We start from the raw sequence: 72,089 nt of genomic DNA on the forward strand, positions 1-72,089 counted from the left end.
CAAAGCGTTTCTCACTAGGATATTAACAAATTGAACCGCAGCCATTCTCAAGACTCCTTCCTTTAGACACAACACTTTTTTTTCCTGGGGAGTTTTTTTTTTAAATTAAATATTTCTATGTATGTATCATTGGGTTTGACACCATGCCAGGTTACGAGTAGTTCTATTAAAATTGTGTACCTGGTCTCATATTTCATCCCAGTGGTAGCCATGCAGTGTGACTTATGGATGGACAGATAACCACTCTGCAGAGAAGGACAAAAGGAGTCTTGTATTAAGTTTTAGGTATGAAATCTCTTTACTATCAGGATGAGTGGCACATTTGCACTGGACACAGAATAAAGATGTTGATGGCAGCTTAGATGCTCCTAAAAGAGGGATGTTCTTTGACAATGGAGTCCACTCTAGAAAAGTAAAGGTATGGTATAGAGAAAAGGATCCCCATCCTTTGACATTGGAAACACTCCCTTAAGATATTAGAGAGGAGAGACTGAAAAAAGAATTTATGTCCTAGCCACATTATCTGAGCTCTGGATAAAACCAAGTCTTGACTGGTTTATCCCTATATCTTCTGGGCATGAGACAGTGGTCCCACTGATTGTTCAAGTCAGTTTAGACTAACTCCTAAGTATATGATTCTTATACAAAACCTGTGAGAGTAAATAAGATTACCTTTATTTTACTTAGAAGTTAATAGGACCTGAGAACTTACATCTTTTGCTCAAGTTGCTATGCCTAAATAGGTATCTTAGACTCCGTGTAGCAGTATAGGGCAGAACCAGAACAGGGAAGTGGGAAGGGGTGGATGGGAGAACAGGGGGAGGGAAGAGGGCTTATGGGACTTTTGGGGAGTGGGGGGCCAGAAAAGGGGAAATCATTTGAAATGTAAATAAAAAACTCAAGTTAGTAAGATACAACTATGAATATAACCAGACACACATTTTATTATTAAATATTTCATTTATTTATATCTCAAATGTTGTCCTGCTCCCTGTCCCCCTTTGCAGAGTTCTTACCCCTCTCCATCCCGTTACCCCACCCCCCTGCTCTGGGGCATCAGGTCTCTTAGATGTATCTAGGCTCCTGTCTGCAAGCCCAACATAACCTCAGAAATACTGTCAGGGTTTGTTGCCTGTGCAAGGGATGGATTCCACATTGGGCCTGTAGTCAACCATTCCTTTGGTCTCAGCTCTAATTTTGTCCCTGCATTTCTTTTAGACAGGAGCAATTTTGGGTCAAAAATTTTGTAGGCGGGTTAATATCTTCATCCTTCCATTGGGGGTCCTGGACATTGTCTCTTCAGATTCCATATCTCCACTATTGGGTATTTTGGCTAAGGTCACCCATGATATATCCTGGGAGCCTCCCCCATCCCAGGTCTCTGGGATTTTCTTGAGGTCCTCCCACCCCCACCTCCAGCAGCTGCACATTTCCTTTCATTCTCTTGGTCCTCTGGCCTCTCTCCTCTCTCCCCCTGCACCACACCTGATCTTGACCCCCTTTCCCTTCTCTCATGCAGGTCAATTGCTTCCTCTGTTTTCCACGATTATTTTGTTCTCTCTTCTAAGTCATATTGAAGCATCCTCAGTTGGGTTGTCCTTCTTGTTTAACTTCTTAGGGTCTGTGGGGTATATATATCATGGGCATTCTGAACTTTTTGGCTAATATCCACTTATCAGTGAGTACATACCATGCATGTCCTTTTGGGTCTGGCTTACCTCACTCAGCAAGATATTTTCTAGTTCCATCCATTTGCCTGCAAAATTCATTATGTCCTTGTTTTTAATAACTGAACAATATTCCATTGTGTAAATGAACTACATTTTCTGTATTCATTCTTCAGTTGAGAGACATCTGCCCCAGTTTCATGCTAGTATGAATAAGGCTGCTATGAACATAGTGGAACATGTGTCCTTGTGATGTGATGGAGATCTTTTGGGTATATGCCCAGGAGTAGAATTGATGGGTTTTCAGGTAGAACTATTTCCAGTTTTCTGAGGAACTGCCAGATTTATTTTGTATCCACAAAAATTTCACTCTGAGCTGTTTTTAAATGATCTTGTTTTTGAGAATTTCACACATACACATACACACACACACCACACACACACACATGAGAGGGAGAGAGAGAGAGAGAGAGAGAGAGAGAGAGAGAGAGAGAGAGAGAGAGAGAGAGAGAGAGAGAGAAGGAGAGAGAAGAAAAAGAGTGAGGGAAATATTGTCACATCAATATTGTCACATCTACTTCCGTTTATCCCTTTAACACTTTCCATATCCCTCCATACCTCTTACAAATTCATACCTGTTCTTCTTTTTTTTTTTTGATCATTAAGTTCAGCTAGTGATGCCCATATATGCATGGGTGTGGGCCATTCGCTTGATTCTTTAGACCTACCACTTGCTATATCCTCAATTGCCCCAGCAATTATTCTGGTTAAAAGTCCATGGCTGGGAATGTCATAGGCCCGACAGAAGAACCTGCTAGGGTTATTTTGCTAAATGGTCATTCTGTCAATTTGTTTTTAAACTTTTTATGTTTATATTTATAGGTCTGGGCTGCTCTCAGCTTGGTAAGCAAAAATTGTTCTGCAGTGGGCAATGGTCAATGGAGAGATTCAGAACTGGTCAGAGAACTGACAGTGAGGTTGAATGCATAACCCATTTTTTAAAAAAATATTTTTTAACAGTCCAGTCATTATCCTAGCCTTTCCAGTCCACCCTCCAACAGTCCCTTATCCCATTCGTCCTCCCTCATCTCCAAAAGGATGTCCCCCCAACCCCCAGACCTCCCCACTCCCTGGGGCCTCAAGTCTCTCAAAGGTTAGGCGCATCTTCTCTCACTGAGGTCAGACTAGGCAGTCCTCTGCTGTATATGTATCTGGGGCCTTGTAAAACCTAGTGTATGCTTCCTGGTTGGTGGCTCAGTGTCTGAAAGATTTCAGGGGTGCAGGTTAGTTGAGACTGCTGGCTTTCTTATGGGGTCACCCTCCCCAACTTCTTCCAGCCTTTCCCTGTTTCAACCACAGGAGTTGCCTGTGTCAATTCATTGGTTGGGTGTAAGTATCTGCATTTGTCTTGGTTAGCTGATGTTTGGGCCTCTCCAAGGGTAGCCATGCTAGGCTCCTATCTGTAAGCACACCATAGCATCAGTAATAATGTCAGGCTTTGAAGTCTCCCCTTGAGCTGGTTCCCTATTTGGGACTGTCACTGGGCATCCTTTCCCTCAGTTTCTTCTCTACTTTTGTTCCTGTAGTCATTTTAGACAGGAACAATTCTGGGTTAGAGTTTTTGATTGTGGGATGGCAACTTTTAATTGATGCCCTGTCTTTCTCCTGGAGGTGGACTCTACAAGTTCCTTCTCCCCATTGTTGGACATTTCATTTAAGGTCCCTCCATTTGAGTCCTGAGAGTCTCTCACCTCCCAGGTCTCTGGCATGTTTTAGAGGGTACCCGCACCTCCTACCTCCTAAGGATGCCCTTTCCCATCTATTCTGATGGTGCTCAGGGCTTCACTCCTGTCCCTCTACTCAATACCTGACCATGTTCCCCCTTTCCCCTCCCCCTGCCCTCTCCCACACAGGTCCCTCCCTTCCTTCCTCTGCCCCTGTGATTGCTTTCTTCTCCCTCCTGAGTGAGATTGAAGCATCCTCACATGGGCCTTTTGGCTTGTTAACCTTCTTGAGTTGTGTGGATTGTATCTGGGGTATTCTGTATTATTTTAGCTAATATCTGCTTATTAGAGAGTACATACCATGCATATCCTTTTGGGTCTGAGTTACCTCACTCAGGATGATTTTTTTCAAGTTCTGTCCATGTGCCTACAAAATTCATGCTATTCTCATTCTTAATAGCCAAATAGTATTCCATTATGTAAATGAACATTCCATTGTGGGACATCTGGGTTGTTTATAGCTTCTGGTTATTACAAATAAGGCCACTATGAATATAGTGGAGCATGTGCCTCCTGTGACACGGTGGGGCATCTTTTGGGCACAACCCAAGTTTTAAAAAAAGGCTTTATTTATTTTATGTGAGTACACTGTTACTGTCTTCATATACACCAGGAGAGGACAACAGATTCCATTACATATGGTTGTGAGCCACCATGTGTGGTTGCTGGGAATTGAACTCAGGATTTCTGAAAGAGCAGTCAGTGCTCTTAACTGCTAGGCTATCTCTCCAGTCCACACAAACCAAATTTTGATGCTCTCAAAGAATTTTTTGAAAACTTGATGATAATAAAACCAGGCTTTCCACAAAGTAACTTTATACATTTCATAACAGTGTGCAAGATGCTCACCTCTGATGAGCTCTTCCCTTGGATCAGTTTGCTCTCGCTGTGGCCTGCACCTATCGCTATCTTCTCTTCTATTTATAGCATCTGTTCAATCTCTGCTTCCATTTCCTTAAGGTCAGGCCAAGTCAGCTCATCACCTGCACAATTTCATTTTCATAATTGGGGACACAATGGTGAAATTGAATCTCTTGTGTGAAGACATGCTCATTATTCCCTGCAGAAGTCTGGAAGCGAGGTGTACCTAGTTAGTACCATGGTGTTTCCTGATCTCCACAGAGGAAAGTCTGTATACATGGAGTATAAGGTCTCCAGAGAGAAGGCTTCTCCCAGAGCGTACAATATTATAAAATCAGTGCACTCACTCACCACGTTGTATGGATGGAAATGATTTTTAAATACCAGGTCAAATATCTGATTCATCAGGTTAAGTATCAGTTCATAGATTTTGAGCTGAAGATTGTGCTCAAGATTCTGTCAGTGGCTTCCACATTATTGATCCTATCACGGGCATCCCATTTCAATTCTACTGGCATTTGGGGGGCACTTGGCAAGTGTTTGCTCTGCTCCGGTAAGAAAACCAGTTGCTTCAGTTGCTCCACCTTTCTTCTTTGCTCAAAGGTCTAGATAACAGCTGGTGCTGTAAGGGAGTAAGCTGGAATAGCCATCAGTTCACAGAGTGATCAGAGTGAGGGTGGTCAAGAGCAATTCTGTAGAAAGAGAAAACCCCAAGGAGAGAGCTACTTGCCCAACATGATAAGGAAAGTTAATGCTAAAGTCAGTGAAGCATGCTGGTGACTTAACCAAGTTAGCACTAGGAACTCCATAGTAAAGAAAGAGAGGGGCCAGCTAGGCCCAGTTCTTATACAACATTCATGAAAATATCACTTAGATTTATTTTATAAATTTTATCAGCCCACTTGTTTGTTTAAATAAGATCCTCTCTGTATTATCTTATATTATAGCTTGTTTTGTACAGTAGACATTTTGTTTTTGAGTTAAAGTCTGTATTTTTCTTCAGAGATTGTTTTACTTATTTTATGAAACTTTGACATTGATAACATACTATTGTAGTTAGCATAGACATGTGATTTGTGTGTATGTGTGTGTGTATGTGTGTGTGTGTTGTTGGCTTGCCCATGTAGAGTTCAGAGGCTGACACTGGCAGCTTCTTCTATGATTCCTTACCGTCTTCTTTTTATTCTTTGAGACTGAAACTCACAGTGTAGCCCTGGTTGACCTAGAACTCGCCTGTCTGTTTCCTGAGTGCTGGGATTAAAGGGATGCAGCATCATGTCAAGATGTCTACCTTACTTTCTATGGCAGAGTCTCATGGAACTTGAGCTTGTCATTTCAGCTCTGCTGACTGAGCAGTGAGTCCTGGAATTGTCCTGTCTCCACCCTGCCCCGTGCTGGGGTAACAGATGCATAGCACTATGTAGACCCAGCTCTTTCAAATGGCTGCTGGGGATCCAAACTCAGGTCCTCACACTTGAACATGAACAGCAAGCGAGTCACCCACTGAGCCATCTCCCTAGTCCTAGCTATTTACTTTTAGGACATCACCAGAGTCATACTTAGCAAATCAACTTTTTTTTAAAACCCTCTCTTTTAATGTCCTAATGATCTGAACCCAAGGTATCATGTGTCTTCAGTTTGTTGTACAATTCTATCCTCTAGCTTCCCTGTGTCACATTCCATACTATAATTCTGTTTTTGCTCCCACAGGCTGGCATCCTGTGTTTTAGTCCTCATGTGTTACTAGAGTTCATCACCCTTACGTATGCTTCTAAAACAATCATTTCCACTCTGACTTCCTTACATGCCTGCCAGAGAAATGAACATTTTATTCTGTGAGTCAGGGGAGGCTTTGGGAGGTTTTAGGAGGAAGCATGGGATGGTTTTGATGGAGTTGTAGGAAACAAACGGGAGGAGAAGGTATAAGATATAGGAAGTCATCAGGGCTCCATACACTGATGAGAAGAAACTTGAGTGGATGGCAGGATCTGGCAAGTGTTAACAGGTTTCTGGTTCTAAGGATGTGTGTGTACTGACAGTGGGGAGAAATCTGGAAACAGGAGAAGTTAGACTGGGAGGTGCAGGGAGAGTGGGGAGCTTTGTCCAGACTGGGACTCTGAAGGAGAGCTGGTCAAGGAGGAAAACAGCTGTGTGTAAGATTGGAAGATGGGAGAGAATCAGGAATTTCATGCTGTTTACTGTCTACTGTTCCACCTCCCTCAGCCTAGCCCTCTTTTAATTGCAGTTTTCTAATGATGAATAAGATGCACAACTCAAAGTCAAAAGGGCTGTCCAGGAGTAATGCCTGACCATACAGATAGGGGTCCACATGCAGGGAAGAGCCCAGGCTCAAGCTGGGCTGTTGTGTCACAAACAGGACTAATTCCTAAACCAGTGGTGCTCATGCCCCACAGCAGCCCCAAGCTTCTAGAAAAGTCAGAAGCTTTCTTAATTTAAATAATTATTCCTCCATGGATTTATTAAGTATCAATTCATCACTTCATTTGGGGGTCATTTTATCTATTATGTATGTAGCTACCTGTTTTCAGTTCTGGGAATAACACAATTCTTATCATCCTGCAGTTTATATTCTAGAGGGAGAATTAGGCATGAAGTATAAAAACCCAAATAGATTGGATTATTTCCATTGGGAGTGAGTGCTCTGGAAACTGACAAGTCAGGTGATGGAAGATGGAGATCTGGGTGGTAGAGATGCACAGAGTGGCTCGGCTGTCTTCTGTGGAGTGCGTGGCTCAGGGTTATCTGAAAGGATGCAGACATTCCTCGGTGATGGGTTCTCAACCAGTGAGTGGGTGACACAAACTCCAAGTATAGCTGTATTTCTTTTAAAGGGAGCAAGTGAGTTATAGATTCAGAATGGTCCTACTTGGTATTTTGCAAAGTCATTTTCTGATCCCAAGAATCAATGGTAGAAAACTGGTTACTAAAATTTCTCATTGGGGCAAATTTCAGTAAATTTGGTTCACCTGGACCAGAAACCAAAGCAATAATCTGGAAGACACTTGACTTATGTTTATTTGGGATCACTTTAATCTACAAATCCACTTTTTTGGGATATGGCGTATTTATTCAGGTATATTTGGTTTATTTTCAATCTTAACAAAGTAAAAAAAAGTATGTTTTGTACCTTGATATTTAAAAAAAACACTTACCAATATATTTACATTTAAAATGATCATAGTTTTAATTTGTTTGTATTGTTTATACTATTTGTCTAATTCATAAACAAGTATACAGTTAAAAATAACACAGAGATTCGTGCATCAGAGTATTGGAAAGTGGATTCTAAATAACACAGTGCTTGTGTGTGTTCTAAGAATGGGTTTGGTTAAGTTTTTGTCAAAGACTATTATTCTATTAGTTAATGTTTTGGCTTTATTATTATTATTATTATTGTGTGTGTGTGTGTGTATGTGTACAATGTTCCATGGAGAGCCTGTGGAGGTCAGGTGACTTTTAAGACTTGCTTCCCTGTGTTCACCATATTAAGGATGGTCTGTTACCTAGAGCTCATGGGTATTTCATTCATGTTTGCGTCTCAATCACATCTTGTCACTGGGATTGCACATGTACTGTATCATTTGCATCAAACTCTTTTGTAAATTGTGGGTTCAAGGGATGGACTTGAAGTCAGGGTGTGTGGCAAGTACTTTTACTAGCTGAATCATTTATCAGCCATGTTTTATATTTGTTAAATGATTTCTGAGCCAACATTGTAACTTGTCCATTTGTGTTTTAAAGATTCAGTGTTATGACTTACTGACCATTCTTCAAAACTGCTAGTCTGAACCTCTGTCGAAATGAGCATGTCTTTACAATTTCTACCAAGGACTCCAAGTTTGAACTCAGTTCCTGCTCTGTGACTTCATCTCATACTGTGTTCCTAAGACCAACATAGGACTCTGCTATTGTAATGAGGAGGCAAAATCACAGCTCTGCAGGTGAATTTATCCTCTTGGGGTTTTCTAACTATCCTGAATTTCAAGGGCAGATGTTTGGGGCTTTCCTAGTAATTTATCTGGTGACTGTGTTGGGGAATGCTATTATCATCACCATCATCTTCCTGGACCAGAGCCTGCACATCCCTATGTACCTGTTCCTGCAGAACTTATCTTTAGTGGACCTCTGCTTCTGCACGGTCATCACACCTAAAATACTGGTGGTCCTGACCGCTGAGAAAGCGACCATTTCCTTTGGGGGTTGTTTTGCACAGATGTACTTCATTCTTCTCTTTGGTGGAACTGAGTGTTTTCTCCTGGGGGCAATGGCTTATGACCGATTTGCTGCAATCTGCCGTCCTCTATCCTACCCTGTGATTATGAACAAAAGAGTCTTTGTAAAATTAGTGATGTTTTCATGGGCCTCGGGTACCATGATGACTACTCTGCAGACCACGTGGGTGTTCAGCTTCCCCTACTGTGGCCACAAGGAAATTAACCATCTCTTCTGTGAGACTCCTCCTGTGCTGGAGCTTGCCTGTGCAGACACCTTCCTGTTTGAAGTCTATGCCTTCACGGGCACCATTTTGATAGTCATGGTCCCCTTCCTGTTGATACTCTTGTCTTATACTCGAATTCTCTTTGCCATCCTGAGGATGCCATCCACTACAGGGAGGCAGAAGGCGTTTTCCACGTGTGCCTCTCATCTCACCTCTGTCACCCTCTTCTATGGCACGGCCAGTATAACTTATCTACAGCCCAAATCCAGGTACTCACCAGACACCAAGAAACTGATGTCACTGGCGTACACACTTCTCACCCCTCTGCTGAATCCACTTATCTACAGTCTGAGGAACAAGGAGATGAAAAGGGCTGTGTTGAAATTATGGCAAAGAAAAGTGGCTTTACACACAGCTTGATTTGTTGATGAACCTGGTGTTTTGCTCTCATGCTTCTGAACTCTATGGACTTTGAAGGTAGTGAAAACAGAGTACATTTTTTTTTTTTTTGGTTAGAGTATGTTTTCTCTCTTAATATCTCTATGTTTGAAAACATATCACATTAATCATTTTTAATACTTTAGACAGTTGTTTTTAAGAGGTATGTACTTCTGAAACACAATTCACAGTTTATTCCTCTACTTTCTATTATCGACAGGTCATTGCTATAGCATTTCCATTAAGACAATGTTCCAATAAACATCTAGTTCCTTATATGTTCATATGTTTGGTGATTTTTATTTATTTTTCAATTAATTAACTAATTAATTAATTAAATTAATTAATTAACTTTGCAACCCAATCACTGTCCCCCTGTTCTCTCTCACACAGTCCCTTCCTGTTCTTTCCTCCCCTTTTCCTCTGAGAGGGGGTATTCCTCCTCTGGGTATCCCCCCACCCTGGAACATCAAGTCACTGTAAGGTTAGGTGAATCTTCTGTCACAGACAAGGCAGCCTAATTAGGGGAAAGGGATACACAGACAAGCAACAGCTTTAGAGTTGGACCCCACTACAGTTTTTGGGGGATGAATGAGCTGCGTACCCCCTACATATGTGTGAGGGCCTTAGGTCCAAGGCCTGCCTATGTATGCTCTTTGGTTGGTGGTTCAGTCTCTAAGAGCCCCCAAGGGTCCAGGCTGGTCTGTTGGTTTTCCTGTGGAGTGCCTATCCCCTCTGGGACCCTTGATCCTTTCCCCAACTCTTACATAGGCTCCTTAAGCTCCATCCAATGTTTTCTTGTGGGTCTCTGTATCTGTTTCAGTCAGCTGTTGGGTGGAGCCTCTCAGAGGATAGTTATGCTAGGCTCCTGTCTGCAAGTCTAACAGAGTATCATTATTAGTGCTTGCCCTTGGGATGCACTGGTTATTGGTTGGCCATTCTCTCATACTCTGCTCCATCTTTGCATTTCTTTTCTTTTCCTTTCTTTTCTTTTCCTTTCTTTTCTTTTTTCTTTCCTTCCTTCTTTTCTTTCTTTCTTTCTTTCTTTCTTTCTTTCTTTCTTTCTTTCTTTCTTTCTTTCTTTCTTTCTTTCTTTCTTTCTTTCTTTCTTTCTTCCTTCCTTCCTTCCTTCCTTCCTTCCTTCCTTCCTTCCTTCCTTCCTTCCTTTCTTTCTTTCTTTCTTTCTTTCTTTCTTTCTTTCTTTCTTTCTTTCTTTCTTTCTTTCTTTCTTTCTTTCTTTCTTTCAGTATTACTCAACTTTTATTGGTTATTTTATTTATTTACATTTTAAATTTGACCCCTTTCCTGGTTTCCTCTCTGCAAATTGCCTCTATGATGGTGCTCCCTCACCCACTCACCCACTCTCACCTTGCCCCTGTGGCATTCCCCCATGCTGGGGCATGAAGTCTCCAGGGGACCAAAGGCCTCCCCTACTGTTGATCCCAGATAAGGCCATCCTCTGCTACATATGTATTTGGAGCCATGGATACTTCCATGTATACTCTTTGGTTGGGGGTTTAGTCCCTAGGAGTTGATATTGTTGTTCCTCCTATGGGGTTGCAATGTTCTTCAGCTCCTTCATTCATTCTGTTAACTCTTCCTTTGGGGTCCCCCGGCTCAGTCTGATGGTTGGCTGTGAGTATTGCATCTGTATTAGTCTGGTGCTGGCAGAATCTTTCAGAGGACAACTATAGCAGACTCCTATTAGTAAGCACTTCTTGGCATCAGCAATAGTGTCTGAGTTTGGTATCTGCAGATGGGATGAATCTCTAGATGGGGTGGTCTCTGGATGGCCTTTCCTTCAGTCTCTGCTTCATTTCTTTGTCCCTGAATTTCCTCCTGTGATTATTTTGTTTCTCCTTCTATGTAGGGTTAAAGCATCCACACTTTGGTATTTCTTCTTCTTAATCTTCATATTGTTTGTGGGCTGTATCATGGGTATTCTTGAGTTTTGGGGCTAATATTTGCTGATCAGTGAGTACCTACCATGTGTGTTCTTTTGTGTCTAGGTTACCTCACTCAGGATGATATTTTCTAGTTCCATCCATTTGCCTGTGAATTTCATGAAGTCATTGTTTTTAATTGTTGAGTAGTACTCCACTGTCTGTACTACATTTTCTGTATTCATTATCTTGTTGAGGAACATCTGCCTTCTTTCCAGCTTCTGGATATTAGAATTAAGGCTGCTAAAAATATGGTGGAGCATGTGTCCTTGTTATATATTGGAGCATCTTTTGGGTATATGCCCAGTAGTGGTATAGCTAGGTCTTCAGGTAGAACTATTTCCAATAGTTCTGAGAAACTGCCGGAATGTTTTCCAATGTTTCCAGTTTGCAATCCCACCAGCAGTGGAGGAGTGTTCTTCTTTCTCTACATCCTTGCCAGTATCTGCTGTCACCTGAGTTTTTGTTCCTCCACATTTTGATTGGTGTAAAGTGGTATCTCAGGGTTGTTTTGATTTGCATTTCCCTGATAACGAATAATATTGAACATTTCTTTAGGTGCGCCTTGGCCAATCAAGATTCCTCAGTTGAGAATTCTTTGTTTGCCTCTGTGCCCTATTTTTATTCTTTTTTATTTGATATATTTTTTATTTACATTTCAAATGATTTCCCCTTTTCTAGCCCCCCACTCCCCGAAAGTCCCGTAAGCCCCCTTCTATCCCCCTGTCCTCCCACCCACCCCTTCCCACTTCCCCATTCTGGTTTTGCCCTATACTGCTTCACTGAGTCTTTTCAGAACAAGGGGCCACTCCTCCTTTCTTCTTGTACCTCATTTGATGTGTGGATTATGTTTTGGGTATTCCAGTTTTCTAGGTTAATATCCACTTATTAGTGAGTGCATACCATGATTCACCTTTTGAGTCTGGGTTACCTCACTTAGTATGATTTTCTCTAGCTCCATCCATTTGCCTAAGAATTTCATGAATTCATTGTTTCTGATAGCTGAATAGTACTCCATTGTGTAGATATACCACATTTTTTGCATCCACTCTTCTGTTGAGGGATACCTGGGTTCTTTCCAGCATCTGGCAATTATAAATAGGGCTGCTATGAACATAGTAGAGCATGTATCCTTATTACATGGTGGGGAATCCTCTGGGTATATGCCCAGGAGTGGTATAGCAGGATCTCCCATGCTCATGGATCGGTAGAATCAACATAGTTAAAATGGCCATTTTGCTAAAAGCAATATACAGATTCAATGCAATACCCATCAAAATCCCAACTCAATTCTTCACAGACTTAGAAAGAGCAATTCTCAAATTCATCTGGAATAACAAAAAACCCAGGATAGCTAAAACTATTCTCAGCAACAAAAGAAAGTCTGGGGGAATCAGTATCCCTGACCTCAAGCAATACTACAGAGCAATAGTGTTAAAAACTGCATGGTATTGGTACAGTGACAGGCAGGAGGATCAATGGAACAGGATTGAAGATCCAGAAATGAACCCATACACCTATGGCCACTTGATCCTCGACAAAGAGGCTGAAAACAATGGAAAAAAGATAGCCTTTTCAACAAATGGTGCTGGTTCAACTGGAGGTCAGCATGCAGAAGAATTCGAATTGATCCATCTTTGTCTCCTTGTACTAAGCTCAAATCCAAATGGATCAAGGACCTCCACATAAAGCCAGACACTCTGAAGCTAATAGAAAAGAAACTGGGGAAGACCCTTGAGGACATCGGTACAGGGAGAAAGTTTCTGAACAGAACACCAATAGCTTATGCTCTAAGATCAAGAATTGACAATAGGACCTCATAAAATTACAAAGTTTCTGTAAGGCAAAGGACACCATCAAGAGGACAAATCGGCAACCAACAAATTGGGAAAAGATCTTCACCAATCTTATATCAGATAGAGGGCTAATATCCAATATATATAAAGAACTCAAGAAGTTAGACTCCAGAAAACCAAATAACCCTATTAAAAATGGGGTACAGAGTTAAACAAAGAATTCTCACCTGAAGAACTTCGGATGGCGGAGAAGCATCTTAAAAAATGCTCAACTTCATTAGTCATCAGGGAAATGCAAATCAAAACAACCCTGTGCCCTATTTTTAGTAGGGTTATTATTTGTTTCTCTGAAGTCTAAATTCCTGAGTTCTTTGTATTTTCAATATTAGCCTTCTCTTGGGTGTAGGGTTGGTAAAGATCTTTTTCCAATCTGTAGGTTGTTATTTTATCCTATTGACAGTGTCCTTTGCCTTACAGAAGCTTTGCAATTTTATGAGATCCCATTTGTCAATTGTTGATCTTAGACCCTGAGCCATTGGTGTTTTGTTCAGGAAAATTTCCCCTGTGCCAATGTCTTTGAGGCTCTTTCCCACTTTCACTTCTATTAGATTCAGCATATCTGGTTTTATGTGAAGGTCTTTGATCCACTTGGCCTTGAGTTTTGTACAAGGGGAAAGAATGGATTAATTTGCATTCTTCTACTTGCTGACCTCCAGTTGATGCTCATGGATTGGCAGGATTAATACAGTAAAAATGGCTATCTTACCAAAAGCAATCTACAGATTCAATACAATCTCCACCAAAAATACCAATTCAATTCTTCACAGAGATACAAAGAGCAATTCTGAAACTCATATGGAGTAACAGAAAACCTGGATAGCGAAAACTATTCTAAACAGTCAAAGAACTTCTGGGGAAATACCCATCCCTGACCCCAAGCTGTACTACAGAGCAACAGTGATAAATACTTCATCCTATTGGTACAGAGAAAGACATTGATCAATGGAATAGAATTGAAGTCCCTGCCTTTCTTACAGACAGAATTTTTTTTGTGTGTCAAGAATTTTGAGGGTGGGCTGGAGTCCTTATCTTTCCATTAGTGTCCTGCTTGACTACAGGAGATGGCCTCTTCAGATACCATATCCCCATTTCTTGGAATCTCATCTAAAGTTACCCCCATAGATTCTTGTTAACCTCCCCAATCCCAGGTTTCTGAAATATCCTCGAGATGTCTCCCACCCCCACTCATGCCAGCCAACATATTTACATTCCTTCTTGGTGATTTAATTTTTATGTGATATGTTTCTCAAGAATGACTAAGAGATTAATTATTTTATATTTACGTACTTCAATATGTGCTATAGATGCTGGCTGAAGTGGTGCATCCTTTTAATCCCAGCATTGTCAAGGACAATGCAGGAAATCCCAGATTTCAAGATCAGCCTGGGGTATATGTGTTCCATAGCACTGTGAGATATATACCAAATGAGACTTATTCCTGAGAATACAAAGGCTGAGGATGTCACTCAATGATAGAATACTTGTGTAACATGCATTAGGTCCCAGGTGTAATCCCAGTACAATAAAGCAAGCAAAAACATTATAGCAGATTTGCTCTGCACATGTATCTGCTTACTTCAGGCTGACCTAGATCCCACCGGGCATCACTCCTGTCTAGAGCATCAGGAGACCAACAATATGGTGAGATTTATCTAGAGAGAAAATAAATTCCAAGAAAGTAAAAAAAAATGCCTTTGAATTAATAGATTTTCAGATTCTAATCATAAACTATGACTTTTGGATATTTAACATATATATCTTAAATATGTACTTTGATGGTTTAATACACTGTTACTACAGTATTGATCTCTTTGGGTCAGTTCTCATGTTTTCCTTTAAGCATTTGTTTATCTGTGGTGTTTGTTGGAGAAGGGAACCCACTTTTCCCTGTGAGCAGGAAGGACTCTGGATGTGCAGAAACATCTCCACAAACTTGCCACTCAGTGTTGAGCAAGGCAGATTCCATGATTCCGATCTGTGCTTCATTAAGAGCTCAGATGATATGCACACACTTTGAAGCTTGAGACTTGCTGCTGCATGATATAGATTTCATCTTCAGACTGAAGAGGCGTTTTCTCCCTCCTCTGCTCTCCTGCTGTCAGAACACTGGAGCTCACTGAACACACAGTCTCCCTCATCCAGGGTTCCCTGAAACTGCAATAGAGTAGAGTTGAGTGGTCTGTGGTCATCCACGCATCCTACTTTCTCTCTTCTGTCAAAACAGGTCCAGGGAAACCTTTATCATCGTCTTCCCACACAGATCTCCTTGCTGGAACAAGAGGACCATGGCTTCTACCCTCCAGGCATGGCATCGCCATGGTTTGGTGTGAGTGAGATGTTGGAGTTGAAGGCTCTGCTGGCATCCCACACAAGATAGACTTTAAGGGGAGGAGATGAAATAGGAAGCACAGTCAGTCACTTCCATACTGGTTTGGACTGGCAATAGTGAGTTGTGACGAGGTGAATGAATTATGTGGGAAGCCTACAGAAATAGTGATTTAAAAAAATACCTCATTAAAAATAGGTTTTAAAAAAGTGTAAGGCTACACAGGATCTGTGTGGAATCCTCAGAGTGTCAGTCTTTCTTCACTGAGAATAAGAGTGCCGTGTCTTTCCCATAGGACTCCAGCTCCTGCTTTAAGACATCATGAAGGTCAGAGTGACCATGCATCTACTGTCTTTCAGGTGCTTTTAATTTCAACAATAAGCATGAGAGCAGCTTATTCTAACCCCTTTGAGAATTTCCTAGACTAATAAAAAGACATTTGTATTTGTGTCCCACCCTGCAGGTGTGGATGTCTGTGCTGGGGTTGGTAATGTACTTCTCTACAGGGCCTCTGTGTCCGGATTGCTGATGACAGACATACCACTCTGGAAACCCAGCTCAAGACCAAGGCTCTTCTTGTCTTGGTCCCAGTTGTGCTTTTGTGTCCCTTCTAACTGCCCTCCCACACCCACTACTTTTCTTGTCCTCACTTAATGATATTGTTAAAGTGATACCCTGGAATTGTTTAAAATGAAGTTTTTACTTGGATAGTGTCTAGTGATACAGTGACATTTTCTCCTTGACTTTTTGTTTCTTTGTGTTTTCAGTTCAGGTGTAGCCTAGGCTGGCATTTTTCAGATGAGGTTTCACTGTGTAGGCCAGGCTGGCCTTGAACTTGGTATCCTATTATCTTAGTCTTGGAAGAACTGAGATTACAGATTCGTTACTTTATTGTTAGGATTCCTTTCCCATTAAATAAGTCTGAAGTTCACTTTTCAGCTTTTATAAACCTTCCATGTATTTATTCCAAAAATAAAAATATTAAGCCAGAGATGGATGAAATAAATATAAACTTTCAAAGTTCTGCCTGCTTTCATTTCCAATGACATTCCACTGCTAACAAATAGTCATTTTAAGTTCACTTGTGAATGTTCCCCCTGACATTTCCTGTGGTTTAAAACCACAGGGTGTGTAACATGAAGTTTTCTCATGAAATTGGAAGGGGCTTTTATATTCTGGGCTTAGCTTGTTTTCCTTACTCCTAAGTTTTTCATTCTCCTTTTTGACCTTTGACTTTGTACAGCTTTAATGACATAATGTTTCTTCCGTAATTTCTATGATTTTGAAACTTACTGGGATTTCCTTTCTGAAAAAGGAATCGATTTTTATAAATATTGTAGAAACATTTTAGAATGAAAATATATAGTTAGGGGATCTACAATATATTCTTTTAATCTCCTATTTACTTTCATGTCATATATTAATTTGAACATCATTATTTAAATCTCTCTGCCTGTATTCTATGGTGTCTATTTGCTCTAATGAGCTTCCTCATTCACAAGGAGCATGGATTTCTCCACACCTTGGTTACTGTCATATAAATTATATATTTTTTGATTAATAATTGATGTTATTGTTACTCACCATATGTGCTTTACAATGCACCTGGAATTAGCTCATTTTCACTGAGGTATCATATAGTTGTGGAAAGGGCACACACCATAATTCTACACACCCATGACCTGCAGACATAATCTTGGGTTTGGAGTGGAAGGTGAGAAAACTCACTTCAGATATGGAAGTTTAAAACAGAAAGCTTTAGTTTCTGAGCACTCAGAGAGCCAGCTAGTTTAGGATCTGAACTGAGTCCTGAAAGGGAGAAGGAGATTGTACAACATTTTTAAAGGATGGGAACACAAGGCAAGGGGGGTGGGCGCTGCAGTGTTATCTAATTTATTTTCACATTATGGGTTAAGCAAGGGAGTGCCGATCGGAGACTGAGCTGTAGCTGGGGCACCTGGCTTCAAGGTCTCTAATTCATTCTCCTAGTCATTAGGTCTGGAGCTCAGAGTGACAAGGGGACAAAGGAGTGGGTCAGCTGCATTAGTTAATTAGGGTAAAACACATATGGTGGGCAATAATGACATCAATTATTAATCAAACAAAACATTATTTATATCATTTATATTCCAATATTATATTTATATACCTATATATTGGTTATATATTTTATAATTTATGTACCTTGGTTCAGATAATGGCAATTTCTATATTCTTTACCAGTTAGCAGACAATTAAGAAAACATTTAGAGATGTGGGATATATATTTCCTGTGAACATAATCTTGTTTGACCCTGCTGGCAAGATGGAACTGTCCCTGAGATGTCTGGACTCAGGCCACTGTTTACAACAGAAGCTGTTCAGCTATAGGGAAGTCCCCAGCTCCCCTAGGGCCTGGGACCTTGAATTTAGTTTCTCCCTATGATTAAATGGAGTCCAAAAATGGAATGGTAATACTTAGGCTAAGTTTCTTTTGCTTGTTCCCAACAATAGAGTGTACTAGGGAAGAGATGTTCCCATGGAAGAATTCGGTGCAGGAATAATGAAAGTCTGAGAATTATGGAGGCATGCTGCGTGCCTGGGCATGTCATCCTACCACAGAGAGTGATTTAGGAAGGGACCCTGGATTGAAAGCTGAGAACAAAAACCTCTTCCCTCAGGGCATGTGGTCCACTTCACATGGAGCATAGATCTGGGAGGATATATCTCTGTCATCCCCAGCCTATGGTTGCAGGAAAGAAGGGCCTTTTGGGGGAGGAACATTCTGCTAGGAATCTGCAGAGAGGGTAGCCTTGGTGAGGACATCAGTAGAATTCTGTAAAAACAGAATCAGCAGGTCTGTGGAACCCATGCTCTTCTGGGCAGAGTGAATGATCTCTTACTGTTCTGGGCAGAATAGACCAAAACTCAAGTTCCTGGTTCACATATATGCTCTATGGGATTATTAACACTTGAATTTTTACAGAGAAATGTAGTCAGAGAAGTTCTGCTCAGTTGGGCAAGCTTTCTAAATCTTTGCACTCTCAGGACAAGAATTTGTAAGGTGCTCCCCTGCCCCTCTTGGGAGCTTGGACAGGGTGAAGGAGCCCTCCACTCCTGCTTTGCCTGGGTGCGTGGACTAGCAGGTGCCTCTTTGATGAGTGGATGTGTGGTGGAAGAGCAGAGCAGTGTGTGAGCTGAGGAGAGAGGTGGAGGTGGAACTTGAGGTGAGTCATGATGGTGACAGGTGTGAGAGAGGGCTGAGGTCGACAGTGGAACTAGGTCTTACCTAGTGGGGTAAGGCTGGAGCTTATGAAGATTCACACTCTGCTCCTGAACATCCTGCTTGCCCAGCATCACCCTGGTTCTTTACAGAGGCCAAAGATGAGGAATGGTTCACTTTCTGGATTGGATCTCCTTGGACACCCCTGTGATCCTTGATAACACTGAGGGCCATGTGGGGTCTGTTGATGTCCATGACCCATGTTCCCACCTAATACCATGAATATGTCTGTGGTATATGCCGTAGCCATGTTGATTTTCTTGGGTCGTGCCTTGTATAGGAAATGTGGATAGATGTCTGTAGTCTGTGCTGCAATCTGAAAACATTTTGATGTTTGTGGGTCATGTTCCCTCTTGGGGCCATATTGATGTGAATGAGGGTCTGTGCTGCCATCTGAAGCCACGGTGATGTGTGTAGCCTTGTTTATGGTCTTACTACAGCCAGGTACCATGTTTGGGGTCTGTGCTGTCCTCAGAAACTGGGAAGAAGACCCAATCTGAGCTCCAGTTTACAGGAAGGAGGAAGGAAGCTACTTTGGCAGTGATGTTGACAACTGCAGATGCACAGCTGAGAAAGGGGGTGTGTGGAAGGCTTCTGTGACAACCCATACCCTAAAACTCTACCCCCACTGCCCCCAAAAGTAACAGTACTACAAGGAAGCCATCAAAGAGAACTCTTATAAACTTGTGATAAGGATGCTGAAGTGTAGCTTTCCACAACTGATGGCTTCTGGTGGGGATGCAGGTGGAGAAGGACTCAGTTTTCTTTTGGGAAAGGCGACTTGGAGTTTGACCATGCTCCAGTAACTATATAGACAACACAAATTGGACTTAAAAAAACTTGTTGGAGGGGGTAGGTCACAAGGATGAGTGGAGGGTGGACATGAAAGGACTGGAAAATGTGTGTGACTGAGGTGTATGATTTGAAATTCTCTAAGAATCAATAAAAATACTATTTTGAAAAAAAATAGCTGAGATCAAGTGTAATGATGTTTTTTTTCTTTTTTAATTTTAACAATTTTATTCTCCTTCTAGAAAAAAAGGAAGTTCTGGGCATGGGAGCCTGAATGCTTTTTTATCTACCTTGTTGTACAAACCGTTGGTTCACTGGATCAAATCCCCTCCCTCTAGAGCACTTTCATCCCACCCTCACTGTTTTCCTGTTTACAATATCACCCAGTCTTTGCTTTTGTTTCTTTCTGAGAGTGCTAATGTGAATTCAAATCTCTTGTGTAAGGGGAGGTTATTCCTCATGGACACTCAAAGGAGTGATGCCCCACATCTTTTCTCTAGAGTGTTCCCCTCTGAGGGGCCAAGTCACTGCCCCTTGAGTCATCATATTAAATATGAGGTTGATTCCAAGTTGTTTGGGGAATCAACAACTCTAAGGCCCAGAGCTGGATCACTAAACCTTGAGTGAGTGGGTTTTGATTAGTATTAAAACAGATGATAATGTATGGAAATCCTGGAGACAGCAATGAGGTAAGGAAGTATGGCCTCTGCTTGTAGTGTGTGCTGTTAGAAAGTTCCCTTCACAGTTCTTATCACTGACTGGCTGAAGATGCTGTGAAAGGGACATCCCAGTGCGCAGAGGTCACAACGTAGAGTTCAGTAGTTTAAATCATCAGTAGAATTTTGTTTTTGTGTCTGCTCATGTCTTTTTGTCTTTTTCTTTCTTTTCTGAGAGGCAAGTAGACAACAACTTCAGGAATAAGTACTTTACATGCAACTGACCACCACATCCTAGAAGTTTGGACTAAGTCACTTGGTCCAATACTTTTCTCAGTGGGCTGGCTGAAGGATAAAGAAAGAACTACCTGCCTATTACCCATTGGAGAGTTATTTAAGGCAACATTAGAGTCTTTTAATATTGATTGGCCGTTCATAGTTATTTTTTGACCACTCATGTGCTGTGGGTTGCCCTGATGCTGTTTGTATTCTGCTGTTAATTATGATTCCTAGAGAAGGGTTGCCTCCAAGGAGTCTTTAATCACATACTCAGGTGATCTCATGTGAACCTTCTCCCCATTCTAACTGGTCAATAAAGGCTAGAGCCTGTGATTGGACAATGGAGGGGAAAGGTGGGACAAGACGTTTGGGAGAGTGAGGGAGGAGAAGGAGCAGGAGATAGGAAGACAGAAGAAGAGGAGAAGGAAGCCATGATGGAGCAGACCCAAATGCACAGGAAAAACTGCAAGTAGTAGAGGGTCTTATAACTGGAGAATAAGTTAGTGTAGTGCTGGATCTGCCTAATCTAGGCCCATAGCTTATGACTGGAACTGGATTGTTTGTTTGGTTTTTTTTTTTTTTTTTTTTTTTTTTACATGGGCTTATTGGGGTTGGAAATTCCCTTAACATTCATGATACATTTTTTCCCCTTGTGGAAAATTTGGCCTTTTAGCATGCTTGTTTGTCTTTCATTTGTCCCAGTGATGTCACATCTATGAGGCACAGAGTCACATTTATGTTGCTTCAGATATTTATATCTTTTTAGAAAAAATAGCCTTATTTATATGTATGCATGTGTGTGTGTGTGTGTGTGTGTGTGTGTGTGTGTGTGTGTTTGTGTCCATGAGTGCAGGTGCCCATGGGTGCAGGTGCCCATGGAGGACAGAAGGCATTTGATCCCCTGGAGCTGGAGTTATAGGTGGCTGTGCCCCTTTTGATGTGGAGGCTGGGAACCAAACCCAAGTCCTCTGGAAGAGGAACAAGCACTCTTTATCGCTGAACCATCTCTCCAGTCCTCAGACACTTGTCTTTGTTTGCTCTGGGAACATCTTAAATCTTTATTAGTTGTTTTGAAATATACAGTGAATTGTTGGCAGTTATAGGCTTCCTACTTATTAAAGATAAATTTTTTTATTTCATGAAGTGTTTTCACTGAGTCCTATAAAAGTTTCCTACTTTTTATTTTATGTTTTACTTTTTGAGATTATAATATGATCACATAATGTCTCTTTTCTATTTCCCCTCCCCCTTCTTTCCCTCTTTAAAATCCATGGCCTCTTCTTCTTTAACTGCTGTTACACACATGCACACACGTGTATGTTCCAAAATACATTAAATACAATCTGCTCAGTCTATGTAACATTACAACTTCTTCAGTTTCATATATTTAGAGTTGAGTACGCATTGCTATATTTATGCTGTTGGAAAGAAATTTGAGCCTTGATCAGTAGAGTCTATTTTTCCAATTTGAAGAGACTTATTTTCAAAGTGAAGTATGTGTGAGCATCGTGGTTGCTTCAGGCTTAGATATGCAAGCATAGTCCACATAAAAATAAATGAATTCACTCTGTTTGCTAATACTCTCCAGATCTGCAGTGAAGTTGTGTGTCTTCTGCTGGCTGTGTCTATCTGTGGTCTCCACCTCCTTATCTCTCCTGATGAATTTGCTCTGGATTTCGGAACATCCCACACAGGCCAGTCGGCTCCATTCTAGTTCTATGGTGTGATCAGGATCTATGAATAGGGGAAGTCAGTCTCATTGCATCTTTGTTTTCCTGAATCAGGAGTTCTTTCACTGCAGTATCCTGAGGTTAGAACTGTTATTCTTGCTTTGGCCCATCCCCCATGCCCTACCTCAAAACTTCCCAATTGTTTTCTCACTGTAATATATTCTGGCTTCACTTTTAAGCTTATTATGAATTATGGATGAAGTCTAGATGTTTCTAAGTTTTTATTCTCAAAATATTGTATTAATATCTTTTATGAGCCAAGAACTGTTGTAGCCATTGTGTGTAAACATAACACATGGTCTCTGCATATTCTGTTCTAGAATTCAGGTTTTTATGTGTGAAAATAAATGTCAGTTGGTAATACCAGGGTCAAATAGAGGTGAGAGTACAAGGTAGGGACTTGGAGGAGTACAAGGCAGTACTAGGAGGGACTGTCTGTTGTTCCATACTGGTTAGGGGCATGCCAAAATCATGCAGCATGCTTAGCTTCTGTTGACCTCAGGGTTCTAATGTGTTTGTGGCCATACAGAACCTTGGAAATGGTAGTTAATCAGAACTTGTTGAACAGCCATGATTTTATGTACTTCTGCATGAATAAAGGACTTGAGAGAAGGAAGAATGTGACAAAGAGGGTTGAATAGAAACTCTCAAATCACAAGTTCACAGTGACCTTTAAATGGGCTTAGAAAAAGCTATGAGGGTCACAAGGAAGGGACTTGGACATCTATCTCTAAAAATGACACATCTGGGCTCATTCTTGTAGCTCCAAGTTTGAGCAGAGATCGGAAACCAATTCAAATATATGTGAGTGTCACCTAATAAAGGTACATTTGAAAAACACCCACGTTGTTCCTGTAAAATACTGAAAAGTTTAACTGCATAAGCTACTTCATTCATTTTTATTTTGAATGTAATAAGTATTTTTCAATAAATACACAATTTAAAAATATTCACATCAGGTTACAAATGTTTTGTGGATAGCTTTTAAAATCTATTTGCTTTTTTACATTTAGTTTTGAGGGTTTTGAATTTTGTATTTAATTTAAGTAAATTTAAGTAAAATAAATAATACTACTATGGAAACATCTAGATACATGTAACTTATCTTTAAATTATATTTATTTCTCATAATATATAACTTGCAATAGAAAATTGACAGTATTTTGCATATTTCAGAATATATTTTAATATAGAATTATTCATTTTTCTTCTATATTTGAAAGATTAATTAGTGCAACTGTGTAGCTGTTCTCCAAATTGACAATGGTTGTTTTTGTGGAGAAGGTCTCCTTTTATTACACTCTGCCATAACTCCTGGGGTGAATGCAGGCTGGACCTGAGGTCATGACTCCTTTCTTAGATGTTATGCCTCTAAGAACAGCAGGAGGCTCCACTACTGCAACAAGGGGGCAGAATGACAGCTCTGTGGCTGAGTTCATCCTCTTGGGCTTTTCTGCCTTTCCTGAACTCCAAGGGCAGATGTTTGGGGCTTTCCTGGTTATTTATCTAGTGACCCTGATGGGAAATGCCACCATTGTTGCCGTCATACTCCTGGACCAGAGCCTGCACATCCCCATGTACCTGTTTCTGCAGAACTTATCTGTGGTAGAAATGAGTTTCAGTGCAGCCATTACACCTGAAATGCTGGTGGTCCTGACTGCTGAGAAAGCTACCATTTCCTTTGGGGGTTGTTTTGCACAGATGTACTTCATTCTTCTCTTTGGTGGAACTGAGTGTTTTCTCCTTGGAGCAATGGCTTATGATCGATTTGCTGCAATCTGCCATCCTCTATCCTACCCTGTGATTATGAACAAAAGAGTCTTTATAAAATTAGTTATGTTCTCATGGGTATCGGGGATCATGGTGGCTACTGTGCAGACCACGTGGGTGTTCAGCTTCCCCTACTGTGGCCACAAGGAAATTAACCATCTCTTCTGTGAGACTCCTCCTGTGCTGGAGCTTGCCTGTGCAGACACCTTCCTATTTGAAGTCTATGCCTTCACAGGCACCATTTTGATCGTCATGGTCCCCTTCCTGTTGATACTCTTGTCTTATACTCGAATTCTCTTTGCCATCCTGAGGATGCCATCCACTACAGGGAGGCAGAAGGCGTTTTCCACATGTGCCTCTCATCTCACCTCTGTCACCCTCTTCTATGGCACGGCCAGTATAACTTATCTACAGCCCAAATCCAGGTACTCACCAGACACCAAGAAACTGATGTCACTGGCGTACACACTTCTCACCCCTCTGCTGAATCCACTTATCTACAGTCTGAGGAACAAGGAGATGAAAAGGGCTGTGTTGAAATTATGGCAAAGAAAAGTGGCTTTACACACAGCTTGATTTGTTGATGAACCTGGTGTTTTTCTATCATGCTTTTGATGTTTATGGATTTTGAAGGTGGTGAAAACAGAGTATTCTTTTGGGTAGGTAACTTGATATCTTCTTATTTGGAAACATATTACATTATTCTTCTCTTTTAATATTGTAGTCAATTGTTTTTAAAGAGATATGCTTCTGAAGCACTTGATTCACAGTTTATTGATCTACTTTCTATTATTGACATAAAAATCATTGCTACAGTGTTGCTATTAAGGTGATTCTCCAATAAACATCTAATTCTTTATACTAATATGCTTGGTGATTTTATTTTGGTGTGCTAGACTCCTCTAAAAGTGCCTAATGGAATACATCATCTTGTCATTATATATTTAAACTTTTAAAGTTGAATTTATTATTTGTGTGTATGCAGACTTTTTTTTGGCATGCCATGGTACATATGAAGGTCACAGGTCCTTTGCCAGGATGCAGGGTTTACATGCAATCGTGAATGGGCCATAGTATTTGGATGTCCTAGCTGTTTTAAAGCAAATGTTGTTGGTGCTGGCTTTGTGTGGCTTGTGCTCCATGGCATCCTATTTGGTTTCCCACAGCTTGAGGAGTGTTCTGTGCATCACCAATATCAACGTCTGCCATAGTTGGTCAGATGGCCTGATGTTCATTCAAGACTGCAAACTCCTCTACATTCCAGGGGATCATCAGTCTCTGGTAAAATACAAACAAACAGACAGACAAAAACCTACTACTCCTATCAGAACATCTCCTGATCCCAACTCTTTTATACTCTGAGGGTAAGGAAGGGAACATTGTGGGCCATGTCATTGCTGAAAAGGAGGAGGACGCCAATGAATTCCCCTATGGATAGACTGGTTGTGAATCTTGTGTACCTAAGCATTGGCTTGACCCAGAAGCAGATAGACCAGGGTTAATGGGCCATAATTGAGAACTTCAGTGCCAAGTATTTGTCTCTGCATGTCATAAGATCAAGAAGACAGCTTTGCACCTTTATTCTGTTGAATTCAACTTCTAGACTGGTGAGATAGAACCCAATTAACTATGCAGATTGGAAGATACATATGCTATGAAGTGGCACATGTATCAAAAGTTGGATGAGCTTGGATAGCAGCTGATGTCAAGGAAGAGTAGATTGTAGTTATGTCCTTTAAGGAGACACAGGAAATTCTGGACAGCACAGCTCTTGGTTCTGAAGAGGCTTGTCTGCAGGAGAATCTGGCTGGGCAGGATAGTTGCAGGAACAGCAAGGACAGCACTGATGTCCAGGACAGCTCTCAGGATCTGGAGAGTCTGCTTGGGCATCAGCAGTTTCTGTTATGTTTATATTCTGGCTCCTGTATGTCTGCTCTGCAGTATCTGTCCTGAGATCATCTCCCGGTGATGTAAATGGCTTCAACTCTTAACACCATCTTTCCCATGACCTACTTTGATCATAAAAGCACACTTGGACACAGAACCTATTGTGAAGCAGCCAAGGAAGGTGGAGACCTGCAGTGATTAACTTTCCTTGGCCAATGTATCCCATACTGGATCTGTTTGCTGTATTCTGGCCTGGGTTTTGGTGGTCCTATGGACATCACCTAGAATTTCATACAGGAAGCAGGGCTAACTATGAAAGCATTTGACATTTTATGGTTTATTTGTTCATTCTGGGAGTAATGAGGACCATCAAGTTAGAGCTTATTCCCCTTTCCATCTATTCCAACCTGCCTTCTCTCAAAACTACTCATGTGGTATCCCTTGTGTGTTATTTCCTTTCCCATTGGGAGAAGGTGATGACTACTGAACTTCTAATACAGAAGCACAATTTGTAGATTCTAAGAAAGGGACTAAATTGTAGTATCTAACTTGAAAAAATGCATAAGATGTAAGTTAAAACAAATTAAATAAATGAATGAAATAAATCTAACTGGCCATCATGGAAGTTAATAATCCTAGCACTTCGATGGCCAAAATAGGAGAACCACAAATTCTAGGCCAGCCCGCGCTACATAAAAACCATCTTCATTTTTCAAAACCAAATGCTCAGACACAAATAGAATCAAACACACAAGATATAAAAACAAGTCAAGAGAAAAACGTAAAGAAATCCTAATTTCAATGCTGGCTCCGATGTCTTTTAATTTTTTGAAATTCAGTTGTCCTTACTGTGAATAGGATTGTTCTACAGGAAAGGATACAGAGAGGATGGCTGTGTGGTGGTGGGAATGTTACTTCATTAGAGACACTTGAGGACCAGCTCTAATGAAACTATTCGTGGGTGAGCACAGTGCCCGGCAGCTTCCTCAAGATGAGAGTTCCTTGAGTTCAGGAATTGGGGATGGTATGATGAGAACAATAATGAGACATTGCTCTAGAAGAAAAAAAAGGAAAAAGAGAAAGAGAAATAAAAAGAAAAAGAAAAAGGTCCCAGTGCAGCCATCACAATGCTCTTAATGAAAGGATGTGTATCTGTTAGGAACTCTTCTGAGCTGGGCACTGGCTCAGGATCTCTACCATTTCTCACCGCCCCTCATGCTATATGAGACACTACTCAGATCCCATTAGGAGTCAATCCTTTGATTATTTCCCGCTTTTGCTAGGTATCCTTTAATTAAAACTTTATTATAAAAATGATAATAAAATATCACTTGGATAAATACACAAGACCCAACATCTCTATAGCTCAGTGAAGTTCTACATGGTTAGACAGCCATTCTGAGGCCACTGAGCTGCATGGGGGCATTTTACACTTTTACTATCAAATGTATCTTTATGTATTACACCACCAAAACCTGAAAAATTCGTGGCAGACTTAGAACTAGAAAAACAATAGCCTTCTATTCTCTGAGGGATGTATTTTCTCTTCTCCCCTTTTTCTTATGGCTCCCTGTAGCCCTGGCTCACCTCAAATATGACCAGCAGGTGCTCTCAACTCTTACGCCCCCATCTCCATCACTTCAGGCCAAGGGTATTTTCACCTGAATTATTTTAAGTTCTTTTGATTTCTGTTTTATTGTATCTGACTGTTCTGTTCTCTCTCTAGCTCCACCTTCCCACAACTGTTCTGTTAACCTGTCCTTTGACACTATGTTTTGATTTTTGAAAACTAATCTCCTTTAAACCCCTAATAGTTATAGTTTTTCTCCATTCTTTTTTATTGCATACTTTATTTACATTTCAAATGCTATCCTGTTTCCCCTCTGGAACCCCCCTATCCAATCCTCCCTCCTCCTGCTTCTATGAGGCTGCTCCACACCCACTTACCCACTCCCACCTCCCTGCCCTGTCATTCCCCTACACTGGGGCATAGAGTCTTCCCAGGATCAAGGGCCTCTCCTCCCATTGATGTCCGACAAGGCCATCCTCTGCTACATATGTGGCTGGAGTCATGAGTCCCTCCATGAGTATTTTAGTTGGTGGTTTAGTCCCTGGGAGCTCTGGGGGGGGGGTCTGGTTGGTTGATATTGTTGTTCTTCCTATGGCTTGCAAACCCCTTCAGCTCCTTCAGTCCTTTCTCTAACTCCTCCATTGGGGACCCCATGCTCAGTCCAATGGTTGGTTGAAAGCATCCACTTCTGTATTTGTCAGGCTCTGGCAGAATCTTTCAGGAGACAGCTGTATCAGGCTACTTCTTGGCATCCACAATAGTTTCTGGATTTAGTGGCTGTATATGGGATGGATTCTTAGGTGGGGCAGTCTTATTGTTCTGAAATATTGTCTACGACCATTTATCTATTTTGTGATTTTCTTTCGTAAAATTGTTGCTCCATGGGTTTTTAGAAATTCTTAGATGTTGAGCCAGTAAGATGGCTCAGTGTGTAAAATGTACTGGCCGCCAAGCCTGAGTTTGATCACCAGAACTCACATGATGGAAGTAAAGAACTTATAGCCAGTGGTCTCTTACCTTTCATATGCACAAAGTGGTACCATGTGCACACTTACATGCACACACATACACAGACATGCACACATTTATACCTATGCACACATACTCACATACAAACACATATGCACACACAGGTACGTATGCATACACACACTCACACAAACACACACACATGAAAACACATTCTTAGCTGTATTTTTTTGTGACAGTTTATAATATCTTCTCTGTGTTGCTTTCTTGAGTACTCTTTCTGCATCCTTTGGTTTTCTCATTCTTTTCACCATCTAGTGTTCAAATTACTGTTATGTGCAATTTCTATGGGATAGCTCCCACACTGAAGAAGGATGTATTCTTTCTTGACCATTTGTTTATCTGTGGTGTTTGCTTGGAGAAGGGGACCCACATTTCCCTGTGAGTAGGAATGACTCAGGATGTGCAAATATGTTCCCCACAAACTCGCCACTCAGTGTTGAGCAAGGCAGATTCCATGATCCGAATCTGTGCTCCATTAAGAGCTCAGATGATATGCACACACTTTGAAGCTTGAGACTTGCTGCTGCATGATATAGATTTCATCTTCAGACTGAAGAGGCGTTTTCTCCCTCCTCTGCTCTCCTGCTGTCAGAACACTGGAACTCACCGAACACAAGGCCTCCCTCATCCAGGCTTCCCTGAAACTGCAATAGAGTAGAGTTGAGTGATCTGTGATCATCCACACCTACTTTCTCTCTTCTGTCAAAACAGGTCCAGGGAAACCTTTATCATCGTCTTCCCACACAGATCTCCTTGCTGGAACAAGAGGACCATGGCTTCTGCCCTCCAGGCATGGCATTGCCATGGTTTGGTGTGAGTGAGATGTAGGAGTTGAAGGGTCTGCTGGCATCCCACAGGGACGTCCCAGACCTGAGAGTTAGAATGGCAGGAGATAGACTGTAGGGGGAAGAGATGAAGAAATAGGAAGCACAGCCAGTCACTTTCGTACTGGTTTGGACTTGTAATAGTGAGTTGTGAAGAAGCAAATGGATTATGCGGGAAGCCTACAGAAGGAATGATTTTTTTCTTATATTGTCTATTTTCTTTATTTACATTTTAAATGTTGTCCCCCTTTTCAGGTCTCTCCTCTGGAAACCCCCTATCCCATCTCCCCTCCCCATACCTCTATGAGGATGCTCCCCCACCCATCCACCCACCCACTCCCACCTTCCCATCCTGTAATTCCTCTACACTGGGGCATTGAACCCCTTCAGGCCCAAGGGCCTCTCCTCCCACTGATGTCCAACAAGGCCATCCTCTGCCACATATGTGGCCAGCGCCATGAGTCACTCCGTGTGTATTCTTTGGTTGGTGGTTCAGTCCCTGGGAACTCTTGGGGGGGGGTCTGGCCCATTTAGACTGTTCCTTCCTCCATGGAGCTGCAAACTCCCTCAGCACCTTCAGTCCCTTCTCCAACTTGGAGGAGTGCTTTTATAAAAAAAAATGGCTCTGTGTGGAATACTCAAAGCATCAATATTTCATCCTTGCAAACAAGCATGCTGCATGTTTCAGACAAGGACTCCATCTCCTACTTTGAGAGTCAGCATGAAAGTCAAAGTGACCATGTACCCGCTGTCTTTCAAGTGCCTTTAATTTCAAAATCAGCATGAGAGACCAGCTTGTTCTAACCCCTTTAAGAATTTCCTAGACTAATACAAAGGCATATATTTGCTTCCTACCATGGAGCTGTAGATGTCTGTGGTGGGGTTGGTAATGTGCTTTTCTGTAGGCCCTCTGTGTCTTTGATGCTGATGACAGGGAAACCACTCTGAGAACCCAGCTCAGAGACCAAGGCTCTTGTCTTTGTCTCATTGGCCTTGATTCGTCTTTTCTGACCTCCCTCTGCCCTCTCTTTTTGACCTTGCAGAATCTCTCTCATATTGTATATTATACCCTGGTTATTAAAATATGAAATTTAGATTCTAGTTTCTCATTCCTTTTTGTGCAGTTTTGTGCAGAGAGAGGAGGACAGCTCTCTTTCTTTCTCCCTCTCCCTCTCTGCCCCCCTCTTGTATTTTTTTAGATGGGGTTTCATTGTGTAGCCCAAGCTGACCCAGGACTTGGAATTCTCCTGCCTCTGGAATGCTGGAATTATAGATGTGTTCCTAATGCCCTTTTCATTAAAAACATATGAATTTCATTTTCTAGCTTACAAACCTTGTTTTTACTTATCACAAAAGAAATCCCAGGAGGAAATGCAGGAAATACACACTACTTCTCAAAAGTCTCTCTACTATCTTCTCCACTTTTGTTCCTAGGAACCGTCCTTCTAAGCTCGTTTGTGGTCTAACAGTTCTTGTGGCCTGACAACACTGGTATGTGTACATGTTGTCTTTTGTTTGCTTGTTTTTACAAAATTAGGGTAAACATTCACATGCCATGCTTGCCATTTTGTTTTTCCTTCTTTTACTTATTTTTTTCTTTTTGAGTTTTGAGTTGATGCAGTTCAAATGAAATGGTGCTTCTATGATTCCTAAATTTTGGAACATATTGAAATCATACATTGCATATCACAGAGTAAATATATTTATAGCTTTTTATATAAGTTATAGAATGGCTTTAAAAGGGTAAGAGGCTGTAGTAGAGTTCAAAAGCTTTCAGAAGAGGGTGGATATAAATGTAAGTAGAGCCTGTATTAATAAGATAAAGATGAGACTAGTGCTGCAGATAAGAACTCAAGGAAGCAGAAGAGATCCTGAGTGTCATAGGTTTAACTGGGAAGTAATGAAGTTGAGTTCAGCTACAAAGGGAAAAGGGCAGGATCAGATGAGGAATGGATGGGTGGGAGGATAGTGGGTCCAGAGAAGCAAACAGGATGGCTTTCATATAGCCATTAAATAGATTCCTGCAATAGCACAGGATGAACTGAACAGAGCCCTGAGAAAAAAGTGGAGAATTCTCTACCAGTGGGTCCTTGAAGAACAAACAGAATGGTCAGATGACAGGCCAGTGCTGTCCATTGTGAGGTCCAGCTGAGGAAACTATACCCATTTCTTGGTCTTGTATGCCTGGTATCTATGGGAATTGAGATATATTCATGTAGCTCTCCAATATCAGTTCTCCTGGGTAAATTTATAGATTGGCACCTTTTCTACTTCCAGGAATGCCACTTATCTGCCTGTGATATGTGACAGTACCACACAGATGGTACCATTTGCACATGAGCTCAGGTGAATAGTTATGTCCCATCCTTAAAATGGAGTCAAATGCTGCTTATAACATGGAGTCTTGACCATAACTCACATAAATAAGGGTCTCTACAGGCAAAGCTCAGTCTGAGACTCCATTGCTTTATATAACAATAACATGGAGACACTTAGAGCAGATTAACTTGATCTCAACAGATATTTGGGATAGGAATAATGGAAATCTGTGTTTGGCAGTACTTCCTGTCCCTAAGGCATGCAATTGCTGCATGATTGTGTGTGTGCATGTGTGTGTGCATGTATGTGTGTTTTCTTGCTGTGAATTCTGAAAATGAAAATTTTGCCTTTTAAGACAAGTGGTTCACTTCATGCTTGACACAGATCAGAATGAACTTCTCTATGAGTGTCATCCAGTCTCATTGTTTCCAGAAGGGAAAGCTTTCTTGGAAAGGAAACTCCTCCTCAAAATCAGAGGTAAGAAATAGAAAAGGGGAACCTTGGTGGACATCCCTTTAATTCTGGCAAGGCCCCATTGCAGGCTTATGCAACTCTGAGCTCTCCTGGGGAGGAGTGAAGGGTCTCTCACCACAATAGCCCCTATACATAAAATCCTGAGTCATATACCCTTTGAGATTAATTACATAATTTCAGCTGACTGAAGAGATGGCTCAGTGGTTAGGAGCACTGGATACTGAGTTCAATTTCTAGCAGCCACATGGTACCTCACAACCATCTGTAATGGGATCCAATGCACTCCTCTGGTGTGTCTGAAGAGAGCAACAGTGTACTCATATACATAAAGTAAATCTTTAAAAAAAGGATTTCTGTTTTACAGAGAAAGTGACAGAAGCAGAGAAGTTTAGTTCAGTGCAAGTCAAGTTGGTCAAGGATTTATGCCTGAGTTGAATTGTAATTTTTTTCCTATAGCACTTCAGTGATTCCATTATCTTCTAAAATGGATGAAAGTTCTGGGTGTGCGGACATGCACACTTCCTACCCACCATCTTATATCTGCATGCATTGCTTCCGACCATTGCACAGACTGCCCATTCTATCTAACCACATCTTCCTCTAGGACACACTTACTCACTCCCCCTTCTTCTGTGTTCTGCCTCTGATTATCATTTCCTAAAGGGAGATGTCATGGTGTAGCCAAGTCTCTCATGTAAGAGGTGTTTATTCCCCAGGGACATTTGAAGAGTGACTACTAAGCTTGTTCTCTTGAGTCTTCTCACCCAAGAGGCCAAGCGATAGTCTCTTAAGTCATCCTGTCAAATATGAGCAGATATCTTCCAAGTTCTTCAAGGGGGGAATCTCCAAGGCACATGACTTAATAATGTATGGTGAAAATCCTAGAGACAGACATGAGGTAATAGAACATAGCCTCTAGTTGTGCTGTGTGTCTATTAGAGGGTTTTCTTCATGATTCTTGTCACTTGTGATTAGAGATGATGAGCAAGAGAGATACCTTCGTGTGTTGGGGTCACTAGGCATGGCTGAGTCATCTGGACCAAGAGACTTTTTGTTCTGAGGCCTGCTAATTTCTTCTTATTTCTTTTTTTGAGAGGAGAACAGACAGTGATTTCAGAAATAAGTACTTTGCATGCACTAACCATCATGTCCTAGAAGGTGCTGACTGGTGTACTAGGTCAGTGTGCCAATACCTACCTTTCTCCATGTGCAAGGTGAATCTTAAAGAAAAGAGAGCTTGCCTGGTACCACCAGTTACAACTATTTAGGACAATGTTTGAGTGTTTTAATAATTGAGAAATCATTTATGGTCAGTTCATCTTAACCTTCATGATAGTTCTTTTGCTTTTAGCTTTAAACATGTTTGTTTTTCATATACTTATGAAGAACAGAGTCACAGGTCAGCACTTGTATACAATGTGCTATGATTAGCAAATCAGGGCAGTTAACTTTTCTATCATCTCAGACATTTATCTTTCCTTTGTGCTGGGCACATTCCAAACCTTTACTAGGTGTGTTGAAATGCATGAATTGTGAATTGTCGGCTGTAGCCATCTTACCATGCTGTTAAAGACAGTTTTCTTTTACTATACATTGTTATTTACCTCTATGAAGGTTTTACAATTAAAATGGTTTTTTATTAAATTAATAATCAACCCTTACTCTCTCATCTTCTTACTGTCCTGTCTCTGTCTCTTACTCCCACTCTTACCCCATTCCTTTCCCCCTCTTTCCACATGACCATGGCCGACTTCTACCTCTCTACCTCCCCTCTCTCACTCTACTCCTCTGCAATAAAGCGCTAAAGCCAAAAAAAAAAAAAGAAAAGAAAAAAAACCCCAATCACTTCCATATATTTAGAATTGAGTACATATGGATTTTCAACTTTCTCAGAGACTATATTACCTGTTGTAGGAGGTGTGTGTGTGTATGTGTCTATAACCTTAAGTATGCTTTTATGCATGTGGAGGCCAGAGTCCAGTGTTGTGTGTTCTTTAGGAGCTTGTTTTTGGAGACAAGGCCTCTCACTGGTACTTGGGGCCTGCTGACTTTAATAGTCTGGCTGTCCAGTGAGTCTTAGGGAAATTCTTGTCTCTACCCATCAAGAATTGGAGTTAGAAGTGTATACCACAATGTCATACTTTTTTGTGTGGATCCTAGTGATTGAATCTTAGGTCTGTATAATTTCACAGCAAGCACATTACCAGCTGAGTTACCACCCCACCAACAGTACCAATTTTAGGAGTTTTCTGATACCCCACAATACCTGTAAGAATTGATAGAGGCAATTGGTTAAAATCCATGACCATTGTCCAATTCAAGAATAAATGAACCTACCTTCTACTCCTTACTAATATCCTACAGATCTGCACTGAAGGTCATGATACATATCTTCAAATGGCCATGTCTCTCTGTGATTCTGGCTTCCTCATCTCCCTCAGTAAATGTCCTCTGCATTTCAGAACATCACAGAGACCACAAAGCTCCATTTTAACCCTGTGGCAACATCCTAGAATCTTCCCAGTTGAGCAAATTAGTCTTCATCCTTCTGCTTTTCTTTTTCTGCCCTTGTAGCTCTTCCCCCATGACAACCCATGGTTAGGATTTTTATCCTTCCTTGTCGTGTATACACTAAGATTTCCTCATTGAATTTTCCAAGCCAGATCTTATTACTTCTCTATTCTTTCCATACCCTGTTATGTCCTGGCTTCTTGTTTCTTTTAGAAACCTTTTTTAAATTAAAGATAAAGCCTAGGCTGTCCTAAGTTCCTTTATTCTAGAAGAACTGTCTTAATATTCATTATTATCCTGGGACTATTTCAAGCATTGTGCATACAGGCAAGAAACCAACATAATCTTTGCTATTCATAGTTGTATCATTGTATGAAGTAGGATTTTAATATATAAACACATTATGACAGTTGTTAATAAGAGAAAACAGAGGTAGAAGTGAGAGATAGTGTCCTGAGGTATGTGTGGGATATCTTATATAGCATGCTTCTAGAGACTTATGCCTGCTTTATGCAGTATCCTTAACTCATACTGAATTGTAGAAGCTATCAGAATAGTTGTGACTATATAGTGCCTAGAAAATAACAGCTACCTTATCAGAGTTTGCTGAGGAAGTAATTAATGATTTCATGAACTTCCTGAAGTAGAGAAGGTTGGAGAGATGGACAAGACATGAAGAGCAGTAGAAAGTAGTCCATTTAGAAGGAAGTTTCATAATGACCCTTAGCTAGATCTTTTCTTTTGTTATCATAGTCATAAGGAGGGACTCCAGCATTTAGTCCTAAAAAATTAAAATAACCCTTAGGTAAGTTTCAAGAGACTTGATCACTTCCGCTGTAGGCTGAAACCAGTAAGCTTGAAACTCATTCAAACATGTTGGTGTTATCTCATATAGATAAATTTAGTATACAATACTCTCCGTGTGTTTCTATGGAATGTTGATCACTACCTGTCAAAAATACCCTAGTCATTTTAAATGTAATGAATATCTCAAACAAATGCACTGTTATAACTAAATGATTAACCTATCTTTTCTATTCATTCTCTTCCATGTTTTAAAACTGTATATTTAATACAATTAAATAAAAGATATATCTCTAACAATAGTATGGGGGCAGAAATAGAATTATAAATTATTTGTATTTACTTTAGGACTATGATTTAATTCAAAGTACACAGTGTTCTACGACATTTTATGCTTTTCAGCCCAAATTTCTAAGCCAGAATTGTTGTTTCCTCTTTTATGTATAAAAGGTTTCTTAATCCAATTGTTTAGCTATTCTCTGAACTCAAAATAGGTAATTTTGTGGATGGTCTTCTCTTGTCATGCTTTGTCAGAATTCTTCAGGGAGTGGAAGCTGGAGTGGGGACTGTGACTTTATTCTTACACAGTGTGTTCCTAAGAATGACACAGGGTTCCACTAGAGCAATGAGGGGGCAGAATGACAGCTCTGTGGCTGAGTTCATCCTCTTGGGCTTTTCGAACTATCCTGAACTCCAAAAGCAAATGTTTGGGACTTTCCTAGTTATTTACCTGGTGACTCTGACTGGAAATGCCCTCATTATGTCTGTCATCCTCCTGGACCGGAGCCTGCACATTCCCATGTATCTGTTCCTGCAGAACTTGTCTGTGGTGGAGACCGGCTTCAGCACAACTGTTATGCCTGAAATGCTGGTGGTCCTGTCCACTGAGAAAGCGACCATTTCCTTTGGGGGCTGTTTTGCACAGATGTACTTCATTCTTCTCTTTGGTGGAACTGAGTGTTTTCTCCTGGGAGCAATGGCTTATGACCGATTTGCTGCAATCTGCCATCCTCTATCCTACCCTGTGATTATGAACAAAAGAGTTTTTATGACTTTAGTGACATGCTCCTGGCTCTCAGGAACCATGATGACTACTCTGCAGACCACATGGGTGTTCAGTTTTCCCTACTGTGGCTCCAATGAAATTAACCACATCTCGTGTGAAACCCCAGCTGTCCTGGAGCTTGCATGTACAGACATTTTTTTCTTTGAGATCTATGCCTTCACAGGCACTGTTCTGATCATTTTGACTCCCTTTGTGCTGATTCTTTTGTCTTACATACGAATCCTCTTCTCCATCCTGAGGATGCCATCCACTACAGGGAGGCAGAAGGCCTTTTCCACGTGTGCCTCGCATCTCACCTCTGTCACCCTCTTCTATGGCACGGCCAGTATGACCTATTTGCAGCCTAAATCCAAGTACTCACCAGACACCAAAAAACTGATGTCCTTGGCTTACTCTCTGCTCACCCCCCTGTTGAATCCACTTATCTACAGCCTGAGAAACAAGGAGATGAAAAGGGCTGTGGTGAAATTATGGGAAAGGAAAGTAGCTTTACACACAACCTGACATGTTGAGGAGTTGTGTGATATTCAGATAGCCCATAACTGAACTGTGAATGGCCTAATAAGATGAAAACACTAAATTCATGGTGAGCATGTTTTAATTCTTTCTTTCTAAAACAATTCTATTATTACTAATATTGTTGTTGCTATTTGTGTCATGACTACAGTTTCCTTTCCCTCCTCTCTTCATGGTCTTTCCTCCCATCTCCCCTTTGCCTTGCCTACCCTCTCCTTCTCTGTTCTTATTCAAAAAAGGGGTGATATCCCCCCACGGATATCACCAAAGATGGCATATCAAGATGTACTATGAATAGGTACCTCCCTTGTATTAAGGTTGAACAAGGCAACCCAGTAGGAGTTAAAAAGTCCCAAAATCTGGCAAAAGAATTAGAGACATCTCTCACTCTCACTGTTAGGTGTCCTACAAGAAATCCAGTCTGCACCACTGTTACATATTCACAGAGGGCCTAGGTCAGTCATAGGCAGGTTCCTTGGTTGTCATGTCTGCCTCTGTGAACCTCTATGAGCCAGGTTAGATGATTCTGTGGATTTTCTTATGGTGTCTTTGATCCCTCTGGCTCCTATAATCCTTCTTCCCCCTCTTCCACAGGATTCCTCAAGTTCTGTACATTATTTGCTGTGGGTCTCTGCTTCTGGATGAAGCCTCTGTGATAACAACTGGGCTAGGCACAGACATATGCGTATAGCAGATATCATTAGGCATTATTTCATTGACTTTTTTTGGTCAGATTTGTTTTGTTCTATCCTAGGTTTCTGGGATGACCAGCCTCTGAGTCCTGGACCTCCTGGCAGTGTCAAGAGGGGGCTCCCTCTTATGTTATGTGTCTCAGGCACAATTGTTTATTTTTAAAGTCTTAAAATGCCTTTTTAAAATTTTGCTTTTTTTTAAAACAATTGCAGACATCTTTTATTAGTTCATTTAATTTCTGACAACTATTTCCACATGTTGCGTCATCTTTGGACCATAGACCCACGGGCTAAAAACATTCTTGAAGAAGATATTCCTATATAAATATTGGTGCAATATGTGCTGCACATCCTCAAGAAGACAGAAACATTTGCAACTGAAATTAAAATTAAATCTGAGTGAGAAATGATCAGATTTCTCACTTTGGCAAAGACTGAGATCAGGCACCAATCTTCAGTCAGCCATGCTGGAGTTGAATCCCTGAGGAGAAGAGAGGGAGACAACACATGACAGGGTGAACTGTGTCCTCCAGGAGCAGGGCATGAGGTTGGGGAGGCAGGCTGAGGCCAGGGGAAAGAGGCAGGGCTGCACTGGGGAGGTGTGTGTCTGTAGGTGTCCTGGGAGGCCATGGGTAGAGACAAAATCAAGTTTCCTATTTTTACAATAGCAGTTAAGTCACACTGTACAAAGACTTGGATTTTATCTTCTGGCCAGTGTGACTTCTGGGGCTAGGTTTTCCTGACAAACTGCCAGATACTTGGAACATTCCTATTCTCACATAGACTTTGATGACATTGGTCCTGAGCTTGTGAGGTTGGGACTGAAATGGAATTCTATGAGACGGGCACCCTCTCTTCACTCTGCGCCCTAGAGTAAGACTGTTGATTCAGTGCAGCTCTTGAGAAGGTACAGCGTAGGGGATAGGGACTTTCTCAAGGGTTTTCCTATGCTTTGAGTGGTCAAAGTCCAGCTGGTCACTCAGGGAAAGAGTGGCTGCTAGTCCTTGACCAGGCCATCCAGCTTGGCCATGGCCTGCTTTAGGTCCTGCATGATGATGTCCACTTCACACTGATCAGGATTGCATTCTGGGCCATGTCCACGGGATACCCCAGCTCAGGACCACCAGAGATAGCTGGTCTTCATGATCTGAGTGGCATGAAGTTCCCACATTGGCCAGTAGTGTCTGGCACTGTGCAAGTAGCACATACCCTTGAAACTAAGACCCCGGGATGGAAAAGTTTCAGGTGTTTGGAAGCCTCTCCTCCCCTGGAAACCAGAGGTTCAGATGGATTTCCTTAACAAATTCAGCCTCCAGCCTCTCTCCTCTAGGTAATCCTGGACATTTCTCATGTGCATCTCTCACAAGGGTTTCATAAGTCTGACAGTTTTCATTTACCAGATCAGTAGCCTTCCCAAGGCCATCAAACATGGGCGTATTTTCAGGCACTGACCTGAAAATATGTTCTTGTTCACCTCCAAACAGCATGGGATAAAGGGGCTAACTTTACTGATCCCTTGTACAAGCAGAGCACCGATCTTGGCACCATAGAACTTCTCCCCCACGATGATCAGGAAGCCCACACCTTAGTCCTCTGCATCCACTTGCCTCTTCCCGGTGTCTGAGCAGTATCTGTGTACATGAGGACTTGGGGCAGCCCGGAAGTAGCCAGGATCTGGTTCTGTGCCTTAATGTGTCAACTGATTGCCAAGACAAGCATCATGACGCTGGTCTTGTTATTGACCATTATAATGGTCATGAGGCTTGTGGTGGAGCTGACAGCCTCACCTCTGCTGTCCTTTGACACAAAAGTGTCGTACTGGGACAAAAATGACCTCTGCCATTTGTCCTCCTCCGCCGCCGCCGCCTCCTCCTTCTCTTCTTTTTAAAAAAGATTTATTTATCTATTATATGTAAGTACACTGACACTGTCTTCAGACACTCCAGAAGAAGGCATCAGATCTCATTATACATGGTTGTAAGCCACCATGTGGATGCTGGGATTTGAACTCAGAACCTTTGGAAGAGCAGTCAGTGCTCTTAACTTTGAGCCATCTCTCCAGACTGCCATTTGTCCTTCTATTAGGTCCTACAGGGGCACCTGGATGGAGTCGCATTCTACCGTGTAAGTAATAAAATGGGGCCTGGTCCCCTCCTCAGGACTATGCTGGTCAATCCTATGCCCCTTTAGGGTCTGCTGTGCATGGAAACATCTCACCAGGGAGTGGATTACTAAATTTGACTTTTTTGCCCCCAGAAGTAAAGATGATGCTCTGAGGCTTTCCCCTATCATCTTGGGTAGCCCGACTTGAGCTGTGTTTATAATGTCCTTGGCCTTCCTACCTGTTCAGAGGGCTCTCTATATGCTTTCCATGCACCTTTCCACATGCTCATCTGCCCTGCTTGCCCCCATGTTGCCTTTTTAATATAAAAAATAAATTCTTTATTTCTAAAACAAATCTTTACTTTTTAAAAATTAAGATTCTTTAAATTTAATTTTAAATTCTTTATTTTAAAAAAACTCAGGTTATTTCTCTCTTTTAATCCTATAGTCTGTGCATGTGTTTCTATAACACACAATACAACCATTTATTGGTTCATTTCTCTATTGTTGGTATATACGAGCCACTGTAGAGTATTGCTATTATGACAATATTTTACTAAACATGTAGTTCCAAATGTTCATATGCTAGGTGATCTTTCTAATTATTCTGTGGCAGATTCTTGGGATGACAACTGATAGGATGAGGCCTGCTGTAGTCATATATTTTAACCATCATTGTGAGGTGGTGCACAACTGAAATCCAAGCACATGGATGGCCATGATGGGAAGTTGTGGTGTTGAAGTCCAGTTTATTCTTATAATAAGTTCAAGGAAAGCTTGTGTCTTGATAAAACAAGAATATTCTCTGCTTTGTGTTTCTGGTTGAGGATTTGAGCTCTCAGCTTCCTTCTCCCCTGTCCTCCCTGTGGCTTACTGTCATGCTTGCCTGCCCAAATAGACTCTTATCCTTTCTGTATCTGTAAGCTCAAATAAACTCTTTCTTCTCTAAATTTACTTGGTCATTGTATTTTATCATATCTACAGAGAAGTAACTAACACAATTTGGTACCAGGAAGAGGGACATTGCTATGAAGAACTTAACCATATTGTCTTCTGAAGGAATGTAGACTGGTTTGGAACTTTGGTGTAGAAAAATGGTTGAATTCTGCTGTAAGCAGAGCTTAAAGGGAAATATCTTTGGGGGGCAATGACTTAAGACTGATTTGCTATAATCTGCCATCCTCTGTTCTACCTGGTGATTATGAACACAAGGATCTTTGAAATAGATGTGTTCATGGGTCTTGGGCATCATATTGGCTATTATGAACACCACATGGGTGTTCAGCTTCCCCTACTGTGGCCACAAGGAAATTAACCATCTCTTCTGTGAGACTCCTCCTGTGCTGGAGCTTGCCTGTGCAGACACCTTCCTGTTTGAAGTCTATGCCTTCACGGGCACCATTTTGATTGTCATGGTCCCCTTCCTGTTTATACTCTTGTCTTATACTTGAATTCTCTTTGCCATCCTGAGGATGCCATCCACTACAGGGAGGCAGAAGGCGTTTTCCACGTGTGCCTCTCATCTCACCTCTGTCACCCTCTTCTATGGCACAGCCAGTATAATTTATCTACAGCCCAAATCCAGATACTCACCAGACACCAAGAAACTGATGTCATCGGCTTACTATCTGTTTATTCCTTTGCTGAATCCACTTATCTACAGCCTGTAGATAACATGTAGATGAAAAGGGCTGTGGTGAAATTATGACAAAGAAAAGTAGCTTGATAAACCATTTGAGTTTCTGAGAAGCCATTGGGATTTGGAAATACCCAAACAAACTCTACCTTAGTTTAGTAAATCATGGCAAAAGGGAATCTTTCAATACTTTAGCCTTTTATTTTTACGAAATATATACTTTTTTGGCTCAATAGATTACAGAAGGGAGCAAAGAATTTAACAGCACCTGGATGGGCAGTCACTTCTTTGAAACTTTAGCAAAGAATGTGTTTTTTATTTGACAAGTATTTATTGGATATTTATGGAGCCACTACTCCTGTTCTATAGAATAGAGTAACTGACAAATAGCTCACTTGTACAGTCTCCCAACCAAAAACAGCCCAGGGCCAGAAGGTTTTTGTGCAGAATTATGCCAGACCTTCAAATAAGAGGTAATGCCAACACTCTCAAACTATTCTATAAAATAGAAACAGAAGTAACACTACCTAATTCATTCTATGAAGTCACAATTATACTGTTACTTAAACCACACAAAGACCCAACAAAGATAGAGAATGTCAGACCAATTTTGCTTATGAATATCCACACAAAAATACTCAATAAAGTTCTAGCAAACCAAACTCAAAAACACACGAAAACCATCATTCACCACAATCTAGTAGGTTTCATCCCAGGGATGCAATATTGGTTCAATATATAAAAATTCTTTAACATAATTCACTTTATAAACAAACTTAGAACATTACATGATCATTTCATTAAATGCTGAAAATGCATTTGACAAAATACAACACATCTTCATGTTAAAAGTATTGGAGAGATCAGGAATTCAAGGCCCATACCTAAACATAATAACAGCAATATACACCAAAGCAACATCCAATATAAAATTAAATGGAGAAATATTTGAAGCAATCCCAATAAAAGATGGACAAGAGAAGGATGCCTATTCTCTTTTTATTTATTCAATATAGTACTCAAAATTCTAGCTAGAGCAATAAGACAACAAAAGGAGATCAAGGGGATACAAATTGGCAAAGAAGAAGTCAAGATATCACTATTTGCAGATGATATAATAGTATATATGAGTGACCCCAAAAATTCTACCAGAGAACTGCCTGGTCTGTCCTCAGTGAGAGAAGATACACATAATAATCCTGGAGAGACATGAGGCCCCATGGAGTAAGTAGGTCTGGTGGTGTTGTATGAGTGGGAACACCCTCTTGTGGGGAGGAGGAATGGGATGAGGAACTGTCAGAGGGAAGACCAGGAGGAGGAGTATGACTGGACTGTAAAAATGATTTAAGTTAATTAAAAAATAGTACAAAAATATATAGATAGCTAGATGAAGGATCATAGGTAGATGATAGATCATAGGTAGATGATAGATTATAGGTAGATAATAGACTGTAGATAACTAGATTATAGATGAGAGAGAGAGAGAGAGAGAGAGAGAGAGAGAGAGAGAGAGAGAGAGAGAGAGAGAATCAGGAAGGGGTCTGATGAGTCTCTTTAGAGAGAAACCTTCAGAACCCTTGTCCAAGTAGTGCACACCCCTGTTCCCTGGTCGAGAACAAAGGAAAAGTTTGCCTTATAAAATGTTTTAGGGATGGTGGGAAGTTTCACATCATGAGATTTAGTTCAATCTAGCTTACATGACATAAAGAATTGAGGAGCCAGGTACTGTACACCAAGAGCTGCCAACTCACATTACAGAGTGCTCCTTAACTCTTTGTCCCAGACAGAGTTGCAGGGAGACAAGACCTCAGGTAAGCTCTGGGTATGATCTACATGTGCATATCCATGTTCTAACAGTAACAAGTCACTTAGACTATTACATATTGCATATTACAAAACTACTGCTAAGTGCATGCAATGTTGGCCTTGATATTGTTGTCATTTCCCTTTTATCCACAAGTGCATACATTCATCATATGCACCTTTTAATTTAAACCTAGTATGTACATAGAAAGGGCACAAATGATTCTACATTTTGATGACTTCTCACAAATTGTTTATATTTAGCAAATCTCATCAATGACATGCAGACACAGATTATGCAGGGATGAGACAAGCCCTAGTGAGGTATGAAAAGTCATGTACATCCCATCTCTGAGACATGCTTCTGCTGCATGCCTGGGCACGCCATTCCATTCAAATGAGTGATTTAGGAGGAGTGCGTGCATTGAGTTCTGAGAATGAAAACCTCTTCCTGGAGGTTATGTGCTCTAATTACTGTTAGATGCAGGCGATATAGAACATGGTGCTTACTTTGTAGAGAAATTAAAAAAAAAACATTGCTCAATGACATCCCCAAAGTCAAGCCAGCCAGTCTAGACTTCTGACTGTAGAAGCAATCATCTATGAGAATATTTTTTCCCCAAATCATGGCATCTCCATTTTTATTTTGGAAAATGTAAAATTCTTGGGTCAGGGACATCCAAGCTTTTTACTGCACAGGTTTGGCAGACCTATTTGCTTTAAACTTATTTCCCATCATTGCACAGACTGTATACTATCTAATAAACTCTTTGACATTACATTCTCATCCCATTTCTCCCTGCTTCCCTGTTTACAATGTTCACTCTTCTTCTGTTCTAATTTCTATAGGGAGATCTTATGGGGAAGTCTCTTGGGTAAGAGGGGTAAAGCCCCAGTGGAGACATGGAGGCGTGATACTCTTGAGCACCTTCCCCTGAGCCCTGTTACCAAGAATCCAAGTTCAAGGCTGTTTAGTTCTCACAAAATAGGAAACTATGCACACACAGTTATTTCAAGTTCTGTTCAGAGAGAGCACTGTAGCACATGGGTGTCTGTAATTTTTGAAAATCAGTGTCTTAAGACATATTCATGAATAGGTGGCTTTGGGGCATGGGCATTACTGAGACAAAAATGACTAGGTAAGAAGGTGTAGGCTGAGTTATGTGCTTGTCCTTAGTTTTTCTTTAAATTTCTCCTCACAAACCTTCTGCAAGGAATTTCTGCTGGAGACTTTTTGCAAGGCCTGACCTCAGGGCTCAGGGATCATAAGGCACAACTAAATTATTTGCCTTTTTAGGTTTGTGTTTGATAATTTCATTTGTTTTTTATTCAGAGAGAACAAACACAATTTTAGGGATCAATAGTTTGCTGCACTTACCATAGCCTACAATTTCTGGCTAGAACACTTGGGCACTGAGGCCAGTGCTTACTGTTTTCTGCTGGAGGATGAAGGCTAATGAATGAAATACCCACTATGGCATTGTTTGTCTGAGGTTTCCAAGACATTAGCATCTGTAAGCTATTGAGAGAATAATTGCTCAATTGTTCTTTATCACTTATGGTAGTATGCTTTTTATTTTTGTTTAAATTTTAAACATATAATGTATCTATATGTCTCTGTGCATATTCTTTATGCATATTCACATAGTGATTGCATATGCTTATGAACTATAGTAGCACATTTAAATTTATTTTTAGAGTGTACAAGGGTCGGATCAAAACAATTAGCATTTCTATTACTTGAGGTGTTCATTTCTTCGTGATGGGATATTTTAAACTTCTACTATCTGCTTTAAAATGAACTGTAGGTTGTTGCAAGCCATACATAGGCCTTCTACATGTTAGGAATATTGTGTCAATATGTTGTATGGATTAAAGACTCTTGTAGGGCATTGTGCATATCTCCAAGAATGAAATGGAAAACTTTCTTTTTCACAGCTATGTTGTTATGATGGGTTGCATTTTTGTATACAGAAATACATTTTGTAATAAGAAAAGAAAGGGTTAAAGTCATATATAGAGTTCTGAAGTATGTTGGGGTAGCATTTGTTAAGGAGTCATGACTGTCTCATGTAGCACACTAAGTTTTTAAAGGTCTTGGACTCAAATGTGTTTGAGACAGTACAGAGCCCAGAAAATAGTTGGTTGCTGATGATAGTTTGTTGAGTAATTAATGATTTCATAAACTTTCAGAATAGAAATGGAATGGAGAAAGTGGAGAGCGAGAACAGAGAGGGAAGAGTGGAAACTCTCAAGTCTCAGCCCTGTGATGGTCCTCGTGGGATTTTTCTTAAGCCCCCATGGTCACACAGATGGGCATTGATGTTTACCCCCCAAAGTGTCACGTTGGGGTAAAGTCTAATAGAAGTGGCTAGTTCTAGTCTGGGAAAAATTTAGTAATATTTCAGCAATTCACACAAACTGTAGGTATCACTCACCACAAGCACATTTAAAATACAACCTCCTCTGTGTGTTCATAAATAATGTTGCTACTTTTAACAGCTCTGTCTCACTGTACTAGTCCAATGCAATGAGTAGTAAAAAAATGTACCTAACATAGATATAAGTAACATTACACAATTTGAGGTTGTATTTATGAAATACATATATACATACATACATATATATGTATAAAATCTAACTGAAAAAAGAAGCCATTAAGTAGTAAAAATGAATCTAAAATTTTACTTTTAAACTCATAACTGAATTATTACATTTCCATTAAAATTGTTGAGTTAGATTCATAAATATTTTCTTATGTACTTTATTTTTATGATCATAACTTTTATTTTATTTATTTTGTTATGTTCTTAGCAACCTTATTTATAATAGCCAGAAGCTGTAAAGAACACAGATATCCCTCAACAGAGAAATGGACACAGAAAATGTGGTACATTTATACAGATCATAACTTTTATATTTATCTAATATTACATGAAGCAAGGATGCCATAAGATGCTATAGAGTTGGAATACCTTTAGAAAACTTTTCTATTAACTATAAAACTGTGCCTAAATTTCAAACCACATAATATACAACTTGTGACAGAGAATGGACTGCATTTTATCTGTCAGGTCAGACTTCTTAGCAAGAAGTCTTCATCTCTCCATTTCTCTTCCAAGGGCTTATTAATCAAGTGGTTAGACATCCTTCAAGTTGCTAAGTGTGTCATTGGTCTCCTCCTTTCATGCTCTGTGCTGGGGTCAATGCAGGCTGGAGTTAAATGAACTGGAAGTTCATTGTTGTACACCATGTTCCTGAGAACATATAGGATTCTTCTCCACCAATGATGGGACAGAATGACAGTTCTGTGGCTGAGTTCATCCTCTTGGGCTTTTCTCACCTCCCTGAACTCCAAGAACACATGTTTGGAGCTTTCTTGGTTATTTATCTGGTAACTCTGACAGGAAATGCAACCATTGTCACTGTCATCTTTCTGGACCAGAGCCTGCACATCCCCATGTACCTGTTCCTGCAGAACTTGTCTGTGGTTGAAGCATGCTTCAGCACAGCCATTATGCCTGAAATGCTGGTGGCCCTGAGTACTGAGAAAGCGACCATTTCCTTTGGGGGCTGTTTTGCACAAATGTACTTCATTCTTCTCTTTGGTGGGACTGAGTGTTTTCTCCTGGGAGCAATGGCTTATGACCGATTTGCTGCAATCTGCCACCCTCTGACCTACCCAGTGATTATGAGCAAAAGGATCTTTGTGAAATTGGTGATGTGCTCATGGATCTTGGGTATCATGGTTGCTTCTGTGCAGGCTACATGGGTATTTAGCTTCCCCTTTTGTGGTCCTAGTAAAATTAATCATATATCATGTGAAACCCCAGCAGTGCTGGAGCTTGCCTGTGCAGACACCTTCCTGTTTGAAGTCTATGCCTTCACGGGCACCATTTTGATAGTCATGGTCCCCTTCCTGTTGATACTCTTGTCTTATACTCGAATTCTCTTTGCCATCCTGAGGATGCCATCCACTACAGGGAGGCAGAAGGCCTTTTCCACATGTGCCTCTCATCTCACCTCTGTCACCCTCTTCTATGGCACGGCATGCATGACTTATCTACAGCCCAAATCCAAGTACTCACCAGACACCAAGAAATTGATGTCATTGGCTTACTCTCTGCTCACCCCTCTGCTGAATCCTCTTATCTACAGCCTGAGAAACAAGGAGATGAAAAGGGCTGTGGTGAAATTATGGCAAAGAAAAGTGGTTTTCTGACTTGCTGAGAAGTCATTTGGGATTTGGAACCACTCAAATAACTCTAACTTAGTTTAATAAATCATGACAAAAGGTTTCCTCTCTCAATACTTTAGTCATTTATTTTACTATATATATTGTTTTTACAGTATGATGTAGTGTTCTTCATATGTCTGTGAACTGTGGATATTCAGTTTATTACTACAGTATTCTTATTAAGATGATGCTTCAGTAAATCTAATTTCACATATTCATATATTGATGCTTTGCTTTCTGTGCCTCTGATGGAGTGAATGGTGTCTTTCTGTGTATCATCTCTCTTCCTTTCTCTCTGTTCTGTTACTTACCATTCCATTTAGTTTTATACTGTGTGTGTTTTTGCTTGTCTGTCCATTTCTGAGAATTCATGTCACTGCCATTCTCTAGTTAAGCAGCTACTAGGTCCCTCTGCTTCTACCCAAGCCCATTATTAATTAATTTGAATAACCACTGCAGAAATACCTTTTAAAAATGGTTACAAAAGCCTATTGAGACTCACTAACCTCTAGAATGTCAAAACAACAATAGATGTATTGGTAACATTTGTTGTTTCTGGAGTGAAAATATATAAGTTTAAAGAAATGCTCACAAATTTATTTGGGAGGTCCAAACTATCCCTTATTTTGATGTTGGTCTCCATTTGCTTAAAGAGAGGCAACTTTGATGAGGGTTGTTGACTAAACTTTTCTGTGAGTATAAGAATAAAATTTTGAATGTAGTAAGAAATTATACTGGTCTAGCAAAGTGTTTGAAGTTGCTTCTTTTCTTTTTTCTTTTCCTTTTCTTTTTTCTTTTCTTTTTCTTCTTCTTTTTTTCTTTTTTGGTTTTTCGAGACAGGGTTTCTCTGTGCAGCCCTGGCTGTCCTGGAACTCACTCTGTAGACCAGGCTGGCCTCGAACTCAGAAATCTGCTTGCCTCTGCCTCCCAAGTGCTGGGATTAAAGGTGTGCACCACTACCACCTGGCAGTTGCTTCTTTTCTAAGGTCCGTGGTCTTACTAGTTCCAGTGGGTTGGCTTAGTTTCCAGTACCAGATAAGATTTCTGTGCTGTTGAGTGGGCCTTGAGTCCAATTAGAGAGCTGTTGGTTGGCACCAACTCATGAGTTCCATAAAAGCTTGTTTTATTAGCCTAGCAAAATAGTCATTGTTGACAACTTGGTATACACTACAAAATAAGTAGTATTTAAGATTTTGTATACTCCAACTTCAAAAACAAGGCAAGGTAACAGGAATGCTAATTGTCCTGCTTATAGTTTCATGTATGATATTAAATATATATTAAAGTTTTATATATGATAAGAAATAGACTGTACCTCATAATTATAGACAACTAGTAATGTTAATTAAATATATATAAACAATGCTACAGAAACAATAAAATGTGTGCGATAAGATATATCTCAGAAGAGATATCTGAGGAGAGATGTCTGTGGAGATATGCCTCAGCAGTTAAGAGAAATGTTTATTTTTTTCAGAGAACCTTGCTTTAATTCCCAGCACCCACATGACAGGTCACAACCATATGGAACTCCAGTTCTAGGGGATCTGGTACCCTCGTTTGGCCTCTGTGGCCACTGCACATATGTTGTGCACAGATAGTCATGCAGGGAAAACCCCCAGACACATTCTTTTTTTCTTATATATTTTTTATTTTCTATATTCTTTGTTTACATTCCAAATGATTTCCCCTTTCCCAGTTTCCCCCTCCCCATATGTCCCATAAACCTTCTTCTCTCCACCCATTCTCCAATCACCTCTCTCCTTTTTCTCTGTCCTGATACTCCCTCCAATGTTAGATCAAGCCTTTCCAGGATCAGGACCCTCTCCTTACTTCTTCATGGGAATCATTTGTTATGCTAATTGTGCCTTGGGAATTCAGAACTTCTGGGCTAATTAATATCCACTTATCAGAGATTGCATTCCATGTGTATTCTTTTGTGATTGGGTTAACTCACTTAGGATGATATTTTCCAGATCCAATCATTGCCTAAAAATTTGTTGAATTCATTGTTTCTAATTGCTGAGTAGTATTCCATTGTGTAAATATACCATATTTTCTGTATCCCTTCCTCCATTGAGGGTCATCTGGGTTGTTTCCAGCTTCTGGCCATCATAAATAAGGTTGCTATGAACATAATGGAACATGTGTCTTTATTGCATGCCAGGGGAATCCTTTGGGTATATGCCCAGGAGAGGTATAGCAGAAGTGTCATGTCCAGTTTTCTGAGGAACTGCCAGACTGATTTTCAAAGTGGTTGTACCATCTTACAATCCCACCAGCAGTGGAGGAGTGTACCTCTTTCTCCACATCCTCGCCAACACCTGCTGTCTCCTGATTTTTTTTACCTTAGCCATTCTGACTGGTGTGAGGTGAAATCTCAGGGTTGTTTTGATTTGCATTTCCCTAATGACTAATGATGTTGAGCATTTCTTAAGGTGCTTCTCAGCCATCCAAATTTCTTCAGGTGAAAATTCTTTGTTTAGATCTGTACCCCATTTTTTAATAGGGTTATTTGGTTCCCTGGGTTCTAACTTCTTGAGTTCTTTGTATATATTGGATATTAGCCCTCTATCAGATGTAGGGTTGGTGAAAATATTTTCCCAATTTGTTGGTTGACTCTTTGTCCTTTTGACAGTGTCCTTTGCCTTACAGAAACTTGTAATTTTATGAGCTACCATTTGTCAATTCTTTTTTTCTTTTCGATATATTTTTTATTTACATTTCAAATGATTTTTCCTTTTCTAGCCCTCCACTCCCCGAAAGTCCCATAAGCTCCCTTTTCTCCCCCTGTCCTCCCACCCACCCCTTCCCACTTCCTTGTTCTGGTTTTGCCCTATACTGCTTCACTGAGTCTTTCCAGAACAAGGGGCCACTCCTCCGTTCTTCTTGTACCTCATTTGATGTGTGAATTAGGTTTTGGGTATTCCAGTTTTCTAGGTTAATATCCACTTATTAGTGAGTGCATACCATGATTCATCTTTTGCGTCTGGGTTACCTCACTTAGTATGATGTTCTCCAGCTCCATCCATTTGCCTAAGAATTTCATGAATTCATTGTTTCTAATGGCTGAATAGTACTCCATTGTGTATATATACCACATTTTTTTTGCCCCCACTCTTCTGTTGAGGGATACCTGGGTTCTTTCCAGCTTCTGGCAATTATAAATAGGGCTGCTATGAACATAGTGGAACATGTATCCTTATTACATGCTGGGGAATCTTCTGGGTATATGCCCAGGAGTGGTATAGCAGGATCTTCTGGAAGTGAGGTGCCCAGTTTTCGCAGGAACCGCCAGACTGATTTCCAGAGTGGTTGTACCAATTTGCCACCCCACCAGCAGTGAAGGAGTGTTCCTCTTTCTCCACATCCTCTCCAACACCTGCTGTCTCCTGAATTTTTAATCTTAGCCGTTCTGACTGGTGTAAGGTGAAATCTCAGGGTTGTTTTGATTTGCATTTCCCTAATGACTAATGAGGTTGAGCATTTTTTAAGATGCTTCTCCGCCATCCAAAGTTCTTCAGGTGAGAATTCTTTGTTTAACTCTGTACCCCATTTTTTAATAGGGTTGTTTGGTTTTCTGGAGTCTAACTTCTTGAGTTCTTTATATATATTGGATATTAGCCCTCTATCTGATGTAGGATTGGTGAAGATCTTACAGAAACTTTGTAATTTTATGAGGTCCCATTTGTCAATTCTTGATCTTAGAGCATACGCTATTGGTGTTCTGTTTAGAAACTTTCTCCCTGTACCGATGTCCTCAAGGGTCTTCCCCAGTTTCTTTTCTATTAGCTTCAGAGTGTCTGGCTTTATGTGGAGGTCCTTGATCCATTTGGATTTGAGCTTAGTACAAGGAGACAAGGATGGATCAATTCCCATTCTTCTGCATGTTGACCTCCAGTTGAACCAGCACCATTTTATTAGGTCCCATTTGTCAATTCTTGATCTTAGAGCATAAGCTATTGGTGTTCTGTTCAGGAATTTTCCCCTGTGCCAATGTCCTCAAGGGTTTTCCCCAGTTTCTTTTCTTTTAGTTTCAGTGTGTCTGGTTTTATGTGGAGGTCTTTGATCCACTTGGAGTTGAGTTTAGTACAAGGAGATAAGAATGGATCAATTCGCATTCTTCTGCATGCTGACCTCCAGTTGAACCAGCACCATTTGTTGAAAAGGCTATTTTTTTTCCACTGGATGTTTTCAGCTTTTTTGTCAAGTGACTATAGTTGTGTGGATTCACTTCTGGGTCTTCAATTCTATTCCATTGGTCCACTTGCCTGTCATTGTGCCAATACCATGCCGTTTTTAACACTATTGCTCTGCAGTATTGCTTGAGGTCTGGGATACTCATTCCTCCAGAAGTTCTTTAACTGTTGAGAATAGTTTTAGCTATCCTGGGTTTTTGTTATTCCAGATGAATTTGAGAATTGCTTTTTCTAACTCTGTGAAGAACTCAGTTGGGATTTTGATGGGGATTGCATTGAATCTGTATATTACTTTTGGCAAGATGGCCATTTTAACTATATTAATCCTGCCAATCCACAAGCATGGAAGATTTTTCCATTTTTTGAGATCTTCTTCGATTTCCTTCTTCAGAGACCTGAAGTTCTTGTCGTATAGATCTTTCACTTGTTTGGTTAGAGTCACCCCAAGATACTTTATTTTGTTTGTGGCTATTTTGAAGGGTGTCATTTCCCTAATTTGGGTATAGCAGGGCCCTCTGGAAGTGTCATGTCCAGTTTTCTTAGGAACCTCCAGATTGATTTCCATAGTGGTTGTCAGATTTAGAGTTGGTGAAGATCCTTTCCCAATCTGTTGGTCGACGTTTTGTCCTTTTGACAGTGTCCTTTGCCTTACAGAATCTTTGTAGTTTTATGAGGTCCTATTTGTCACTTCTTGATCTTAGAGCATAAGCTATTGGTGTTCTATTCGGGAACTTTTCCCCTATGCCCATGTCCTCAAGGGTCTTCCTCAGTTTCTTTTCTATTAGTTTCAGTGTGTCAGGTTTTATGTGGAGGTCCTTGATTCATTTGGAGTTGAGTTTAGTACAAGGAGATAAGAATGGATCAATTTGCATTCTTCTGCATGCTGACCTCCAATTGAACCAGCACTATTTGTTGAAAAGGCTATCTTTTTTCCACTGGATGTTTTCAGCTCCTTTGTCGAAGATCAAGTGACCATAGGTGTGTGGATTTATTTCTGGGTCTTCAATCCTATTCCATTGATCTGCTTGCCTGACATTGTACCAATACCATGCAGTTTTTTTTTTTTTTTTATCATTATTGCTCGGTAGTAAAGTTTGAGGTCTGGTATACGGAATCCCCCAGAAGTTCTTTTACTGTTGAGAATAGTTTTAGCTATCCTGGTTTTTTTGTTATTCCAGATGAATTTGGGAATTGCTCTTTCAAGCTCTATGAAGAACTGAGTTGGGATTTTGATGGGGATTGTATTGAATCTGTAGATTGCCTTTGGCAAGATGGCCATTTTAACTATATTAATCCTGCCAATCCACGAGCATGGGAGATTTTTCCATTTTCTGAGATCTTTTTGGATTTCCTTCTTTAGAGATCTGAAGTTCTTGTCATATAGGTCTTTCACTTGTTTGGTTAGAGACACCCCAATATACTTTATGCTGTTTGTGACTATTGTGAAGGGTGTCATTTCCCTAATTTCTTTCTCAGTCTGCTTATCCTTTGAGTATATAAAGGCTACTGATTTGCTTGAGTTGATTTTGTAGCCAGCCATTTTGCTGAAGTTGTTTATCAGCTGTAGGAGTTCTCTAGTAGAGTTTTTTGGGTCACTTAAGTATACTATCATATCATCTGCAAAGAGTGATAGTTTGACTTCTTCCTTTCCAATTTGTATCCCTTGACCTCCTTATGCTGTCTAATTGCTCTAGCTAGGACTTCAAGAACTATATTGAAAAGATATGTAGAGAGGGGGCAGCCTTGTCTAGTCCCTGATTTTAGTGTGATTGCTTCAAGTTTTTCTCCATTTAGTTTGATGTTGGCTACCGGTTTGCTGCATGTTGCTTTTACTATGTTTAGATATGGGCCTTGATTTCCTGTCCTTTCCAAGACTTTTAGCATGAAAGGATGCTGAATTTTGTCAAATGCTTTTTCATCATCTAATGAAATGATCATGTGGTTTTTTTCTTTGAGTTTGTTTATGTAGTGTATAGCATTGATGGATTTCCATATATTGAACCATTCCTGCATCCCTGGGATGAAGCCTACTTGATCATGGTGGATGATCGTTTTGCTGTGTTCTTGGATTTGGTTGGCAAGAATTTTATTGAGTATTTTTGCATCAATATTCGTAACTGAAATTGGCCTGAAATTCTCTTTCTTAGTTGGATCTTTGTGTGGTTTTGGTATCAGCATAATCGTGGCTTCGTAGAAGGAGTTGGGTAGTATTCCTTCTATTTCTATTTGGTGGAATAGTTTGAAAAGTATTGGTGTTAAGTCTTCTTTGAAAGTCTGATAGAATTCTGCACTAAAGCCATCTGGTCCTGTGCTTTTTTTGGTCGGAAGGCTATCTATGACCCCTTCTATTTCTTTAGGTGTTTTAAGTCTGTTTAGATGACCTATTTGATCCTGATTTAATTTTGGTATTTGATATCTGTCTAAGAAATTGTCCATTTCCTTCAGATTCTCCAGTTGTTTTGAGTACAGGCTTTTGTAGTAGGATATGATGATTTTTTGAATTTCCTAGGCTTCTGTTGTAATATCTCCCTTTTCATTTCTAATTTTGTTAATCTGTACCCTTTGTTTAGTCTGGCTAAGGGTTTGTCTATCTTGTTGATTTTTTCAAAGAACCAGCTCCTGGTTTTGCTGATTCTTTGTATGGTTCTCTTAGTTTCTACTTGATTGATTTCAGCCCTGAGTTTGATGATTTACTATCTTCTTCTCCTCCTGGGTGAATTAGCTTCTTTTTGTTCCAGAGCTTTCAGTTCTACTGTTAATCTTCTAGTGTATGCTCTCTCCAATTTCTTTTTGGAGGCACTCAAAGCTATGAGTTTTCTTCTTAGCACTGCTTTCATTGTGTCCCATAAATTTGGGTGTGTTGTGCTTTCATTTTCGTTAAATTCTAAAAAAATCTTTGATTTCTTTTTTTATTTCTTCCTTGACCAGTGTATCATTGAGTAGAGTATTGTTCAGTTTCCATGTGTATGTGGGCTTTCTGTGGTTTTTATTGTTATTAAAGACCACTTTTACTCCATAGTGATCTGATAGGAGGCATGGGATTATTTCAATGTTCTTATATTTGTTGATGTATATCTTGTGACAAACTATTTGATCGATTTTGGAGAAGGTACCATGAGGTGGTGAGAAAAAGATACATTCTTTTGCTTTGGGATGAAAAGTTCTATATATATCTGTTAAATCCAATTCGTCCAAAGCTTCAATTAGTTTCACTGTGTCCCTGTTTAGTTTGTTTTTCTGATCAGTACATTGATGAGAGTGGAGTGTTGAAGTCATCCACAATTATTGTGCAATGTGTTCTTTGAGCTTTAGTAAAGTTTCTTTTATGAATGAAGTCACCCTTGTATTTGGAGCATAGATGTTTAGGATTGAGCCTTCTTCTTGTCGGACTTTTCCTTTGACCAGCAAGAAGTGTCCTTCCATGTCTCTTTTTATGACATCAGGCTGAAAGTCAGTTTTATCTGATATTAGAATGGCAACTTTGACTTGTTTCCTGAGACCATTTGCTTGTAGAATTGTCTTCCAGCCTTTTACTCTAAGGTAGTTTTTGTCTTTGACACTGAGGTTTGTTTCCTGTGTGCAGCAAAATGTAGGGTCCTATTTACATATTCAGTCTGTTAGTCTATGTCTTTTTATTGGTGAATTGAGCCCTTTGATGTTAAGAGATATTAAGGAATAGTGATTATTATTTCCTGTCATTTTTGATGTTATTTTTAAAATTTGATTGGTTATCTTCTTTTGGGTTTGATGAAAGAAGGTTACTATCTTGCTTTTTCCAGGGTAAAGTTTCCATTCTTGTATTGGTGTTTTCCTCCTATTATCCTTTGTAGGGCTGGGTTTGTGGAAAGATATTGTGTAAATTTGGTTTTATCATGGAATATCTTGTTTTCTCCATCTATAGTGATTGAGAGTTTCTCTGGGTACAGTAGCCTTGGGTGGCATTTGTGTTCTCTTAGAGTCTGTATGAGCTCCGCCCAGGATCTTTTAGCTTTCATGGTCTCTGCTGAGAAGACTGGTTTAATTCTGATAGGTCTTCCTTTATATGTTACTTGCCCTTTTTCTCTTACTGCCCTAAGTATTCTTTCTTTGTTTAGGACATTTGGGGTTTTGATTGTTATGTGACAGGAGGTATTTCTGTTCTGGTCTAGTCTGTTTGGAGTTCTGTAGGCTTCTTGTATATTCCCGGGCATCTCTCTCTTTAGGTTAGGGAAGTTTTCTTCCATAATTTTATTGAAGATATTTGCTGGCCCTTTAAGTTGTAAATCTTCACTCTCATCAATGATGCCTATAATCCTTAGGTTTGGCTTTCTCATTGTGTCCTGGATTTCCTGGATATTTTGGGTTACAAGCTTTTTTGCATTTTGCATTTTCTTTGACTGTTGAGTCCATGGTTTCTATGGTATCTTCAGCATCTGAGGTTCTTTCTTCTATATCTTGTATTCTGTTGTTGATATTTGCATCTCTGTCCCCTGATTTCTTCCCAAGGTTTTCTAACTCCAAACTTGTCTCCCTTTGTGATTTCTTAGTTGTTTCTACTTCTGATTTTAGATCCTGGATGGTTTTGCTTAGCTCCTTCACTTTCTTGTTTGTGTTTTCCTGTAATTCTTCAAGAGATTTTTGTGTTTCCTCTTTCATGACCTCAGCCTGTTGATCAAAGTTCTCCTGTATTTCTTTCTTTCTTTCTTTTTTTTAAAGATAGAAGGAATTGATATTTATTCAGGAATTTTGTCTTGTGCTAAGTACAAATAACATTGTCCTCCATTCTCAGAGCACATACAACATACAGAGCACATACATTCTATAGAGCACATGCAACAGCAAGCTCTTAGTGGATTTTTTCCTCTTTTAAGATAGCTACACTTCAAAAAAACTATAAAATCATGAAAAATATGTTTTCATGGAGGTTTGTGGAAAGTATTAGTGTAAAGCATCCATCTATAGAAAATCATGAAAGAAAACATCTGTTCCTGAAAAATTTATAAACAAAATTATACTAAATATTAAGAATTCTGAAATATATATGCTTATATTATTCAATAATATTTGTTTAAACATTCAAACACAGTAGAAACAAAAAACTTTGTAGATTTGTAATATTTTGCTCAACTTTAAATAATAATTTGAAAATCACACATTTGTTCATTATAGCAATTAAAAATTGTTTTTTTATGTTTTGCAAGCCTTCATTAAATTTTACAAATGAAGGGCCTTTTTAGTTCTCAATAAATGATCATTTAATTTCAAATCTGTCTGTAACGATTAATGCTCTATTGTTTAGTTTTCCGTCTTAAATGTTTCCTGTATTTCTTTAAGTGATTTTTGCATTTCCTCCTTATTAGCTTCTGTATTCTCCTGATTTTTTTCAATGATTTTTGTGTTTCCCTTGTAAGGGCTTCTAACTTTTGATCCATTTTCTCCTGAATTTCTTTAAGAGATTTATTTATGTCCTTCATGTGTTCCTGTAACAGCATCACGGCCAGTGATTTTAAATCCAAATCTTGTTTTTCTGCTGTGTTGGGGTATGACCTGCTGTTAATGGAGAATTGGGTTCAGATGCTGCCATATTGCCTTGATTTCTGTTAGTAATGTTCTAACATTTGCCTTTTGCCATCTAGTTCTCACTGGTGTTAGTTGGTCTTGTTGTCAATGCTGGACTCACCAGTGCAAGCTGCCTCTTCCCAGCTGGTCTCCGGGTGTACAGCTGACCTCCTGCACTGGTTGGAGACGGGGTGCTGTGGCCTAGGCTGTTTCAGATCCAGAGGCAGAGACCAGAAGGCTCCCGCCAGAGACCTCAGGACTGGATCCTCTACTCTGCAGGGCCAGACTCACCAGAGCACTCTGCCTCCTCCTAGCCGGTCTCTGGGTGCACAGCTGGCTTCTTGCACAGCCTGGACATGGGGTGCTGTGGCCCATGCTGTTACTGATCCCAAAGTGGAGACCTGAAGGCTCCTGCCAGAGGCCTTAGGACTGGATCCTAAGCTCTGTATGGCCTGACTCACCAGAGCATGCTGCCTCCTCCCAGCCTGCCTTCAGGTGCAGAGCTGGCCTCTTGTACTTCCTGGAGAGGGGGTGCCATGGCCCAGGCTGTTCCAAATCCCGAAGTGGAGCCCCGACACATTCAATCTGGACACATTCATATATTTAGAAAGGAGTATGTATTAATTTTTTTCTTTCTCATGAGAAGCTAATTTAACTATTTGGTCCAATAGAGAGTGTGTGCATTTTTAAACCTATTTTGGGATTATTTGTCATTCAAAATATATTTATGAATTAAAATACACATAGGCAAAAGACTTGTACACATGAGCGTGGTTCATAGGAGCTGTTCAACTCACTGTCTATTGCCTTTTACTATTCTTCAGATATGCACCATGGATAATATATACCTCCAGTTTGCTCTGTCTGTGTCTGCTTGGCTCCCTCATCTTGTCTTGTCAATCCCTCCTGCTTCTCAGAACATCACACAAAGGCTAGTAGGCTATGTTTTAGACTTGTGATATCACGTGACCTTCTTACTTGAGCATGTCTAATTTTCTCCTCCAACCTTTAGTGATGACAGAGATATTGTAGATGAGAACACTTGACACTTCCAAATCAGTAAACTATTATGTTTTTCAATTTTTTATCACAACAGAGATTTTAGAAGATGTCCAATACTGGAGTCATTGTTTTCCCCTTTAATTGTAACATACCACCTCATTCATTTTGAATGTAATTGATATTTTGAATGAAGGCATCTATAGGTCCAGAGCTGCATTGTAGCAGTACTCAATTAATTTCTTAAAATGATTCTGGCAGTGTCAGTGAATCTGTGTTCCTTACTACCCAATATTCTGGATTCCCAAATGAAAGACACACACACACAACTTTTATATTTTGATGTGTCTTAAACAGTTATAGCTAGGCCACTTCCTAACCTCCATGTGGCCAATACACTTCCTTTTGATAGTCTCATGTTATTACTCACGAAATCCTATGTTCCATCTTTGCTGCCCTGACCCAGTTGGGCAGCCCCCTGTTCCCACATGGCAGCAAAGCTCTCTGTCCCATACCCTCGCAGGTGTGGCATCTCCTTGCCTTTTCCTGGCATGGCAGATCTTCTTCTTTTCCCCTAGGTCCCTTGCCCAGGAAATCTAAAAGTTCTGCCTCTGTCTGCCCTGCCCAGCCATTGGCTGTTGGTGGCATCTTTATTTACCAACCAGAACCAACTGATTGGTAAATCACACAGTCCCTGAGTGTCTTATGTGCAGATGCTTGTGTGAGCAGTTTTGGGGACCCAAATTAACATAATCCAGTCAGAATTAGAACAGTTTCACTACACTGCATTAGTGGACTGTTTAGGTTACATACTTGGCTTCTGTTCTATGAGGACACACACACTCTCACAACAAAGTCTCTGAGCCTCTGACTTGTTTTTGGAACCTGGTGGAATTTCTTTTATAGAGAAAATATGTCTCAAAGAATGGGTAGGTCCTTATCAGAAATGTGATTATTTAATTATTTTTATTTTCTTTTATTCTTGAATCATTTTTACATTCCATCTTTTCAAGAATGAATAGACATTTTGCAACAATGTTTGAATTTCCAGGATTCAGAAAAATAAAACAAAAACTTCTTTTGTTTAAGCCACCCAGTCTGCAATCAGTGTGTCGATATTTTTTAGACGTATTTAATTTTATTCCTCATGATACATAGTGTTTATTAAAGAAGTCCTTTTGCAAACTGATGACTTAAAGTCAACTGAACAATTACTTTTTAAATCTCTCTCTCTATATATATCATATGTTATGTCTAGGTTTTGATTCGTACTGTGTTTGCTGAGAACATAATTTGAAATTTTTATCTTTTTTGTTTCTTTGAATGTACCTGTCATTATTGTTTCCATGTTGATTATTCTGGCAGAATGACAAAGTGTGGCTTTGTTGCTCCAGAATGGTGACAAGGCTCTCATCTCACTAATGCCATTCTCGGGGAGGATCCTTCACACAACCAGGAGCTGGCTTTGTCACTCATTTCCATAACTCAAGTTCACGCCCATACAGCCTATTAACCCAGTAGTAGAGGCCTAAGGCAATCACATTTGTGGTGGTGTCCCATGAATAAACACTTACAAAGTCATCCTGCTAACGTCCCATCTTAGTATTTGTTGTGTTCTATTCACTATTAACCTATCAACCTTAATAAATTAAGCACAATGGGTTTGCCCTGTGAAGACACAATTTTAATGTTTATAAAATGACTTGTATGGATAGGCACTGTGCTAGGCCCTGGGAAAGCAAGATAAGAAAGATAGTCTAATGAGAGGAACTTATTTTAAACAAATGAAACATTTGCTCACACATAATAACAATTATGATAACTGTTACAAAGGAAACAGAGTATGCTGTAGTAACAAGAAGGCCTTATCTCCTCAACTCCTGGGAGAAAATGAGTTTTTAAACCTTTGAATGAGGCTTAAAGGCTGATAGAAAAGCCAGAAATATAGTTGGGGCACTAGATATAGTAACAATACAGGTGAAAGAAAGTCAGAGGGTTTAAGGGTCTCGATGTGAATTTTTCCAGGAAAGGAAGATCTGTAGAGGTCATGGAGAGGTGGGACGGAGTGGTGAGAAAAAGAGATCATATAAAAACTCATGGATAGTGAGGATGCTGAGTTTTGCCTATTAGCCATAGTTGGATAACAGAAGGCTTTCAGCCAAGGAGAGACACGACCATATTTGAACTTTTGACATATTCCGTGTGCTGAGTAATTGATAGGAGGATGAAGGAAGGGAAATAAGCAAGGAAGATGCAATGCCACCCAGGCAGGAGTGATGGTGGCTCAGGGTTAGAGGGGGCTGCGGTAGCAGAGATGAGAATTCTTCCCCACATTCGTAACAAATTCAACTGACTGAACCTGATGGAGATTGTGTGCTGGGAGTAGATAGGAGAAAAGGAAGTGCCAGGAATAAGCCTACATTTCAGGCTGGAGGCCCTAATTACTGAGATATGAAACTTTGGCAAGGAATCTTTGTATGGAGTTGAAATCCAGTTCAGATTTCACTTAAAATGCTTGCAAAAAGCCAGTGAGATTTATTAACCAGGCTCTGGTTAATAGGCTCTAGGTGGTGATTGGTAGTGGGACAGGGAGACAGAGTTAAAGGGCAAAATCAGGGGAGAGATGCAGGCTCCAGGAAGGTGTTTTAAAAAAATACCACAAATATTGTTTATTATGTGAATTTTTACAATAAAAGGAAAAGATGGATAGAACTAAATGTAGAATAATGAGTGTTTTTTTTTTCTCCTCAAGAAGTTATTATTACCATTTCTAGTAAAAGAGAGAATGGGCAACAGTAGAATAGGTTGGCCATTAGCTTCAAATTTGCCTAGAAATGAATCACAAACACATGTTCTCCCTGCTACTTACCATGATGTGTATAGTGGGTGTTAGAAGGAAAGTTTCCTCATTCGTTCCTTCGCATGAAAGATTTTGTGTTCTATTTCAGCAGGGCACACACACACACACATACACACACACACACACACACAAGATTATTATAAAAAGGGCGTTATGGGTATGCTATAAGTATATAGTTATTTTGTGTATAATTTTAAATAATGGAAGTGTATAGGTTTCAGTCTTTGGGAAAAATCCAATACAGGAGAAAGAGTGAATCCATTTAACACAGGGCTTGTGCCGATGTATTCTGGGTAAAAGGAGAACATGAGTGGATTAAACTGGATACAAATAATGGGGAGAAATAGAGTCCTGTGAAACTACAGTTTCTAGATGTTGGTCTGCTTAGACTAGAAGATCATAGATCACAGTATCAAAGCAAAGGAAGTGAACCTATGAAAACTGTCAGAAGGGAGATTCTAGGTTCTGGTATACATGGGAGTTCCAGGAGAGCCAAGAGTACAAAGTGAGACTTTGTTTAAAAAAACAAGCAATCCCCAAGAACAACAATAACGGCAAACAAAACCGAAACAGTTTCTATCAAATCTGGTATGGCAGAGGATGGATGCAATTTGCACTGCCACCCAGTGGCTCAAGAATGTAATTGATGTACTCTACTGAAAGTCCAGAAAATTAAACTTGGTCATGCCTTCAACATTTATTTTTGATGAGAAAATAATAGGATCAACCGCACAGTTCCAGAAACAAAAAAAAAATTGGCAGGTGAAAAATTCAGAGACAAATTTTTATGTTCTTGTTAGGTGTTAGGGTTAAGACCAGAATGGCTGGCATAATTTTCATTTTGCTGTCTCCTTTCCCAGTATCTTGTCTTTCATTACCATTATCACCACCACCATTAGCATTACTAACATCATCACCATCATCATCACCATCACCATCACCATCATTATCATCATCATCATCATCATCATCATCATCATCACTACACCTATTATTACCACAGCCATCCCCATCATCATAATATTATAATAATGTGCTGAATGCTCCACTGCCAGGCAATGACACTAATTCTTAAGATTATGGGGACCTTGGGAAGTGGGACCTAACTGGAGTAAACAGATTGCTCTGTGTGCCTTTGTGTGTGTGTGTGTGTGTGTGTGTGTGTGTGTATGTTTGTGTGTCTCCCATGCAAGTGTTTGGGCCCTTGACCCTCAGTTATTGTTCTGTGAAGGCATAGGGCCTAACTGATATAAGCCACTAGAGATGAGCTTTGACATTATAGCCTGGCTCTGCTAGTGCAAGACTAATTTCCTTGTTGGTACCATATGAAATGCTACTTCAGCAAGTGTCCACTACCACGAAGCAAGTTGCTTCAGCCTCCATGCCTTCTCTGCTGAGAAACAGTGGGATAAATAGACTCCTCCTTAAAATCGCCTCTGTCAGGCATTTTATTACGATGAAGATACAAATAATTGAAACAGGAAATTGGTACTGGCAAGTGGGGTTGTCGCACTGTGGTAAACCTGATCATGTTGTTAGCAAGCCATTGCAGATGGTTTGTGTGAAGAATGTGGAACAATTTGGAGAATGGATCTACAGAAGACCTGGGACACTGTAAGCAGAGATTAAAGGGCCATTCTGCCAGGCATTCAGAAAGCCAGAATGTCAACAGAAGTGCAGTCAGCAAATGCCAGGCTCATGATGGTTCAGAGGCAGAAACAATGGTCTTGGGGACAGCTAGTGGGCATACATGTGACATTCTGGCAAAGAATCTGGCTGTGCTCTGCCCATATTCTGAAAATCTGAGTGAGGCTGGCTGACCTCAAAAACAATGAACTAATTTACTTAGTGGAGTAAATTTCAAGAGCAGCATAGCATTTACAGTGCTATATTGTTATTATTCGCTGCCCTTGGCCAGATTGACAGTGAGCACAAGATGGCAGAATGACCTGAAAAGTGTGCAGTTTGCTGAGGAAAGAAGTTCGAATCCCTTAACACTGGAGATAAAGCAGATGCAGACAGAGTGGGTTCTGTGGTTAAAGAGATTAGAGCCAGTAAAGAGAGACCATGCTCTCACTTCATACTAAACAATAGGAGAACCATCTTCTCTCTTGAGGACAAGAACCTCTAATAGAAAAGAATCCAGGATATGAAACTGAATACCCATTCGGAAGCGTTTTCTTTAAAAGAGAGTGCCTAAGAAAATAAAACCCACAGGGTGCCTGACTCTAGACACATACTCATATTAAGGCTACTGCAGATGTGGTAAAGGAGGGCCAAGCAGATTTTGTCATGATTTATATAGCGATTATACATGTGATATATATTTATATATAGTATATATTTAAATATATAATTTTATATCTTTATATATAACATATAAGATATAACATATAGCATATAACATATAACAACATAAAGCATATAATATAAAATGTAAATATAAAGTATAAAATATAAACTATATAATGTATAATACATAATACATAAAATAGTATGTAGTACAATGCATTATGTATAGTATTATATATGATATACAATATATATTATATAGTATGTAGTATATATAGTATATATTATATAATAAATATAAATAATAAATATATATAATAAATATATTACTTATAACCCATAACATAAAACATGTGACATATAACATATAATATATAGCATAATAGATAACATATAATATATAGTAAATAGTATGTAATATGTGATATATGATATATAATATGTTATATATAGTATATAGTATATAATACATAGCATATAGTATAGTGGGATATATCATATAACATACAATACATAACACATTAAATATAACATATAACAAACATAACACATAATGTATAATTCATAATGCATAACATATATAATATACAATAAATTTATATGATATAATATTTATATATTACATATATTTATATATGATTGTATATGATTTATATAGTGTTTTATATAGTCATAATTTATATAGCACTGTTGTATAAGAACAAAGAATGAAAGAGCTATTGAGACTTGCACCAAGATTCCAAAAAACAAAAAGCCAAAACAACCAAAACACCTGATGAGGCCAGATAGTACACAGCCCAGGGTCTCAGGATGTTGGAGATATGAATACTGTGGAACATCTGCATAGGGAAGTTGTAGACAGCATATGGACCTTACTTAATAGAAAAGCAATGCTACTGTAGGTGACAGGGCCACAGGGGTGGGGCCACTCAATCTCACAAGAACCCAGATGATGCTACTGTGAACTCCAGCTTCTGGACACAGATCTGCAGGCTTTGACACTTACCCTTTTAGATTATATTCTTGCTTTGGTCTGGCATTTCCTTTCCATTCTCCTGTGCTTCCTTTTTGGAAAGTCATGTTTATTCTGTGTAATTGCATACTAGGTCTATGTAACTTTAAAATGTTTATTTTACTGTAGTTCACAGTTAAGAGTTCACTTCTGAATCTTGGAAGAGTCTTTGGATTTCTAAACAATGGTCATTGCATACTAGGTCTATGTAACTTTAAAATGTTTATTTTACTGTAGTTCACAGTTAAGAGTCCACTTCTGAATCTTGGAAGAGTCTTTGGATTTCTAAACAATATTGGAGGATATTTAGATTATGGGACTTTTCAAGTCTGAATGAATGAATTTGGCAGTATAAGTTGGCCATGAGCCTGTGGGCACCATGGACTGAATGATGTGACTTGAATGTGGGTGTGGGATGTAAAACCATGTCAGGAAGCTTGGTTGGTAGAGCAGGTTGAGACCTGGAGACTTGGTGGGCACACACCCGAGGCTTGGGCGACTCCCCATGCCCTGCCAGACTCCTGGCCTGGAACATATTCCATACATATAAAAGAGATGTGACTATAGGCCCCAAACTGTTCTCCATGCTAATGAGGTATGTAAATGCCCCAAGGACTTCTCCGATAAGCTTCCTGTCCAGTCATTCCTTCCTGTAAAAGGTATTTAATCTTGGGTCAGACTCTGAGAAAGAGGTTATGTCTGCCGTGAACAGCTAATAAAGTTAAATATGGACTGTAGCTTTCATCAAGACCTAGCGTGAGAAACTCGGGCCTTTGTCTACAGACTTGCAGCACAACTCCCCCATGGAAGTTCCATCTGTGCTTAGCCCAACTCTGCCAAGCTAAAGACAGACATCACTGAGCTAAGCAGATATCAGGAGCTCCCTACTCCTGGCACCAGTCTCCAGCCTGCTGGCCCTGACTCCGTTCTCTGCTCTTCTGCAACTCTCAGTGTCTGTATGTCCAAGAGTCAGAGAACCCCATGGTCCTGGCCTTACCAGGCCCAGCGACCCCAAACCAGTCCTAGCTTCTCTACCACCTCAGACTAAGTTTTCTACACCCCCAGAGTGGTATCTCAGTGCTCCCCTGAAACCCAGCAGCTGCATGGGGAATCAAGCACTTCCCTTGTCTCACCTCCCCTGTGGCTGTGCCCTGCAGTGGGGGCAGGCACAGACTGGCAACTGGCACCTAACATGGGGCTTCAGAAACATGCCATTCTGACTGGGTGCCATGGCTGCCTCTCGTATAGGAGAATGGCTGGGTTGTCGGTCCGCATCATCTGGGAAGTTTTGATTGTGTTTCCTGTGCCACTGCTGGGCGGGTGGGTGCTGAGCTTTAGGGGAGCACCAAGACTCTCAAGCACTCCTCTCTGAGGAGTGGGAAACATAGTCTTGTTGTGCCACGGAAATGTTAGTGGTCCCCCAAAAACACAGGAGCCAATCTGATGCAACTCACAGCAGTGTTTTTATTCTATTCCAGCTAGCTCTGAACACCTGCACTCCCCCAATGCACCACTATCATGCAGGAAGGTTTTGGAGGTCGGGGAGCCCTGAATGTCTATCAGGCAAGGCTTTATAGCAAGCAGCAAGCAGGAAGTACATGTGCAAGCATCTAATTGGAAAGCTACTGTGGCCTTTAACATAATTGGCTGGTGCTGGGAATCATCATAAACTTAACTTCTGCTCCTCTTTGCATTGATGGTCCTTAGGCAAGGGGCGAGCTTGTAACCTGAGGTGCAGGCTTGTTGGAGGAATAACCTGTAAACACTGGTAATGTTGAGGGTATAACCTAGAAACACTGGTCTTATTGGGGATTAGCCTAGAGACTGGAGCTAGGCTCAGGTTTAGTTGGGGGGCAACTTGGAAACTAATGCTAGGTACCAGCCTGTTAGTTTACCTGAGTTCAAACTTAGGTCAGGTTCTCTAAAATGGAGTCTGAATTTACAAGATTTGGCATCTGAGTCTGAGGTGGTAGAGAAGCTGGAGCTGACTCCAGGGTCCCCTGGCCTGCAATGAGGCTGCGGCCATGGGATTTTCTGACTCTTGGGCATACAGACACCCTCTGGGAGTCTTAGAAGAGCAGAGAATAGAGTCAGGGCCAGCAGGCTGGAGACTGGCATGGGGGATGGGGAACTGCAGCTCAGCTCATGCTGGTCTGTAGACAAAGGCCTTCCTCAGGTTTCTCACAGTGGGTCTTGATGAAAGTCACAGTCCATGTTTAACCATATCCTTCCTTAGCTGTTCATGGCAGAAAATGGATGTATAACCCCTTTCTCAGGGTCTGACCCAGGCCCAAGATTAAATACCTTTTTGCAGGAAGGAATGTCTGGAAAGGAAGCTTATTGGCTAAGCCCTCAGGGCCTCTCCACATCTCATTAGCATGGAGAACTCTTTTGGGCCTATGTGACCATAGGACACATTTCTTTTGTTTCTTTTATGTGAGGAGCATGGCAGGGGTTTTAGGCCAGAAGTCTGGCAGGGAGCAGGGAGTCACATAAGCCTCAGGTGTGTGCCCACTGAGTCTCCTGGTCTCAGTCTGCTCTACTTAGCAAGCTTCCTGGCATGGTTTTACGTCCCACACATGGGTTCTTGTGTTTTAACACCTGGTCTCTAGCTGGTAGCACTGTTTTCAAGGCTGTGGTAGCTTTGGGACATGTGACCTTCCTGGTTGTCTTAGGTCACTAGGGAAGATTCTAAGGGTTAGATCCCAGCACGGCTCCTTGGCTGAGCTCCTTGGCTGGTGGCACCATGTTAGAATCAGTATCAGAAAGCTCCCACAGCCATGGACCAAGTTCTGTAACCACCATGTCTTCTCTCCTATAAAATTATTAGCTAAACACACCTCTCTCTATTCCCTTGAGTTGCTTCTGTGTTTTGGCAAGGTGATAATAAAAGTAGCTAATATGTTGGAAAATTCTTATGGGAGCTCAAAAGATCTTAATAGTAATAGAGATGTGGACAGTGAAAAGGTTCAGACAGAAATAAGCACATAATTTATGTTTCATTACAGCCAAGAACCTGCATCCTGAGACTGTGGGAGGCTGATTTTAGACATGTGGGGCTAGTAAATCTGGCCTAGGAATTTAAATGTCTCTCAGTTTTTGAGATGTGGCATGGTTATTGATAATTACTTTAAGACAGATTTATACTGAGAATCAATATCAAAAAGGAGAGAAAAGGGACTTGAAATGTATAACTTAAACAGAAAATATACAACAAAAGTTGTGGAAAAGAAAGATGAATAAGATTACTAAAAACAAACAAAGTACATTCCACTGAGACAATAGGAAAGTTTAAAATTTTTTTTTTATAATTTAATACATGGGTACTATATCTACATCATATGATTCCTGACTCTGTCTCCTCCTGTAACTTTTTTCTATGCCACTCCTCTCAAATTCATGGTCTCATATTTAAGTATTTTTACATATATGTACATATGCTTATATATGTATACTATTTATATTTGCATACATTATGCATATGAAGATTATATTCATACATGCATATAAATGCTTACTTGAGTATGTAACCTATTGAGTCTGTTTATCTTTATTTATAAGTGCATGTGTCTAGGGCTGACCACTTGGGATTGGACAGCCTATGTGGGCATTTCTCCTTGGTGAGAATCAATTATCTTTCAACAGTCATTAGCCACCTGCAGCTCTTTATCTAGGGGTGGAACCATGTAGAATTTCCTCTGCCTACATGGAGTGTCAACGGGCGATGTCATTTATTCTGGCTTTGTTCAAATAACCAAGAGATGGCGACTGTTTCAGAGATATAAAATTAGTCAAAATGCAGAAAATAATTGACTGTGGGGTACCCAACCTCAACGGATGCAGATGCAATACAGCTCCTTTATCTAAGGCTCAGGGAAAACCATGAAAGAGTGCATAGAAAGATTAGAAGAGCCAGATACTAAGAACATCTGTTGATTTATCACATCTGCTGGGCAATACAAGGAAAATGCACCCATGAACTTTCAACAAAAAGGAAAAGTTTTCTGGATAAATCTTAGATACTGGTAGACTTCATCCATTACATGATCAGGAATGTAAAGGCTTTAATTCTTTTAAAGTGCTTTGAGAAGAGAGCTTTGGAGCACGCTGTTTATAAGTGGTCCTCTGGAAACATATTTTACTGCATTGGCCATCTAGGCACTCGGGTTGCTATAGCTAGAGGACTAGGATATGTCTTAAGTTACTGGCAGGTCTTGATATTGTCTATAGAATGCTGTCATGCATGGAATCCATGCAGACTTCTTTTAAGATTTAAAAGAAGGATTGGTGGACTAGTAACATGTGCCAGAACCAGGATCATTAGTTGTTATCTCTTAAAGGAAAGTACACCAACCTATGAGGATGAAATTTAACTTTTAATGGAGATCCCAACACGTTCGAGATGCGAGGCATATGAAATGTCTGCTAAGAACAGCTGCATGCAGATCTAATGGAACTAGCTCAAAGAGAAGCCATGTTAGATGCAGATGGAAAGACCACACACATGCTGGGCTTCTGAAGTTCTTTGGAGACTCAGATCATGTTATCATTTACCCCGAATGCTGCACATGAAACTCTAGGTTACAGTGTTTCCCACGCTGGGCTGTGGTTTTTGACTTCATGCTCTCCATTTAGGTGTCCCCGTCCTTCCATTTTAGAATAGGATTGCTTACTCTGTGCTATTGTTTCTATTTAGTCTTTTAAAAAGATTTACTTATTTTTATTTTATGTGTATAGGTATTTTTGCTGCATGTATGTCTGTGTCTGTGGAGGCCAGAAGAGGGGAGTACATCCATGTGGATTGCTCCAAGGAAGCATGGAATGAACCCCATGGAGATATGAGCAAGATCTTTTATTTCCCAAGTTGTTCTGTCAGCACCTGGTGACTGTGAAAAGACAAATTAACCCTCACAATCATTATTAACCATCCCCATGCCACCTACCATCCCTCTTCCCTACTCCCCCACCATCACCACCATCACTGTCATTGTTATTGCCACATCCACTGTATTATCATCACCACCATTATCACCATAACCATTACTACCATCACTGACACATCACTAGTGCCACTATGACTATTAACAAACCTGTAATCTGTGTCACCACCACTACTACCACCACCATCACCACCACATCATCATCATCACCATGGTCATCACTCACAGCTTCATAGCAGATTATATGTGCTATCCCATTTGAATATCCCACCCATGAATTCAGGACAATTTGTTTGGTACTCACCATGTGCCTATTGCCATAGTAGATATCAACATGAAGGTCAGGCACCACTCATATACTTCTATGTCTTAAAAATTGAGTAATTGAAAAAAAGTAAGCTGGGCGGTGGTGGGGCACACCTTTAGTCCTAGCACTTGGGAGGCAGAGGCAGGTGGATTTCTGAGGCTAGCCTGGTCTACAAAGTGAGTTCCAGGACAGCCAGGGCTACACAGAGAAACCCTGTCTCAAAAACAAAAAAACAAAAAACAAAAACAAAAAAACCCCAAAAAAACAAAAAGCAAAAAAACAAAAAAAAAAAAAAAAAAAAAAAAAGAAAAAAGAAAAAAGTAATAGAGTGTATTGGATATTATAATTGTTGTCAACACTTGTAAAAATTTAAGACTAGATCCCAGAAAGCATCATTGGTGGAGGTCATTGTAGCCATGGTGTGAAAGACCAATCACAATTTTTTGTAGAAAATAGAGAACAATTTTACATCTAGGGAAAGTTAATGTTTGAAAATTTGAGCAATTTTTGGAGAGCTATGTCGTACCTGCATCCAGTACTTGAATGGCAAGAACTAAGACCAGATCATGAAAGATACTATTTTTTTTAATGAAAGATACTATTATCTAAGCAGAGTAACTTATAATCATATTCAAGGCACAAAGAGTCACTGAATTATATGACAGGGGAGAAACAAAGCAGAACTTTTTCATTAATTAATTAATTAATTTACATCCTGGTTGCTGCCCCCTTCCAGGTTCCACTCTCATACAATTCCTTCCCCTATTCTCCTCCCCTTCTCCTGTGAGAGTGTGAGTCCCCCACGCTGGATATCTCCTGACCCTGGTGCATAATGTCTCCAAAGCAGAACTTTTATGTTAACAGTTTATAATTTTTGAACCTTATATACCTTACAAATCTCCTTACTCGGATGTAGTAATATCAACTTTCATACCATCTTACTGAGGCTCAGGTTATTCCCGTGAGTCCCCTCATATCCTTAAACATCTCTCCTGGCATCATGAGTATGTATGTGCTGATGTGTGCAGTTTGAGCATATTCTAGAACCGCTTCTGGAAAACCAAAAGCCTAATTCTTCTAATAAAGGAAAGGGAAAACAGATGCTTACCACAAATGAAATTCATCATATATTTGGTATTATTGTTGTCAAGTTTGATTTGCTTTTTTTCTAATATTAAATTCTTTGCCAATAAATTCCATAGACTTTAATATTTGGCAATTTACAGAGTTTTAAATCACTGTTTTAAAATAAAACTGTGGTGGATCTTGTCCTAAGTCCTCTAGTTGTGTTTATTTCTGATCTTCTATCAGTATTATGATTTGCCCTGGTTGGCCTTGAACTCACTATATAAACCAAGATGGCCTTGAACTCACAGGGTTCTGGCTGCTTCTACCTCCCAAGCACTGGGATTAAAGATGTGTGATACCATGCTTGGCTCCTGTTTTTCTAGGGCAGACCATTCCTGATGTCATTAAAAGGTATTTCAGAAGAAAATAGTAGTTCTTTGTCAATTAGGATGTCTTAATGCACTTGACATTTGAAGTTCACAGCACAGAAACTCTTGCATTCTTTCAGGAACGTATTGTAGAATTTCCCAGAAACTACATAATCCCTATGTCAGAAGTGGAGATGAGAATTTAGTTATGTACTAAACCAGATATTAAAGAAATCCACAGAAATATAAGACAATCATATGCTTTTAAGCTTTAAAAAATATAACAAAATTTCACTAAAATGTTTATTGCTATTAACAAATAATCATGTTACAGTATAAGGTTCTGATTCAAATTCTTAATGTAGAAACATAATAAATTAATAAATATAACATTTATTAATTACTATAACCTACATAAAACATTTCTCTGGGTTCCTTAGAAACGATAAGAATGAAACAATTTTGAGGCTAACATGCTTGAGAATTGTGGTTTAGAGAATTCACTGTAGACAATTTCTCACTGAGTTGAACAGGAGGGATATATGTCTTGATATGCCTGTGTTCCTGGTCATATTTTCAGAAAGAAAAAAGGGAAAAGAAAACAGGTACACTAGAAATTCATGTGTGTGGGGTCCTTGGTTTCCTGGTGTTGAGTATTGCTATTGCACATCTGTTTCCATGGTAACAAAACTTAGCTGACACCTGCGGCCTATTAACAACCTTCCTTAGCTCTAGCAATTCCATAGGGCAATGAACATCTGGGAATAATTAGGGAAGTTGGCAAGGAAGTTTCCTTGAGCAGGAAATTGGTTCCTCTGGAACTTGTTAAACATTAACTCTACAGCCAAGATCATGAAAACACTTACTGGAATTAACAATAGTGTTCAAGTCTTCTGGGGACACTTACCAAGAACAAACAGTGTCAGGAATTAGGGACTCAGAGTTTATTCTTAAATGTTTAGACATCATATTTAAGTTATGGTGAGGGAGCAATTAGTTTAAAACGATGCCTGACTTTTTAACAAAGACACTCTCAAGTTTTTCCCTGGGGCTAACGTGGGTCTAGAATAAGGGGGAGAGATGTAATTAAGGTTCATGTTAAATCCATATGTTCATGGAGTTTCTTTTGCCACAGTAATATTTACAAAGGCTTGCCAAGCCTGAAGAAGTGGATCAGACTTACAGTCTCAGCCATTTGGGAATGTCTAA

General features: G+C 40.1%; 4 protein-coding genes and 2 pseudogenes across 4 annotated transcripts; 5 read left to right on the top strand and 1 right to left on the bottom strand.

Annotated features, from left to right (window-relative positions):
• The first annotated feature begins 8,216 nt into the window (after positions 1–8,216).
• LOC127679430 (olfactory receptor 10A3-like) lies at positions 8,217–9,191 on the top strand. Its single transcript, XM_052175344.1, has one exon. It carries the CDS (start codon positions 8,247–8,249, stop codon positions 9,189–9,191), a length of 945 nt encoding a protein of 314 aa, XP_052031304.1. The 5' UTR covers positions 8,217–8,246.
• Positions 9,192–23,397: 14,206 nt separating this feature from the next.
• On the top strand, positions 23,398–24,399 carry LOC127679435 (olfactory receptor 10A3-like). Its single transcript, XM_052175358.1, has one exon. The coding sequence runs from the start codon at positions 23,398–23,400 to the stop codon at positions 24,397–24,399; it is 1,002 nt and encodes a 333-aa protein (XP_052031318.1).
• An 11,440-nt stretch (positions 24,400–35,839) lies between these two features.
• On the top strand, positions 35,840–36,814 carry LOC127679444 (olfactory receptor 10A3-like). Its single transcript, XM_052175365.1, has one exon. The coding sequence runs from the start codon at positions 35,846–35,848 to the stop codon at positions 36,812–36,814; it is 969 nt and encodes a 322-aa protein (XP_052031325.1). The 5' UTR covers positions 35,840–35,845.
• A 1,701-nt stretch (positions 36,815–38,515) lies between these two features.
• Positions 38,516–39,930, bottom strand: LOC127680983 (selenocysteine lyase-like; annotated as a pseudogene).
• A 412-nt stretch (positions 39,931–40,342) lies between these two features.
• Positions 40,343–41,347, top strand: LOC127681048 (olfactory receptor 10A3-like; annotated as a pseudogene).
• Positions 41,348–46,346: 4,999 nt separating this feature from the next.
• Positions 46,347–47,282, top strand: LOC127679459 (olfactory receptor 10A3-like). Its single transcript, XM_052175366.1, has one exon. The coding sequence runs from the start codon at positions 46,347–46,349 to the stop codon at positions 47,280–47,282; it is 936 nt and encodes a 311-aa protein (XP_052031326.1).
• Positions 47,283–72,089: the final 24,807 nt, after the last annotated feature.

The sequence above is a fragment of the Apodemus sylvaticus genome, chromosome 1 (genome assembly GCF_947179515.1).
Source record: "Apodemus sylvaticus chromosome 1, mApoSyl1.1, whole genome shotgun sequence".
Classification (NCBI taxonomy): Eukaryota; Metazoa; Chordata; class Mammalia; order Rodentia; family Muridae; genus Apodemus; species Apodemus sylvaticus.

Bases quoted from the DNA above. Each gene is read 5' to 3' on its own strand.
- LOC127679430 (XM_052175344.1), top strand. From the start codon at position 8,247: ATGAGGAGGCAAAATCACAGCTCTGCAGGTGAATTTATCCTCTTGGGG.
- LOC127679435 (XM_052175358.1), top strand. From the start codon at position 23,398: ATGACTCCTTTCTTAGATGTTATGCCTCTAAGAACAGCAGGAGGCTCC.
- LOC127679444 (XM_052175365.1), top strand. From the start codon at position 35,846: ATGACACAGGGTTCCACTAGAGCAATGAGGGGGCAGAATGACAGCTCT.
- LOC127679459 (XM_052175366.1), top strand. From the start codon at position 46,347: ATGATGGGACAGAATGACAGTTCTGTGGCTGAGTTCATCCTCTTGGGC.